This window comes from Rattus rattus, chromosome 5, assembly GCF_011064425.1.
Source record: "Rattus rattus isolate New Zealand chromosome 5, Rrattus_CSIRO_v1, whole genome shotgun sequence".
NCBI lineage: Eukaryota > Metazoa > Chordata > Mammalia > Rodentia > Muridae > Rattus > Rattus rattus.
The window spans coordinates 17,147,271-17,215,245 of NC_046158.1; the positions used below are offsets into that span (position 1 = coordinate 17,147,271).

The following is a 67,975-nucleotide window of genomic DNA, read 5'->3' on the forward strand; positions in this document are numbered from 1 at the left end:
TGGCTATTATAATTAAGTCTGGTATGAACATAGTAGAGTATGTGTCCTTGTTATATGTTGGAGCATCTTTTGGGTATATGTGCAGAGGGTATAGGTGGGTCCTCAGTACTATGTGCAATTTTCTGAGGAACCTCCAGACTGATTTCCAGAATGGTTGTACCAGTTTGTAATCCCACCAATAATAGAGAGTGAGTGTTCTCTTTCTCCACATCCTCTCAGCATCTGCTATCACATGAGTTTTTAATCTTAGCCATTCTCATTGGTGTGAGGTGAAATCTCAGGTTGTTTTGATTTGCATTTCCCTGATGAGTAAGGATGTTGAACATTTCTTTAGGTGTTTTTCGCCATTCAATATTCTTAGTTGTAAATTCTTTGTTTAGCTTTATACCCCATTTCTTTTTTTTTATTAACTTGAGTATTTCGTATATACATTTCGAGTGTTATTCCCTTTCCCGGTTTCCGGGCAAACATCCCCCTCCCCCCTAACCTTCTTTATGGGTGTTCCCTTCCCCATCCTCATTACCGCCCTCAACAATCATGTTTCACTGTTTACAGTCTTAGCAGGACCAGGGCTTCCCCTTCCACTGGTGCTCTTACTAGGCTATTCATTGCTACCTATGAGGTCGGAGCCCAGGGTCAATCCATGTATAGTCTTTGGGTAGTGGCTTAGTCCCTGGAAGCTCTGGGCTCTGGTTGCTTGGCATTGTTGTTCATATGGGGTCTCAAGCCCCTTCAAGCTCTTCCAGTCCTTTCTCTGATTCCTTCAACGGGGTCCCGGTCTCAGTTCAGTGGTTTGCTGCTGGCATTCGCCTCTGTGTTTGCTGTGCTCTGGCTGTGTCTCTCCAGGAGCGATCTACATCCGGCTCCTACCATTTGTCGAAAATGCTATTTTCCCCACTGGATGGCTTCAGCTCCCTTGTCAAAGATCAAGTGACCATAGGTGTGTGTGGGTTCATTTCTGGGTCTTCCATTCCACTGATCTACCTGCCTGTCGCTGTACCAATACCATAGTTTTTTTTTTTTTTTTTTTTTTTATCACTATTGCTTTGTAATACTGCTTGAGGTCAGGGATGGTGATTCCCCAAGAAGTTATTTTATGCTATTCTGGTGTTTTGTTATTCCAAATGAATTTAAAATCGTCGCTTTGCTTTCTTCTTTCTCTCTTCTTTCTTTCTTTCTTTCGTGGTTATTCACCTCTCTTTTTTGTCTCCATTTTTATTAAATTGGGTATTTCTTATTTACATTTCCAATATTATTCCTTTCAGGTTTTCAGGCCAACATCCCCCAACTCTTTCCCCTTCTCTTCTATGTGGGTGTTCCCCTCCCCATCTTCCCCACATTACCACCCTCCCCCCCAACAATCCCATTGACTGGGGATCCAACATTGGCAGGGCCAAGGGCTTCCCCTTCAACTGGTGCTCTCTTTGCTCTCTTCTATACCTATTATCCTTAGGTTTTATCTTCTTATTGTGTTTTGGATTTCGTGAATGTTTTAGGTTAGGAGCTTTTGTATTTTACATTATCTTTGAGGGTTGGGGTTGATGCTTTTCGCGGTATCTTCTGCGAGATTCTCTCTCTTCTATTCTGTTGGTAATGATTGGTGCCTGTGACTCCTCATCACTTCTCTCCCAGGTCTTTCACTTTCCAGGCTGTTCTTTTCTCTGTGATTTCTTTTATTGTTTCTACTCCCTTTAAGATTGTAGATGGTTGTGTTCAATTCCTTCACCCGTTTGGCTGATTTTGTGTTTCCTCTAAAGACCTGGTTTTACCTGTGAGCTCCTGTATTTCTTTTGAAGTAACGATTTATATCTTTCTTAAAGTCCTCAACCTCACTCATGAGTTATTGTAGTTTTAAATCAAAAATCTTGCTTTTCGGGTGTAAGTTGTATCCAGTGGCTTGCTGTGAGTTGGAAATCCGAGTTCTCCTGATGCGATGCCAAGTCGCCTTGGTTTCTGCTGCTTTAGTGGTTCTTGCCCCCTTGCCTCTGCCATCCTGCTGGTGCTTTGCTGTTCTTTCTGTCTTTAGCAGTGGTTTGACCCTCTTGTAAGTCTGTGTTTCTGCTTTGTTGGGAGACTAGCTCTCTCTCTCTCAGGGGGATCCTCGTACAGGTCAGCTCCTAGCAGGAAGAAACTGGAAGGATCCTGTCCCAGACTGTTCCTCGATTCTTGTGTCCTGAGAGGGCTCCAGTCGTTTCTCTTGCGGGAATGTGGTGGACCCACTGTGTTCTTCAGGTGTGCTCAGCACTCTGAGAAACCAGCTTTTCCTCAAGCGATCTGGGCACAGGAGAACCGTGGCACAGGGTGCTCCTGGGCAGGCAGAAACTGTATGGTGAGCAACTTGCTTTACTATTTCATCAACAAGCTTCGTCCAGTGTAAAATGGATGCAGCACTGGTAGTAACTAGCTGCAGGTAATCATAGATTAGCTGCATGGTTCTGACATTTTGTGTCTAGTCGTGTAGAGGATCCCAGGGTTTTCACATGGTCTAAGAAATTATTTTTGTAACTTGGCATGCTCTCTCTCTCTCCCTCTCCCTCTCCCTCTCCCTCTCCCTCTCTCCCTCTCTCCCTCTCTCCCTCTCTCCCTCCCTCTCCCTCCCCCTCTCCCCCTCCCCATGTCTCTGGTGCACCATGAGCTTGCCAGGTGTGAATAGAATCCAGATGTCATTTTTGCTTATTCTGGAACTGGAGTACAGGTAGCTGATAGCCTCTGTGTGGTTAAGGGGAACCAAACCCAGGATCCTCTGAAGAACATCAAGACATCAAGCGATTTTTAACTGCTGAGCCATCTTTCCAGCCTCCATAAAAACCCTGATCTCCCACACATGCCTCTTCTTCTATAGTTTGATCTTTCTCAGCCTCTTTTGACTCCACCTTCCATAACAAAATGACCTCAGTGCTACAACATCTAGCTTTACACAAAAACAACACTAACGAACCAAAACCAGAAAATAAACAAAACCAGAAAGTAGCCTCGGCTCCTCTCCAGAGGTAAACTGTCGTGCTGCTCATCTTTCACCCCTTTCTGGGATTTCTCAGTCACTCCAAATGGACAGGGTAAGTCAAGTGGAGCAGTGGTGTACGCAAGTCACTCGTTAGGCAGACACCCATGCCTCATGCTAAGCCTGCTCTTATAATCGACCACCAACGACTGACAGGACAGAGGGTAGATAGAGCATGCCCAGCCTCTCTGGAACCACCACGATTTTACTGCACTATGCACATGTACGATTTGTTGTCCAAAGTTTCTGCAACACCATTCATACAATTCTCTACTTGCTGATCGGACCTTTCTTGTTTGCTTTGTCGGTTGAGACACATGGTTTCTTTGTAGCTCTGGCTGCTCTGGAACAGGCACTGTAGATCAGGCTGGCCTCACAAACTCAAAGAGATCAGCCTGGCCTCTGTATCCAGAGTGCTGGGAGCAAAGGCATGTGCCACCAGTGATAGCCCCTGAATTCTGGGCCTCTTTACACACGGATCGTGCTATGGTCACCATCTTTTCTGCCTCTGTTCTGGCAAATCCTTTGTCGATCACCACTGTTTAATTAGGTGCGAGGAGTGCCTCAGTGAGCATGCGAAGATCAGGATCAAATGCACCATGTCATTTCTCCTCAGCCACAGTGAGGCCTTCCAGGGAACACAATAAATTGTTGAAAGGTGTGCCTGAGACACTTTTCTTTTAATCTCAAAGGAACTGTCTGGGGGTCACTGGCTCTGGGTGATTTATTAATACTATTTGCTGTGGTAAGATATGGTTTAGCTATGCATCACTGACTGGCCTAGAACCCAATGTGAGAACAGTCTGCTCTTGAATTCACATAGCCCTGCTGGTCTTCCTGGTGTTGGTATTAAAAACCTGTATTACTACGCCCAGCCCACGTACCTTTATATTTTTAATTTTCTTTTTGAAGCAGAGCCTTTTCTGTGTAGCCAAGACATTTCAGGAACTCAGTAAGTACAGCAGGCTGACTTTTAAATCAGATATCTCCACCTTCTAGCCTCCCTCAATGATTGGATTAAAGGCATGCACACTCCTCTCCAGCCCAGGAGACACATTTCCAAATCATTGACAGTAAACTCAGGAAAACCCTTCCTACCTCACTTGGGGCAGTGACCAGCAATCACAGTGAGATTTGTTTTGTCTTTCAGGTAAATGTTACCAACAAATTTTACACGAATATCACCAGTCAGTCACATTTGGAAGAGGTGATCAGCAGCATTTGGTCTCAGATCTAAACCTGCCATCTATCTATGGTCAACTGAAGGCTCATGGAAGAAGTAGACAGTGTTCTCTGGGAGCATATGGTGACCATGGAAATACTTTCTCCCCAGGACAATCTAGAAGACAGTATGCACATGGACTTTGCTGACCTGCTTGTTTGTCTGCAGGAACTCTGGAGAAATGCTTAGTGCATTGCTAGCTTAGATGATGTTATGACCACGCTACATGATGCTATCAGGTGGTAGAAAAGTTGTAGTTTTACGTTGTTGAAATTGTTGTTGCTATATTTGTTGGACAGATCTTGGTCTTCAAGGCTTATACTTTCTATTAGAGGGAATCTCTGCTCTTCCAGTCTTTCCTTTTGCAAACTAATCCTATGGGAGGATAAGTTACGAAGACCTGTGCTGACCAATCATTGTTTCTTTTGAGTATGAAGAACTCATATCCTCCTGCAACATTCTGCGTCATTCTGGCTTAGTGCTATGCATGTTTGCTCTCATCATCGAGACAAGCCAGAAGCCAAATGGTTGCTTTTGTCTCGTGAGGGCACCAGAGACGATAGCTGCCTTTCACATGGTGGCTTCTATCTGGTGTGAGTTCTACTCGAGACAGGTTGCCATCAACCATGCATGAGTCATTGGACCTTAGTTGAACAGGAATGTTTTGATTGAATGCACTCCCAAGACTGACCAACCAGGCAATGGACATCTCTCTTTAGGGCCAGCTGAGAGTTGCTAAAATCAAAAACCCACATGAGCTCAAATGCAGGTGTTGGAAGTGCTGCCTGTGGATTGTCCCTGACCTCAAGCCATATTTTAGATATAGTAGGTCATACTGACCTTTCACTCTTGACAGCTTTAATTTTACTTTCTATGAAGTCTATAGCCGTAGAATTTTATGCTATTACAAACTTTACAACATATAGAACATAACAGGGTATATGTGGTCAGCAGAACCCTGCTCTAAGTCAAGTTATTTTTGTCCAGTATCGGCGACTGGCAGGGCACATTACAGCAACAATGTGGAAAAGCCGGCTGCAGTAGCATGGAACAAAATGGCTCAGCAGCTAGCTAGCAGGCTCAACAACTCCCTCTTCGAGGTTGTACCAGCTCGTCAAACTCATTGACTCAGAAATACTCCTCTGAGGACAGCAGTGAACTTTTGTACCAGCCTTGTCGCTTTCCTCTAAGATGGCTTTCCCACTAAACCTGGGTTGTCCTGCATTTCTTTATGAGGGATGTCTGTGTCCTTCTTAAAGTCCGTTGGGCCATTGTCATGAAATGGTGATTTTAAATCGAACTCTCGGGCTGATCTGGTATGGTTTGGAGTATCTCGGTATTTTCTGTGGACAATTGGGATCTTAAGGATGCCAAGTAGTCCTAGCCTCATGCTGCTTGTGGTTCCTGCCTGCCTCAGCTCATTGGGTTGCCCTTCTGAGTTTGCTTGTCTCTGTTGTCTCTGAGAGTGGCAATGAATCTCCCCAGCTCCCTGTGTCAGCTCCCAGAACTGTTTCTCCTGTTTCTCTTTTCAGCCTTCTGAGAACAGGCAGCTCTGATCTCAGGGTCTGAAGTGCTGCCTCCTGTGACTGTCTTTTAGCGTAGGTATGGGCAGGTATCAGGAAAGTTCCTGACCCTGACTGGCTCCTAGGTCTTGCAACCAGCACAGGTACACTAGGCGCATTCTCTCTGGGTTGAGAATGTAGTCTCTCTTGATTTCTCTGGAGGTGGTGCTCTCTGCTCCCATGGGATTTTGGGGTGCAGGGAGCTGCTTGACTGTCTTGTGTCTAGTCCTCGTGCAGAGATGAACTGCACCGGTAACTGGTGGCTGACTTCCTTATATTTCGCATGTCCAGAGGCACTGCAGCAATTTCCTCTTGGACCAGTGGATGTGGGCAGAGGTAAGTGGCAGAAGTTGCAGTCTGTCCCATGCGCTCAGGATGTCTGGTTCTTCCGGGTGTTCATGCCTCTTCCCACAGCCAGTGATATCTTATTGTACGCAGTTAAACTAGAATCTAATTTGACCATGATTTTTACTTATTAAAGTTGTGTTTTTACTTATCTCTATTGACAGTTTGTAAAGGCAGCTTTAAAACAATTAGAAATTCACACTGTATAAGAATTATATAGGCAACAAAATTCTCACATAAAAATTACATATATCATAATGACATTAGTCTTAAACTATAGTACCAATATATACAACCTAGTACCTATACTACTTAGTATCATATTTCTGCATCAATATACAAAATTCTGTAGCAAATGTAACATCCTCCTCCGTTCATGACCTCATAGTTAGCCATCCTCTATTGTAAAAGGTGACAAACATTCAGCACCTTTTGAATGACCAAACATCAAACAACCCAGTAATTCTTAGGGAAATGGAAAGTGCACTTTCTTATAATTGCTTCCTGCTGATTTTAGACATAAATCACTTTTTGCTCAAGAAAAATTAGAAAAATGGTTAATCTTTAGAAAGCTAGCTGTGGGCTGGAGAGATGGCTTCAGTGGTATAAGAGCACTAACTGCTCTTTCCAGAGATTGTGAGTTCAATTCAGCAACCACCTGGTGGCCTCGCAACCATCTATAATGGTATCTAATGCCTGATTCTGGCTTTGCTCTGAAGATAGCAGTAGTGTGTGTGTGTGTGTGTGTGTGTGTGTGTGTGTGTGTGTGTGTGTGTGTTTGATTCTGTGATTGTTTATGATATTTTCTTTATAGGTTGTGTGCATGTCTTTAGGTAGCTGGCAATAGTTGTGCAGCTCTACGTGAGAAAGTTCATGGGCTTAAATGAAGTCCTGCCTGGAATAGTATTTAAGATACTGGCCCAAGTGAGTTATCTGGTTTTGAAGTTGTTCTGGGAGGTAGATATTTGAGAACATAGCTATAGAGGCAGTCTGTGATTGGATCAAGGATGCTAGAACAAATATGACAGTCTTGGCATCCTTTCAGGATGAGTCTGCCTGAAGGCTGCCCTATTCTGTATCTGAACCACTTTGCTCTATAAACACACTCCTGTCATGTACAGTTTTATAATGCCAGGAATGTTCAGTGTACAGATAAATGAAGGATATTTTGTTTTGTTTGAGTAGATGAAAGACATCATTATGGTGCTAGCTTGATTATACAACCAAATGGCAACATAAATCTTTCATGCCAGCGTGTTGGTATGATGAATCTTAGGGATTGCAGCCAATAGATCTATTGGCTATATATAGTTGAGTTCTGTCTGAGACACTTTTATGTCTCAGCTAGTGGGCTGTTACCATGTAGAGGCATCAGCAAGTCATATAATTTGTCCTGTTTGGTCTTGATTTCTTTCTTTCTATCTGTAGCCAAGATCTTAAGGTAGTCTTCCTCTATCAAATTGGATCCTTATTACTTTGGATAGAATACAAAGCCTTTTCTTCTTTCTGTTGACAGAAACACAAAGCCTCTCCACTAACATAATATACCTCCCCCGGTAGTTTAAAATCATTACAAGTACAGCAACACTGTTTTTATCCAGGTATCCTCTATTCTGACCTTTATGAAAGAGGATGTACAATATCACTATTATCACTGGACATATAACCATTTTTATGCTTATAAATCAAAACAAGACTATATGGAGTTCAAGTATCCTCCTCTACAGTGATATATATTTATTATTATTTAATGAAGATAGGGTTTCTCTGTGTAGCCTAGGCTAACTTGGATTTGCTTTGTAGATCAAGCTTTCCTTGAACTCACAAGGAACCTACCTGTCTTAGTCTTTGTCTCCCGAGTATTAGGATCAAAAATATGAGTTTTTTTTTACTTAGTATCTATGTAGTCTTGAAAACATTTATATCAATTTTTATCTCTTTCTCCCTTATTTGGATATTTATTTATTCTTCTGTTCTCCTTCTTAATTTAATATTTTCCCTGTATTCAACTTTATTAATTCCTTTCTATCTTATTCCCCAAGCATTCCCTAAAGTATGTTGCAGTTGTTTAGAAGTCTTGGCCTGGGTTCTATATTTCACACTCTGCTGAACTGACAATAGTTCTCCCATGGAAGCCTCACTTTCCAAGGAGACTGCTTAGATGCTCAGAGTAGTGTTGACATCCTATCTCACAGGTAACAAGTTCCCAATCCATGTCCTTTAAATTAGACTGTTGTCTCTCTTAGTGTATTCAGTTGGATATTATGATAGCACATCACAGTTAGATCTTAATTGGCATTAATCCCTTTGTCTTAAATTTAAAAAAACAAAAATCATATAGTCTTTATGACATGTGTGTTTATTTGATTTATTTATCTCCTAAAAAAGGCATTTGTAGTCTGTATTGCCGAGCTTGATAATTAACATGCAATAGTTAATTGTTTAACTATTATTTTTATTCTCTTGTCCAGTGATCTCTGAATTCCTTAGTTTTAAGCTTTATTTCTCCTGGAAAGATCCAAGCAAACAACCCTGCCCTAATCCTAACTCTGGGTCCTTATGATTAGCAGAATAAATCTTTTCTGGGAAAAAACCTCTTGGCAATCAAAAAGTACATTACCCTCAAGTTGAAATCATACATACCCTATGTGGATAAATATACCTATATTCCCTTTTTTCTTTTATATAAATTTAAATTAATTTTGTATTTATTTTATTTTTATTGTTGTTTTATTTATTTACATTTCAAAATGTTATTCCCCTTCCAGTTTCCCCTCCACAGAACCCCCTATCTCCTCCCCTGTCCTTGTTTCTATCAGGGTGCTCTTTCACCCACCCACCTACCCACCTACTCACCCACCCCCACCTCAGCATCCTAGCACTTATGCTGGGTTATTAAGCTTCCAATCGGATCAAGGGACTTCCTCCCATTGAAGCCAGATAAAGTTTCATCCTCTGCTACATGAGCAGCTGGAGCCATGGGTCCCTCCATGTACTCTTTTGGTTGGTGGTTTTGTCCCTGGAGCTTTGGGGGATCTGCTTGGTTGATATTGTGTTCTTCCTTCAGCTTTTTAATTAACAAGGATATTTCTATTAATTATTATGCAAAAACCCACATTGTACCTTTTAAGAAAAAAAATGTGTCATTTTGAATTTTAGACCATCATTTGTAAGTAGCTGTTTCTATTAGCAGGGTTCTGACCTGAGTTTATTGTTTTGTGGAAGCCCCTAGGCCTTTCTTTTCATCTTGACTTGAAGAAGTTTCAAACTGCCAAGTAGAGGCTCTTGTCAGCCAACAATCTCATGCGTTTTCCATGCTTGGCTCTGGCCTTGCCTATTCCTCAGAGATAGTTGGATCCACGGCAGGATGGGGCCAGTTTTATCTTCCTTACCTGGAGCTTGCTCCTTTTTTTCAGCAAGGGCACCAGTGCCTCTGTGATCTGTGGTTGCTGCTTGTGCTGCTTTTTAGGACTTTTAGTTACATTGATCTGAATATAGCTGTTGGGCCCTTTGTAGGTTGGAGTGGTTCCCATTTGTTACCTGTTGTTTTATAAGCTCCATTCTCCCTAGAGGTTTTCCTATATGCAGGGGCCTCTTTAAAAATGTTTTGAATCCTCCAACCTCACCCTTTTTTTTTAAAGAGACAGAGCTTTTAAAGCTGTTTTGTTTTCAGGGAGAATTGGTGCCTCTACCTGGAAAAAAAATTATCTCAGGTGAGTTTGATTCTGCCATATTTCAATGCTAAATGTAAAGTTAAATTGTTCTTATTCCCAGTCCATGCCCCAGAAAGGGGCTCATGCTAAATATGTATTTAGAAACAACTTGATCATATGGCTTTTTTAGTTATTTTCTGACTAGATCATAAAAATAATGCATTTATTCTATTCTACATCCTGCCACATGGTTAGTTACCTGTGCTCAGGTACTGCGCCTATCTCATTACATCTTCCCAGACAAATGTCTTAGCCTGTCAATATCCCAGAATCCTTTTTATTCTCCATTGTCTGACCTTGCTACAGGCAATCAGATTTTTTATTGACAGGTGCCACACACCTGTATTTTTCTACAGTATCCATCAAAAGTGTCCACCGACACTGTTCTACTACACAGTGATCATTGCACAATGGTCATGACACAATGGGAAAAAAAGATAATCACATAGTAGGCATCACAGAGTAACAATCACACAGTAGCTAATACTAGGTGTTCTTCACACTGTGGCAATCACAGTGACCATTATAATATGACTATCATACAGGTAGGCATCTCAAGTGGCTAACACATAATGGCTATCACTTAGTGGTTATCACAAGGTGTCTATTACATGTGGCCATCACAGTGGCCATTACAGAGTGGTTTTTCAAAGTTAACACTCTGGTAGCCAACACAGAGTGACCGTCTCATGATGTACCTCACAGAGTGGATATTATACAGTGACCATCAGTGTATTATACAGTACACGACTCAGTGGTCTTCACACAGTTGCCATCACAGTGGCCATCAAACTGTGACCATCACACACAGCAAATAGTGGCTATCACATAATGGTCATCACATTGTGTTCACCACAAGGTGTCCATCATACAGGGGTCATTACAGTGGCCATCAAACAGTGGGTTTCTCAGAGTTAACAATACAAAGTAGCCATCACGCGCTGTGTATCACACAGTAGATCACACAATGGATATCACAATGTTGCCATCACATAGTGACTATAACACAGTGGCCATCACTCAGTGACCATCATACAGTGAAGGTCACATGATGGGTCTCACTCACTCACTAGATATCAAACAGTTGCCACATAGTTATCATCATGGGGTAGGAGAATTACACAGTAAAATCACACAGTTTATCGTTACCCCAGAGAGTGGCCATTATTTAGTGAGGATCAGATGGTGACTATCACACAATGACCATCACAAGTGGCCATCATTATAGTGCCTATCAAAGAATGTCCATTACACAGTGTCCATCACATAGTGTTTAATACACAATGATCATTGCACAGTGGTTAGAACCAAGGGAATCAAATGATGGCCCTCACGCAGTGACCATAATAGAGTAACAATCAGACAGTGGCCTTCACACAGTGTTCGACACACAGCAAATATCACAAATAACTATCAAACTGTGACCAACACATAGGTAGGCATCACACAATGACCATCACACAGTGGCCATAGCAGGGTATCCATCACAGAGGGACTATCACAGTGGCCATCAAAGAGTAGCTATCTCAGAGTTAGCAATACAGGGTTGCTATTACATGATGGATATCACACAGTTGATTACATAGTAGACATCATCACAGTGTCCATCACACAGTGGCCATCAAAAACTGGCCATCTCTAAGTGGCCATCCCACAGTGATTATCGCACAGTGAACATCACTCAGATTCACTCATACTGATGCCATCACACAGTGCCATCACTCAGTCATCACATAGAAAACATCATACAATTGCCATCACCAGTGGACATTACATGATTTCCATAACATAGAGGCCATCACAATGACTAACATAAAATGGCCATAGCACAGTGACTGTCACACTGTGTCTAATATACAATGAATGATCATTGTCCAGTGGCCATAATACAATGGCTTTCAAATGATGGCCCTCACAGTGGCTATCTATCATAAGGTGGTCATCACTCAGCAATCTGCTGAGCCTGCCCAATCTGAATGGTTGGAATTAACCAACAAAGTGTTGGAATAGAGGTAGCTTTAAGGACTGATGTTTTCTGTGTGTAGTTTTAAAGACTGATGGTTTCTGGCCTCTATATCTCTAACTATACTGAATGTTGAAGCTGCTGACTTTTAAAAATATCTAAGAAATTTCTTGCTTATTCTGTGGCTAAAACCCACTGGGTTGGGCTATTCCCACCTGTTGCTTAAAAGAGAAGTATTAAGTAAAGGATTAATCGCTAGAGCTTTTTTCTCTCTTGCTCCAAACCTCACCTTTTGCTTGTCATGTGGGAGGGATGTTTGGAGCAATAATACATTTTTATTGAACCAGGAGAAGAGAGTCATGCTTGCAGGTTGAAAAACTTTTACACAAGCAAATATGCATAAACATACATAAATTCATACACACAGTCATTATCACATGCTTATTTGTTGAGTCCAACAGCCTGCCTAGTCAATTTATATACTTGCACAGACATACCCATGCTCACATACATTTGCATGTGGAGTAAAAGCCTAAGCACCAGTGTAGAAAAGAACTCACTCAATCTTGGATGAGAAATAAGCTTTTAACTTTATTGCATGGGGGAAAGAAATGCTTCTACCCTTTTATTGCTAAATGCATTAAACCCAAGTCTTTAAGAAAAAGGCTTTGTCCTCTTTAGTAAGACTAAGCCTGTCTTGCTGTTAAGAAAATTTGTACCATCCCTTGGTAAGAAGACTGTCCTTTCTGCTCTCTTTGCAGCTTCTTCTTGGTCTCTCTTTCTCTCTGCATTCTTTGTATTGCCTTCTCCTTCTTCCCATAGCTTAATGTCCTCTCTATTTCTATGGTAAAGTAAAAGGGGGAAAAACCTATAAGACTATATAATCTCTTAATTTCTAAATTTCTCTCTTAATTTCTAACTTACTTCACTCTGCTTTTCTTCTCCTTCCTCCTAATCTTGCTCTCTCCTTCTGACCTCACCTAATGTCATCATTCCTAGTTTTTGATATCTTTTTATAGGTGAAAAGATCACATGACTTCTCCAAGCAACTTTTTTTTAAAACAAAGGTTGACTTAATGTTCAACGATAAATTCCAATAATAAATCGAATAAGAAGATTACAGCAGAGATGTTTATATGTGTTCTCACTAAGAGTAGTTATCTCACTAGACATTTATTCTATGTCTACAACAGAAGGTGTGGCCCAGATTAAAGGTGTGTACTATCATGCCTGGATCTGGGACTTATTTTGTCCCAGGCTGAACTTGAACTCTGCTTGACATCTGCTTGTCTTCGCTTCCTGGGATTAAAGGTATGTACTACCCTAACTGGGCCTAAGCTTTTCATAGCCACTATGCATCAAGATCTTCATGCCAAGATCCAGGTCAGAAACTTGTGTCTTTCTGCCTCAAGGTCTGAATCATGGTCAGCCCTCCAATTTTGGATTGTAGTTCATTCCAGATATAATCAAGGTGACAGCCAGGAATAGCCATTACACCTGGTAAAGATTCCTTTGGAGAAAACTGAATTTTTATTTTGTGAGCAGTTGTCAATTAGGATAGATTCTGAGTTAGGGATGGGGACTTGCCTTGGGATGCTATATGGCTTGAACCTGTTCAGGAAATGTGCATGTTCCCAAAGTCCCTATAAAGTCATATGTGTGTCTTGTACAGGCCTGAAGTTATGGACTGATGTTAAAGTCCTGTCCCCCAACTGGTTCTTAATGTGTCAGTAAAGAAAACTGGGGCCAATTGCTACAGCAGAAGGTACAGGCGGGACTTCGGTCCTAGGAGAAAAAAAGGCAGATGGAAGGAAGAGAGTTTTTCAGATGCTTTGGAGGGCGAGGGCCAGCAACCGTGTGAGGTCTTGGAGGGCTGGGGCCTGTGACCACTCCTACAGGTGGGTGGCCAGCGATGTTTGGCAGGGGGCTAGGTGGGGCTAACCACTGAAGCATAGGGCAGGTGGGAGGAGCAGAGATAAAATATAATTAAGGGCACACTTTTTCCAGGCAGGAGATAGTAACACACCCAGCAATTAAGGCAAGTTGAAAAGAAATCTCAATCTCTCTCTCTCTCTCTCTCTCTCTCTCTCTCTCTCTCTCTCTCTCTCTCTCTTTATCCAAGGATTGAAGGCAAAGTGTGAGGGTGCTGGTAGCGCCATCGCTTCCTGGGGCTAAAGGAACGGTAGAGCAAAAGGGGAGCAGGGTGGGGGCTGGAAGACCGCTTTCCTGGAGTAAAGGTTACCATAAAACTGCATGCTACACAGGCACTGTGGAAATTGTTTTGGTGGTTCCTCAGAAAACTAGGAATCGATCTACCTTCCTGATATTTTTTAATGGCATTTTGCTAATTTTAAAGGGACTCATTGCATAGCTCTATTTAACCAATCAATCAGAATACAAAAGAGTGTAAATTGGGTAATCAAGATGGCCCCATCGGTAAGGTACCTATCACCAACCCTGAATGCTTGCAAGTCATCCTGTGGCATCCATACGCATAACATTATATGTATGCATGCACATGCACATGCATGTCGGACTTCGGGTCAGCCTTGCTGCTGGGGCGCCAGGCCAGAGCACTGTCAGCAAGCTGCTCAGTGGAGGCAGAACACAGGCTGTGATAGGAGTCACAGCCTGTGTTCTGCTCAGCAAGGAAGAATGGTGAGATCTAGAATGCATGCTGTGCTTTTCAATCTCCTGTGTACTTAGGTGCTGCTGGGGACCTTGAGGAGGTGAGACCGGGCCCCACTTCCTCTACTCACCAGGCAGAAAGGGGATGGCCAGGCAGAACTGGTTTGGTTCCAAGTGAGAGCGGAGAGTATGAAGAGGCTGAAAGAGAGAAGGCCTTGTCTGGGAGATTTAAGTGCAGCTTTTTGGGAATCCTTGGTGCTTGTCCAAACTTTTATTTCAGGGTAGATGTGAATGCATACTCAGGGTTAATCAGGAATTGAGTCTCTTTTGTGGGAAGGAATGCCCAGGAAGAGAAGCTCATTGACCTATCTAGATACCTTATTAGCATGGAGAACTCCAGGTTTTTATGCTACTTGACTGGTTGTCATGATACCTTGGGTATCATGGTTACTTGTTCCAGGACAGGTGAAGCTTGACAAGGAGCTGGTTCCACACCAACCATTCTCAATTCTGAGATTCCTGGGGTTTTGAACCTGCTTTAACTTTTACCACTTCTCTCTGGTAACATGGTTCACTTGCCCCACACATGGTGGGCACACACATGCACACACACACACACACACACACACACACACACACACACACACACACACTTTTAAAAAAATAGGTTAAAGAGACACTAAATTCTTTGCACACCAATTTTGTTGATTATTGTATGAGCTTCCTTTTAATGAATTTATTTCATCATGGATTTATTCAAAATACCAAACACTGTTATTGTAACTGATGGCCGTGGAAACATGGTCATGAATAAGATGAAATGGACTTTAATAGATAGATTTATATACTCTCACTTTTTTATGTGCAGGAACAGATCCTGTTCTTTGAATCTACATTCATGCAAACACTTGCTTTTTATAGGACTTAAAGTTGGTTTTGTAAAAGACAACTGCATACATGACTACTGTGTATCTCATAGTATTTCTCCCAGATAAATAAATAAAAGTTGTATTGGTATTCAAAAAGGAGAATTTTCTTTCTCTTTAAATCTTTTCATAGCTTGATAAGTTTTTATTGATAAAAACATGTGTGGTAACTTGGTTACTTCTTGAAGAATAATACACTTGTTTCTAGTTCTGACAGTTATGAATTAAAACATTATAAATAATCATGTACAAAATTGTTATTAATGTAAGTGGTTAAATTCTGGAGGTTAAATTCAGCATTGTAAAAAAATTTCAAACTGTCTTTCACAGTGGCTATATCATTTTGCATTCTTACCTGTCCCCCAAGAAAATATCCTGTAAAAATTTGGTATTAGCAACTTTCAAAAAGAATTTGGCATGTTTACAGGTTTAAATTGATATACTAATCTAACTTTAAGTTCATTTTTCTTAGAACAAAGTATAAAAAGCATTATTTTATAAACAAATATCTATCTGCTTAAATTTTTGTCCATTTTAAAATTATTTAATCATGGTAAAACGTGTGTAATGTAAAATTTACTATGTTAACTAGTTTTAAATTCATCACTCAGTGGGTATGGGACTGTACATTTTTTGTACAGTCTCTAGAACAATTTTATCTACATTAAAGGGGACTTTATACAAAATAAAATGTATCCTATTTTCTCACCTTCCTTTATTTTTTCAGATCTTATCAGAGATCAATTTTTAAAATCTATGTAATATATTCTCTTTATAAATATAATATATGTAATTATACATATTAGTTCAATTGTGTTCACTGAGAAGTAGATTGTTTTGTAAGAGAGTTGAGATTCTTTGGTACTTAAGACAGCTTGAGGAATATTTTCAAGTGTGGGAAGCTGAGGAATCTCCCGAATAAGAAGCAATATTTGAAAAAAAAAATGAAGAAAAGGACACATTCAGAAAATTATATGACAGATCATATTGCTTTGATTTTTGTGAGTACAAATTCTTTCTTTTTACTAAATTTTATTGTGCATTTTTAATAACAAAGTATTATAGAAAAGGTGGTTAAAATAAAAATTCGTTTCTGTTTTCACAGAGTGTAGGCAGTTCTAAGAGCAAGGTATTCTCAGGGCTCATTTCTTCCCAGGTACTTCTCATTGAGGCCTGAGACTTTTTCTCTCTATGCCTTCACATGGTTTTTCTATTGTGCGTGAACGTATATCGATTTCTTCTCTTTTTTTCTCTCAAAGACATGGTTAGACTTAAAAGTTTCATTTCAAAAGGCAGTTCACATTCTGGGGTTGTGATGTTGATTCCAACACATAGGTTGATGGAAGAAAATTATAGTCCATCTGTAACAATATATAAGGACTGTTGCAGAAGAAGGCAGGAATTTTTCAAACAGGATAAAGGTGACCCAAGCAACTAGAGAACAAATCAAGTTGTCACTGTTTTACATATCTGGGAGAGAGTGAAATTGAACAAAGGCATGGTACAGTGATTCGACAGATTCTATAATGTGTCTAAATGTGAAATGTGAGGGAGCTTTCAGAAGAAAATTCTTTTACTAACTTTTAAGCTACATGCTTAGACAGATACAATCATTGTTCATGACAGAGTGTGCCAAAAGACCAGTAATAGGGAGAATATCAAGGACTCCATTTCCATCATAGTAAAAAGTCTAAGATCAGAAACTTCTCAGGAAATTCAACATTTGTCAGAAGAGAATGATTATACAGTATTGGCTTGGAGGTCACCTGTGAATTGTGTATCTCAATGTAGTATATATAGACCAGATTTCTACTCAGAAGCCTGAAAAGAAGTTGTGCTTTTGAATTCTGTTCTCTCTTTTCCATTAGGGAAAGTTACAGTTTCATCGAAAGTTCCTCTATCTTACCTAATTAATATTAACAGTAAATCTGGCATTATTAGTAAATTATTATTTGAATCTGTTAGAGAAATACATTCTGCTCCATTTTAATCTAAAAATTTATACATTGGCCTTTGTTCATCCTTCAAATTTTAATACACTAATTATTTCACACAGCCCTAAATATGATCAACAAAAGTGGATTCGTTAAGATACATGAATGAAGCATTCTCTCACTATTTTCCCATGCTACATCCCATGTAGCTTTCCTTCTTTTATTTCTGAATGCAATTTGTTTAAAGTATCCAAAGATATTCTTCAACATTTGTTGATCATAACTAGTTTTTATCTTTCTTGTCCCTCTCCACAAATCCTGTGACAAACTTCCAATTTCAAACAGCAAATTTAATGTTATTATCTTAGGAAAGCTAAATAAATTATCTTATCCTAAGGAAGCAAGCAAAATTAATAGGTTTCTCTCACACACGTGCCTGTCTTTCACATTTCTCAATATTCGGTTGAACTGTCCTAGAACTAAATCTTACTTATGTCCTTTCACATTGTACCAGTAAACATTGTTATAATCCAAAGTTCTAGAATCAGTAACATTGAAAATTAGAATTGAAAATGTCTTCGCTGCTTTCTTTAATTTTGAGTGTTGAGTTACATGATGAAACAATTGAAGAACAGGACACAATCAGAGATTGAGAATTACACTATTCATATATAATTCATATAACAGGCCATATTGTTTTGATTTTTGCGAGTATGGTCAGGCAAATAAACCAAACAAGATAAAAAAGATCAATATTTCAGAGAGACAGGTTTTAAATTTATTTTTGAACAAAAATAAAAAATAATTGTGTTTATAATCTCTGGAAGCTGATTAACATTAAGAATTCATTCAATGCTTCACTCCTTCTTTAAAAGGGGAACAAGAATACCCTTGGCAGGGAAGAGAGAGGCAAAGATTAAAACAGAGACTGAAGGAACACCCATTCAGAGCCTGCCCCACATGTGGCCCATACATATACAGCCACCCAATTAGACAAGATGGATGAAGCAAAGAAGTGCAGGCAGACAGGAGCCGGATGTAGATCGATCCTGAGAGACACAGCCAGAATACAGCAAATACAGAGGCGAATGCCAGCAGCAAACCACTGAACTGAGAACAGGACCCCAGTTGAAGGAATCAGAGAAAGAACTGGAAGAGCTTGAAGGGGCTCGAGACCCGATATGTACAACAATGCCAAGCAACCAGAGCTTCCAGGGACTAAGCCACTACCTAAAGACTATACATGGACTGACCCTGGACTCTGACCTCATAGGTAGCAATGAATATCCTAGTAAGAGCACCAGTGGAAGGGAAAGCCCTGGGTCCTGCTAAGACTGAACCCCCAGTGAACTAGACTGTTGGGCGGAGGGCGGCAATGGGGGGAGGGTGGGAAGGGGAACACCCATAAGGAAGGGAGGGGAGGGGATGTTTGCCCGAAAGGGAAAGGGAATAGCACTTTTCAAAATGTATATAAGAAATACTCAAGTTAATAAAAAAAAAAAAAAGTAGAAATGGTCTAAATGGACCAATAGCAGGTAATAAAATCATTTCAGGAATAAAGCCTGGCAACAATGAAAAAAAAAAAAAAGAATTCATTCAAGTAGTTCTTTCAAGGCAATTTGTAAAAGTCAGCAAATATGAAGAAAGAGTCATAAAATGATTAATGTATTTAAGTTAACAGCATCCTTCACTTAAGAGAAATGAATTAACTTAAGTCAACACACAGCACTCCTCTTTGATGGAAAAATATTCTTAAGCATTTTATAACAGTAATAGTTCCCACCCTGAAGCACTGGAGGAACAGAGCAAGTTGAAATTCTATCTAAATAAACAGACCACAGGAAATAGAAAAACTGGTCAAGTGTAACACGGCAGCTTAACAAAGAACTTTCTTCCTGAGAAAACTTGGCAGAGTAGTGAATCGAAAGTAGCCTCTTATCTCCAGCATCAACGACTTTGGAAACTCTCCCTCTTTTATATTTACTTGACTGTAGCAAGTAATTTGTACTATTAGTCAACCATGGTAAATTACTTAGTTGAAAAGAAAGTAAATCTTACTAAGAAGAAAAGAAAACTTTGTGTATAGAAGAAAATAAAACCAACTTGCTATGGAATATGAACTTCTGAAGTGCTTTTTATTTGTCTTGGATGTTGATGTAGGAGGAAGTACAAGTAGATTTTGGGTACTTTGCAAGCAAGTTTGTAAAATGGAATGTCAAGATTACTTATTGGAGTGTGTCTTCAGGGAAGCCTGGGAATATAATGCTGGGTTGCAGATACAACAGTTTCACCTCCTACTGTCTGCACATTTTCACCACTCCCACGAATAACCTCAATTTACAACTTTTGGTCTTGTGTGAGTCAACCTCAGCAAACCTATTGGTATTGTAAACAACTGATGACCTAGGCACTACCCTGAGATATCCTAGTCACTCTGAAAATATAATGTAGTTCATTGATAACATACAAATAAACTGTGAGGCACTGATCCAAGAATTATAATTGAATTTTAGTGTGGTTTTCTGTCTTTTTTTGGGGGGGGGAATTCACAAATAACTGAAGTTTTACTCGTTTATATAGAAGATGAACTATAAACTTTTCTTCTCTATGTCTGAGGTAGCTTGTTAAGTTTAAATGAGATATATTTTAGAAGAACATAAAATTGGTTGTGTAGAAAGATAAGGAGGTTCTAGGAGGAATTGGGGAAAAAATCATCCTTGATATCAAAAAATGTCCTAAAGGTACTATCATCGTTTCAATTTGAAATGTCTCCCATAGGCTCACGTACTGAAGACAGTCTCAAATTGGGGGCTGGTAGCAACTTTAGGAGGTAAAGTCTAAATAGGCAATATGTCACTATGGGCATTCAAAGATTATACCTATGTATATTCCCCCCTTGTCTTGTTCTTCCAATGTACCCGGAAGTGAAGTGCATTGAGAGAGAGAGAGAGAGAGAGAGAGAGAGAGAGAGAGAGAGAGAGAGAGAGAGAGATTGTTTGAATTCCTAGCCAAGAAAGGATACAAATAGTATATGTGGAGAGAAGGCTAACATATACATAAAACAGACATTTTGTATAAATACCTGAATCTGGGAAATTCTCAAGGTAGCTCCTCTACTCTACCCATGTCTGACATTGTGTGGATGAGGTACAGAGGATTATAGGAAGTGTACACTTGAAGTTGCTGTAGCATCCTAAAAGGTAGACACAGATGAGGTGCAGCTTCAACACCCCATTAGCGTCCCATTCTATTTGTGAAGAGTCATTTACAGACAGGCTGATCTCTAAAACAACAGAAGGAAAGATTGAAGTTAGCAGGACAAATACTAGAACATTTTGGCAGAAGGTAAGGGGAACCTTACGCAAAGGTAACAGTGACTGAATATGTTACTAGTGATACCCCTGCCCCCACAACCTTTAGAGACTGTCATAAATGACTATCCAAAAAAAGAGAAACAACTATATCTTTATATCCAAGAAGAATACTGAGTGATGTCATAATATATTTTATTTCATTTTATGGCTTTCTAAATCTTTATTTTATTTTAATTTTTGAAGTATTTATGCCCTTTTATACTTTAATTACTTGGTAATTGTATTTTAACTCTTGCTAGAGAAAGGTTTGTGTGTTTGGGTGATTGGTTAAGTTTGTCCATATCTCCTTTTTATCTCAAATGTGATGTACAATATTTTCATAATTACTTTATGTACCTTTAATTTAAATAGTTCCTGTCTTAATTTTCTTGTTGCTTTGATAACATATCCTGGCAACAACAACTTAATGGAGAAAAGGTTTGAAGCACTTTGAAGATATAGTAAAACAACAAAAGGAAGTCCTAGTAGCAAGAACTTCAGGCACCTGCTCCGTTGCACCCTCAGTCTGGAAGTAGAGATTAATTGCTGGTACTCAACTAGCATTCTCCTTTTAATTCAACATGGTACCCAAATCCAGGGAACTGTGCCATTTAAAATTGGCAGTCAATTTCACTTCAGTCAATTTGATCAGAATAATCCTCTGGCCATGCAGGATGCTCTTCTCCCAGGTGAGTCTAGATTTCAAGTTTGCATTTAAGATTTAACACTATTTTTCTTTTCACTTCTAGTCTTTCTCCCATTTCTATTTTCTTCTAGTGTCAATATTCACTTATAAAGTCCTTCAAATTACAGAATCTCTGGAATTTTTTCAGGGACACAAATGAAATGTACAATTGTTGACAAGTAAAAGTTAGCACAAGGTCTGCCACCAAATCCTTATGTTTTGCTTCTTTGTTTTAATAGCAATCAGCTTCTCTCCTAAACAGCAGTTGGAAAAAAGTCCAAGTTAAAAAAACTCATACAAACCAACAAACTAAAAGCAGAAAAATATGACAGAAAATGGAAATTGGAGGATACCTCTACCCAAAGAAATGTGCAAAAAGCAGCAAATATAAAAATAAGAGGCAGTAATATCCTGCCATGTTCATGAACACACAATTTCCTAATGATAGAAATAACAGTAATGTGATTGGAGAAATGTAGAAAATTATTTTAGAGTAATACCATTAAAAAGAATGAATGAGCATAAAGAAGGCCTGAATAAGCAGATCAAAATGTATAACAATCAATCCAGGACCTGCACAAAAAATGAAACTGGACAAAACGAACAATGGGACTTGTAAGGAATTCAAGAATGTGGAATAAATATACAATAAAAACGTTGAGATTCTTAATTACAACCAAACAGAAATACTAGAAATGAAATAGTCAACCAGTTAGAGAAAAAGCAGAGTAGAAAACATCAGTATACAGCATCAAGCATAAGAACGAAGAATGTATTTCAGGGTTAAGTAAAAAGATTTTAAAATAAAGTTCAGATACATATGAAAACAATTAAAAAGCATGTTTCAAATGTGCAGGAACTTTCAGGTGCAATCAATAGAAAAAAATTTAAGAATTCATGAAGCAGTGGAAAAAACAGATAAAATTTAAAGGCATAGATAATGTTTTATAAAATTGTAACAAAACAAAAATCTGAAAATAAAGAAAGAAATGGACATCTCCACGAAAGGCATTTGGACCTCAGATAGACATAAGGAGGGTACCTCTACATTGATGATCACAGTTGAGATATCAAAAATATAAGGCAAAGAAACATTAAAAGTTGGGAGGAGGAAGCATCAATTCCAATTAATGGAAGAAACAAAACAATAGAGTAATATCAGTTCTTTCTTCGGCAGTCCTGGAAATCAGGAAAGCATAAAATGGTAACTAAGTGATCAAGGATTGCTATACCTGGCAAAATTGTCTCTTACCCTTGATGGAGAAATGATAACATTTCAAGATAAGCACAAAGTACATTGCTTTTATTAAAATTCATTACGCAACACAACCTCAGTAAAACAAAAAAAATATTCCTATGTAGAAATAACAGTGCTGAAGCTCTCACTTACCTATATTCAAATACAACATCGTAGTCATAAAAAAACCTTACATAATCCAATGGAAAGACAATTAGAGAATTCAGAAATGAACTCTGGTGACAAAGAATCAAGAATATACACTAGAAAGACAACAACCTCTTCCACAATGGTGCTCTTATATCTCCACTACAGAAAAATGACACCAGACTCATTTTCCCTAACTCTGAGCAAGAGTAAACTCAAAATGGATTAAAGACCACGTTAAAAATCCCAAAACATCATGATTTCCAGTAACTGTCCTAGGGAAAGACTCCCTGTGAAACAAGAAACAAGCACAGGCCAGAGTCCTGTGAAAACATTTTCTCCAGCAGCATAGGAAATAGTCTCAAGAGAACTATATAAGTCTATCTGTAGTTCTGATGTTTTTGTTTGTTAGTTTATTAGAATAATGTGACTTTATTTAAAATCAGTCAGTCAATAAGAAAACAAGGTAATGAGATTATGTATGTTAAATTTAAAAAATATCCAAAAAAAAAAAAAAACTCATATCAAAGGACGCCATCAGAAGAGTTGGCGGGTGAAAAATCTTTGCCAACTGCATCCTAGATTGGCGACTTGTAAATAAGATATATAAGAAAAAGAAAATCTAAACACCCAAACCAAATATCCCAACCAATATATTGCTAAAACACTGAGAGTTGTCAAAAGATGAAACACAAATGACCAATAAACATAAAAGAATTAACATTAGCAAACAGGTAAATGCAAATTAAAATCTCAGTGCAGTCAGTTTACATCAACAGGAACTGGGTACTATTCTTAGAAAATTACAGCTGAAATTATCTTTCTGGGTTTTTATAATAGTGACGGTGTTGGCAATAACTTCTCCATTCAAGTGGGCCTGTTCAGACTTCAATGCTCATCCAGACTGGAGGGAGATAATACTCAACACCGTGGAGACAGGAGACTACAGAAGATACCACGATGGTTACCACATTGTAACCTGTCACATTAGTAATAATCATAGAAGGACTGACACTCCAAAAGTTGAATATTTTACAATAAAGTTAAGCTTAACATTTATGTGTTTCCCTGAATGTCTGTGGACCAAACCTGGAAACTAGGGTATTAATGAAATCTTATATTTGTTTCTGTTCAGGTTCTGTTATATACTTTGAAATCTTCAAGTCTTCACTGATATTGAGTAGAATTTATAACTACATGAGTGTGGTATGGAGCAATAAATCTATGCAAACTTGCCAAGTACTGATTTGAACACAAGTGAAAAAATAGTGTCTTTCTAGAATTTATTTGACGTGCAACACATGTCTAAAATCAATTAATATTTTATCTAAGTCCATAAGTTCCTATTTACTAGATAATGTATCAGTTGAAAGCTGTTTAGATGCTACTCCCTGAATACATTCAAAGTGCGGGTCTAAAGTGTTTGAAATTAGAGTATGTGAACAATTTCCAGTGCCCTGACTAGTAACAAGGCGCAATCTGCTGTTTTATCTTTTTCTTGAATGTAATAATGTCATGCAAAGGCCCTCTGCCTGTGAGCATTTGCAAATGACTTGTAGAAGGAAAAAAAAGAAGTATTTGGCTTCCTAGGCTAAGAATTAACTAGATAGATTGTTGCTTTGTTCTATTAAATGACCCTTCAGCTGCCACAGCTGGAATTAAAATCTATTTCTTTGCTTCTCAGAATGGTTCTTCTTAGGCAATTTTGTCTCACATATGTGTTGATTGTAATGAAAAAACCTCAGTGTCAAATGATCCTGAGAATAAGAAATAATACTGGAAACACATCTCCATTTCGCCAGTACCTTCCGCTTATTCTTTAAAAGCCTTGTATTCAGCAGCTGAAGTGTATTCTGTCACTATTTTCTTTATTGTTGTTACTTGTTTCTACTTTGCCACAGATGTGGAGTTGCAATATTGATGGGAAGGCATCACATCTTTTCAGAATAGGGTTATGATGAGGAGAAAGCAAAATGAATTCTGTAGGCAAGAGAAAACCCTTTCTATATACGTTTTCATTTTCCTCTGCTGATTACTTTTAAAGTCTTTGAGCTTACAGTATAACCTTTGTTTAGGCGTGCTTGTGTGGTTTTTCTTTGATTGAGGCCCTGCTGTATTTGTTGTATTCTACATGAGAAGAAGGTAAAGTCTAACCACACAACAGATAGAATTAGAATAAGGTGGTGTGGAAATTTAGTGAGACATGTCCATTGGCAGACAATAGGCCTTCAGTCTGGCTGTAGTTGATAACATAGTAAAGAAAAGCTATTTCTAGATTCAATTAAACCTGTTATTGCACAAAAGACCAAAATTAAACAGCATTGTCTTTGAAATGAAAGTGGGTTTCTGAAAATAGCAGGGGGAGAAAGCATTTACCCAAAACCTTCTGTAAGTGTGAAGACGACTCTCAGAAGAGCTAACGTTTTAAGACAGTACTGTCTTTTGACGTTATGTTTGTTCAAGAACCAAACGTAAGCTAATGAGACAAATTATGGTTAAGCAATGTAACCAAACACAGTTTTTTATTGAGAGCAGTTCAATGTGGTTAATGCCCTGAAGAAGAATAGAAATACTATGGGAAGTGGCACAGAATAAACTTTTCCAAAGGAAATTTCCCTATTCCCATTTAGTTTGGCTTGACCAAAATTACAAATGCACAGAAGTAGATATAAAGACAGACAGACAGACAGACAAACAAATAAATAAAATGGCTTAAGCCTGTGGAAAAGGTATGGGTTTCCCAAAACGAGGGGAGCTGAGCAGTTCCTTAGTAGAATAGCCATTGGCCATTTAATCATTTCAAAAAATAGTTATATTGAGTTCTTACAATAAAACATTATGTAGCTATTATTGTCATTACTATAAAATGTTAGGAATCTGTTCAAGCCTTTCATAGAATTTGTTTAGTAATTTATGTTTTTATAGCTAGTTAATGGCAATGAGAAATTCTGAGCATAGCCTGTAGTCAAATCTCAGATAGCTGCCCACTGTACTGTTGTTTCCCAAAGTGAGGTCTTTAGAACTCAGTTTTTCAAAGCACCCTACAGAAAGACCAACACTAAGTACATTAGAAAATGACTGTAATTCCCCTCTGTTGCTAAGTCATATGACACAATTATGTTTTAAAGTGTCAGAAGCCATCAGATTACAATGTACTATAGCTATACAAATCTCATTTTCTCCAATATAGTTGATAATTGTGCCTTTGACTTCTAAGACAAAGTTGTAGTACATTCATTTTGCAAAGACAACATCAAACATGTATAAAGGCAAAGACACTATTCTGGGGTCTATTAAATATATAGTCATGTATAATACCTCCAGTTTTCCACCCAAATGACACTGACTAATAAGTGGGTTCATATTCTCTTTCGATTATATAGAGTCAAAAGATAGGAAAAGAACTCATGGCAGAATGAAAGTAACCTTTATCAGTAAGACATCCAGACTCAGATAACAAGAGCTCAGTGAGCTGACTTTTTATTGGATTTGAGTATCTCCCTCCTAGTGATTTTCTTCTTTTATCCATTGATCTTAAGATGTACATGTCCCTTCAGGCACATGTATTGGATTCCCAGCATCTGCCCACCAGCATGAAAATAACTGTCCTGTCTTGGTGCAAAAGTGCAGAAACAACTGCAGGCTTCTTGGAGGCGGGAACATTCCTCTTTGCTTTTGTGCTATCAACCCAGAAACAGAAACATATTTTTGGGAGAAATGGAAATATACTGGAAGGGACAAAGAAAAACAGAGAAAGAAACTAATTGTTTTAATCTTCCCCTTTGCCAGTGTAATCATGTCTTAATTGCCTCCTCTGAATGATCTCTCTAACTCCTGGAAAAGGGGGGACATCAATCTTTTGGTCTACATCCTAGTGACATAGGGATTAAAAAGAGGAATTCTTCACCTGAGGACATTGATCCACGGGTCTTAAGTAGCAGTAACATGGAATGTTCCTGGGGGATTCAGATGATTAAGGAAGCAAAGCAAAATATCATCAAAGCAAAACAGCCAGTGGAGGTCACAATAGGAAAAGAAACCAAGTGACAAAGGGTAGCACAAGTTAGGTTTAAGTAGATATGAGAGAAGCAGACAAATGCAATTTGCAGACACCCCTTTTTCGTTTATTTATTTATTCACTTTACATCCCAATATCTTCCTCCTTCTCTTCCTAATAACCTATCACACAGCTCCTCCTTGTATCCCTCCTCTACTTCTCCTCTAAGTAAGGGGAGAACACTCTGGATATGATCCTACCCTGGCACATTAAGTCACTGCAAGACTAAGCCCATCCTCTCCTACTGAGGCCAGACAAGGTGAACAGCATGCACAGGCAGGCAAAAGGTTCAGGGACAGCCCCCACTCCAGTTGCTAGGGGACCCACATGAAGACCAAGCTGCACATTTGCTAGATATGAATGAAGAACCTAGATCCAGCTCATGTCTGCTTTTTGGTGGTTCAGTCACTGACAGCCCTCATGGGTCCAGGTTAGTTTACTCTGTTGGTCTTCCTGTGAAGTTTCTATCCTCTTTGAGTCGCTCAATCCTTCCCCCATTCCTTTCCAAAGACTTCCTGAGCTCCATCTAATGCTTGACTGAGAGTCTCTGCATCTGTTTCCATTTACTGCTTGGTGAAGCCTTTCAGAGGACAGTTATGCTAGGCTTCTGTCTGCAAGCATAACAGTGTATCATTAGTAGTGTCTGGTATTGGTTCTTACCCATGGGATAGGTCTCAGTTTGAACCAGTTATGGGTTGGCCATTTCCCAGTTCTGCTCTGTCTCTGTCTATCTTATAGGTCAGACACACTTGGGTGGAAGGTTTTGTGATTGGTTTGCTGTCCTAATCCCTCCATTGGAAGTTCACCTAGCTACAGCAGGTGGTCATCTCAGGTACCATATCCCCCACAGCTAGGACTCTCAGTTAGAGTCAGCCCCAGAGAGTCCCTAGGGCCTCTTGATGACTCAGGTCTCTGGCATGTCCTAGAGATCCCCCTCCACTGATTTCTATCCTCTCTCCCCTCATCTCCTTACACACATGCCCTATTTTTCTTCCCATCCTTTCTCATCCAGTTCCCTCCCTATACCCACCTCTGATATTTATTTTACTTCACTTTCTAAGAAAGATTCAAGTACCCTTTCTTGGGGCCTCCTTGTTATTTGGTTTCTTTTGGGTCTGTAGCATGGTTGTCATGTACTTTATGGCTAATTTATAAGTGAGTATATACCATGCATGTTCTTGTGGGTCTTGGTTACCTCACTCAGGATATTTTCTATTTCCATCAATTTGCCTCAAAATTCATACTGTCCTTGTTTTTAGTAGTTGATAGTATTCCATTGTGTAAATAAACTACATTTTCTTTATACATTCTTCAGTTGAGGGGGCATCTGGGCTGTTTCCAGTTTTTATCTATTATAATTAAAGCTGCTATGAACACAATTGAGCATGTATCTTTGTGGGATGTTGGAGCATCTTTTGGGTATATGCCCAGGAGTGGTATAGCGAGGTCTTAAGGTACAAGTATTCCCAATTTTCTGAGAAACAACCAAGTTGACTTCTAGAGTGGTTATATAAATTTGTACTCCCACCAGCAAAGAAAGAGTGTTGCTTTTGGCCTCATAGAATGAGTTTGGCAATGTTCTTTATGTTTCTATTTTGTGGAATAATTTGATGAGTATTGGTATTAGCTATTCTTTGCAGGTCTGACAAAAATTCTGCTCTAAAATCATTTGGGCTTTTTATTTGGTTGGGAGACTGTTAAAGCTGCTTCTATTTCCTTAGGGGTTACAGGACTGTTTAAATAATATACCTGATCTTGATTTTTCTAAGTGTTATCTGTCTAGAAAAATCATGCATTTTCATTTAAATTTTCCATTTTTCTGGAGTACAGACCTAATAATTTTTTGAATTTCCTCATTCTCTGTTGTTATGTCTCCCTTTTCATTTCTGATTTTGTTAACTTGAGTACTGTCTCTCTGCCTTTTAATTACTATGGCTAAAAGTTTGTCTATCTTGTTGTTGTTGTTTTTTTTTTTTTTTTCAAAGAACCAGCTTTTGTTTCTGTTGATTCTCTGTATTGTTCTTTTCTTTCTAACTTTCTTTCTAATTCATTGATTTCGGCCTCAGATTTGTTATTTCCTGCCATCTACTCCTCTTGGATGTGTTTGCTTATTTTCTTCTAGAGTTTTCAGGTTTGCTGTTAAATTGCTAGTATGAGATATCTCTTGTTCATGAAGTCACTTAGTGCTATGAACTTTCTCTTAGTACTGCTTTCATTGTGTCCCCTGGACCAGTGATTACTGGGTAGAGAGTAGTCAGTTTTCATGAGTATGTAAGCTTTTTGTTGTTTCTTCTGTTGAAGTCCAGCTTTAATCCATAATGGTCTGATAGGAGTTATTTCAATTTTCTTGTATCTTTTGAGGCTTATTTTGTGACTCAGTATATGGCATTTTTAGAGAAGGTTCCATGAGGTGCTGAGAAGGTATATTTTCTATTTGGGTAAAATATTTTATAGATATGTGTTAGGTCCATTTGATTCAAAACCTATGCTAGTTTCATTATTTTTCTGTTTAGTTTCTGTCATGTTGACCTGTCAATTGGTGAGAATGGAGAGTTGATATTTCCCACTATTAATGTATGAGGTTTGTTATGTGATTTAAGCTTTAGTAATATTTTTCTTATGAATGTGGGTGCTCTTGCATTTCAGGTATAGGTGGCAACAGAAGTCAGTTTGGTGAATTTTTTCCTTTGATGAATATCAAGTGTCCTTCTGTATCTCTTTTGATTACTTTTGGTTGAAAGTCTATTTTATTAGATATTAAAATGGCTATCCCAGCTTTCTATTATCATAAAATAAGAATATTGTAGTGCACATGTCTCAAAGTAAAAGCAGAATGTACTTTGTCCTAGAAAGAATGAATACTTACAATCATAGCTGTTTTTCCTAGAATAAATCATTGTCAAAAACCATGTATGCTTCTATATTTTGTTCTATCATTAATGTTTTCAATATAAAATTCAAGGTTGTACAACTTTTAAAAACCAAAGTATCAAATTCTCAATCTGGTCGTATATGTACTTATCAATGTAAAGATAGCTGTTTGCTCACCCAAACCAGATACTCACCAAGTAATTGATCCTGGGAACCTTTGCACACTGAGTTTTAAGTGCTTTGTCCTTTGACATAGACAATTATCATGATAAGCTGTTGATTTTTTACTTCTTGATGATGCCTTTATTGTGACATGATATCCACTTTCAATTTTAAAGTTCCCAGGTTGAGAAGTACATCTTATATTTATTTTCTTACTATTAGTGTTTCATAGAATGTCAGCAGATACCACATAGCTTCTAACTCATTTGTTACTTGTATTTGAATACTGCATATACAGTGTGTTGTTAGTAATACTGAAATACCTTGTTTAGTTCATAAATCAAATGAACCAAAGCTTTCTGGACACCACCAAACTTGCTTGTAACTGAGCATTTGTCTGATTTTGGGATCAAGCTTTCCTCTCAAGTATCTTTACTTGCTAACCAGAACTTCAACGGTGTCTCTTTCTGTGATGTTGTATGCAAATGTTGCATCTCATACATCTGATGATGTCCTCTAGATATAGTTTAGTGTCAAATAAAGTAATGGGCATGTAAATATACACACAGTCAGGCAGAACAGACTGGGAAGCCCAGTAAATAAGTCTGTGATCAAATGCTTTTTAGTAATGTTTCCAAGAACACACGGTGAGAAAAATAATATTTTTTTAACAAACGATTTTGCAAAAACTAGACATTGATACACAGAAAAATGAATTAGGTCCCTTTCTCACACTATAGGCAAAATATATTAAGGTTGTGACTATATGTTTTGAAACTCAAATACCCAGAAACAGGTTTAACAATTTAAGATATAGGCCTTGGCAATCCTTTCTTTAATGAAGAAGCCATTTATGCTACTTTCACTAAGGTATAGGTAGCACTGAGGAAGAAAGCATGAGACATCAGTAATAGCTGGAAGTTAGAATGCAGTACCACATTGTACAGTGCTCTAGACCCAATACAATTATTGTAATCATTTCACAACAACTGTGGTTATCTTCTTTTGGGCCCACACAAGACTGATCAGTTCAGCAATCAGTCTTGGAAGGGCAATAGGCTCACATGTCCCCACACTTCACTAGTGAAATAGTGGCTATTGATAGTTCCTGGAGTTGAAGGAATCACAGTCTTCTACTCAGCTTATCATGGTCTAGCCTATGGGTCAAGACCTTAGGCACACAGATGGCTTTTCTTAATCCCAGAGAGTCACAAAATAAAATTAAAAGGCATGAGTATGAGAGAGATATTTGTGGGGATAAGGATAGGAAGACAAGTGGTAGAGAGCTAGAAGAGAATGAGGAATAAGAGTGTTCATGTGTGAAACTGTCAAAGAGCAGATTTAATTACTAATAAAAATTTTTAAAAAGATTGGTGAGCCAACCAGTCTTTCATGGAGAGAGTTTCAAGATGAAGGTAACACAGATGATCTGGTTATGGTTTCTTTACATTAGCTTGCTTTCTTGTTAATTTTGCTGATCGTGCTATACTCGTAAGAGTACCAAGAACCTTGCCATCTCATCTTCCCCAGCTCTTACCCTCTGATAACATTTACTTCTGGCTTTAAAAATTTCTAGTGAATAAATTTCTCTAATTTGAAGTATCAAGTGTTATTACTAATCTCCAATTACTGTTTGGCTATTTTGTGCACTTGTCTAAAAGAAGCATGAGTTTAATACATATAGACATAAATTATTAAAGAGAAATGCCCTTACTATGTTCTTTCCATAGTATACAAACTTATTACATGGATCTCCATACTACTATTGTAGTTTCTCTTTTGCATGCATCTTCCAGAGGGATGTGTATGATATCATACTACTTCCTAATTAAGCTTCAGACTCGCTATGATATTAGTATCGTAGATTCCAGCTATCAGCCAAGTTTTCAAACACCTCTCTCCAACTTTTCCTTAGTAGCCACACTCTCTTTCTTGAGTTATCTTAAAGATATTCATAAGCCCTTTTGGATTACCAAGGTTACTCTGTTTCTAGGGGTCACCATACCATTGTCCCTTTAACAAGTCCCCTTATTGTGTTTGACAGTGGTGGTTCATACCTTTAATCCTTACACTCAGGAGACAGATGCAGGCAGATCTCTGTGAGTTTGAAGCCAGCCTAGATTTATCATTCTTGCTTTATATATGACAACTCCTACCAGATAAGCTTATTATAAATTCATTTAGTTCTGTTTCTCACCACTTCTTTCCAAGAATCAGGATCAGGATTTGTGTGCTTTAGTGAACTAAACAAATAGCAGAACATAGACATTAAAATAAAATTGAAACGATACACACTTTTTCAATTAGTGAATTACTAAAAGTGCACTCAAACTTAGGAAATGTACAGTTATTGCATTTTCCAGAGTAGACTCATATGACATTTATAATTCTAAACTGCAACAGAGAGAGAGAAAATTAGATTTTTTTTTACGGTTTTCATAAATGTCTATTTCATCATTGGTGGGTAGCACATTTAACAGTTAAGTACATTAAATAATGTAGAGAAGGCCGCATGACGGCAGCACTTATAACGAGATAACCATCCAACTAGAAAGCAGCCAATGGGTCACTGTCTAAATATTTAAAACACAGCTCTTGCTTAATCATCCTTTGATGTGATCACCTTCTGGGAGGGGAGGAGGAGCCTGCTGGTAGCATGGAAATATATTAGGGCCAAATCTTCTGATATCTGTTCACAGAGGTTTCTTTTAACTGGACTAAGCCTCCAATTCCAAGGCAAGCCCAAGTTTGTGGCCTCCAGCATTAAAGCTCTTCCCAGACAGTGTCTACCAGAGCAGACAGTGTTAGCTTCACACCAGGCCTCAGAGTCTGAGCATAGCCCACTCCAATTAAACTAGAGTTGTTGACCTTTGCAGAAATAGAAGCAGTGGGGTCCAACTGGTATTTAGCTGCAATGCCAAAACGAGTGCAGTTGGTACCTGATGTCCAAGCAAGGTTTACTGAAGTGTCAAAATCTTCACATACTTTCTGATAAATTGATCCTCCAAATTCTGTCCCATTATTTACATTTGTGTGTAGCTGGAAGTCCCCAGTCCTGTAGCCGACTGCAAAGTTGCTCCTTGTCAGCTTTGACTTGGCACTGTCATTTGGTACCCAGCAAGCCAGCCCTCGTAACTAAAGATGGCTGACCCATGGATGGCAGGTCCAGCAAAATCAAAATCAACATCACAGCCAAGGTTTATACATTCCCTCTTGTAAGCAGACTTGACTTTACCACTTTTCTTTCCTGCGTTCGGTGAAAACGTGGTGTCAAAGGTCAGTTTCAAACCTTGACAAATCTGGTCTTCAATTGCAATCTCTGTCCCAGAGTGTTGTCGGTGTTCCATTTCTCTGTGAAAGTCAGACCATACTCACACCATTTGTACTTGGTCTCCAAGGTCCCACTGACTTTACCAGTGTCTGTATTAGATGAGCCAGATGTTGAAAATTCCACACCGCTGCATGACTTCGTTTTCACATCCAGTTTTACCAACCCCAAACCAAATCCTTTGTTGAAAATATCCCTGGCAGCTTTGCCAAGGTCAGCATAGGGTGGAGGGATACACATTGGCCATGGGCATAGCGGTATACAACACTCAGCCATGGCAAAGTCGCGGGGAAAAGGTGATCTGCCGGTGTCCTGAAGGGCGCTGCTGCCACCGCTTGGCTCGCAGCTGAGGCCACTCTGCTATCTGGAAGTTGTGCTGCTGCCACCGTGGCTGGAGGGCAAAGTGAAGGAGACAAGGTTGCGCCCAGCCGCAAGCCTGGCCTCCCCGGAAAATGAGATTCTTTAATGTTTGACCTGAAGGTATTTTTGTTAGAGTTTAGCATATCATGACTTCATATGGGTGGAAGCCTGAAGACAGAAGATGAATATGATTATTGTGGTTCTTCTCACAACTAGATATTTCTCACAGCTCTACTGAACCACTATATTCTTAGTCTTAGTAATTATTCTAGTAAATAATAAATCAGAAGAATTATTAAAAATGCACCCCCTCAGCGTTCAGTAGATGTTGACACTGTATTCAAACCAACACCCTATTATCTGGATCAGAAAATGATACACAACCACATAAGAACTATCACTTAGTATTGATATTTTTTCTACCTCCATTTTCATGTCCTTTTTTTTTTTCTCTAGAGCATGACCTGAGCATCAAATCATGTGTAGTAATTAGGGGTGAAGGATGGTCAAGAAATGTTCTAAACATTATTGTGTAAATAGTTCCTTTTACAACTTAAAACTTTTTAAATTTTTTTATTAGATATATTTCTTTACTTTCATTTCAAATGTTATTCCTCTTCCCGGTTTCCATAAGCCCCCATCTCCTCCCCTCCCCCTCCCCATATGGGTATTCCTCTCATACATCCCCCCCCATACTGCCCCCATATTCCCCTGCACTGGGTGTCCAACCTTGGCAGGACCAAGGGCTTTCCCTTCCACTGGTGCCCCAGCAAGGCTATTCTCTGCTACCTATGCAGTTGGAGCCCTGGGTCAGTCCATGCATAGTCTTTCGGTAGTAGTTTAGTCCCTGGAAGCTCTGGTTGGTTGGCACTGTTGTTTTTATGGGGTTCCAAGCTCCTTCACCTCTTTCAATACTTCCTCTAATTCCCACCCCCACCCCCAAAGGGGTCCTGTTCTCAGTTCAGTGGTTTGCTGCTAGCATTGACCTCTTCTATTGGACATGCTCTGGCTGTATCTCTCAGGAGAGATCCTGGTCCCTTTCAGCATGCATTTTTTAGCTTCATCAATCTTATCTAGTTTTGGTGGCTGTATATATATGGGCCACATGTGGGGGAGGCTCTGAATGGTCATTCCTTGAGTCGCTGCTCTAAACTTTGCTTCCATATCCCCTCCTATGGATATATTTTTCCCCCTTTTAAAAAGGAGTGGGAGTATCTGCATTTTGGTCATCCTTCTTCTTGAGATTCCTGTGGTCTGTGGATTGCATCTTGGGTAATTCAAGCTTTTTGGCTAATATCCACTTATCAGTGAGTGCATACCAAGTGTGTTTTTCTGTGATTGAGTAACCTCACTCAGGATGATATTTTCCAGTTCCATCCATTTGCCTGTGAATTTCATAAAGTCATTGTTTTTGATAGCTGAGTAGTACTCCATTGTGTAGATGTACCACATTTTCTGTATCCATTCCTCTGTTGAAAGGCATCTGGGTTCTTTCCAGCTTCTGGCTATTATAAATAAGGCTGCGATGAACATAGTGGAGCACGTGTCTTTGTTGTATGTTGGAGCATCTTTTGGGTAAATGCCCAGGAGAGGTATAGCTGGGTCCTCAGGTAATTGAATGTTCAATTTTCTGAGGAACCTCCAGACTGATTTCCAGAATGGTTGTACCAGTCTGTAATCCCACCAACAATGGAGGAGTGTTCCTCTTTTACCACATCCTCACCAGCATCTGCTGTCACCTGAGTTTTTTATCTTAGCCATTCTGACTGGTGTGAGGTGGAATCTCAGGGTTGTTTTGATTTGCATTTCCCTTATGACTAAGGATGTTGAGCATTTCTTTAGGTGCTTTTTGGCAATTTGATAATTCTGAGCTGAGAATGTTTTGTTTAGCTCTGTACCCCATTTTTTTAGAATATGATATAAATTTATTTGTGAATATCTCCTTTATTTACTATTTCAAAGTATACATCTTTGTAAAATATATGTTATAAAAGGAGGGTTGTGTTTGACATAATTTTTTTCTTTCTTTTTTTTTTTTTTTTTTATTAACTTGAGTATTTCTTATTTACATTTCAAGTGTTATTCCCTTTCCTGGTTTCCGGGCAAACATCCCCCTAATCCTTCCCCCTCCCCTTCTTTATAGGTGTTCCCCTCCCCACCCTCCCCCCATTGCCGCCCTCCCCCCAACAATCACGTTCACTGGGGGTTCAGTCTTAGCAGGGCCAAGGGCTTCCCCTTCCACTGGTGATCTTACTAGAATATTCATTGCTACCTATGAGGTCAGAGTCCAGGGTCAGTCCATGTATAGTCTTTAGGTAGTGGCTTAGTCCCTGGAAGCTCTGGTTGCTTGGCATTGTTGTTCATAAGGGGTCTTGAGCCCCTTCAAGCTCTTCCAGTTCTTTCTCTGATTCCTTCAATGGGGGTCCTGTTCTCAGCTCAGTGGTTTGCTGCTGGCATTCGCCTCTGTATTTGCTGTATTCTGGCTATGTCTCTCAGGAGAGATCTACATCCGGATCCTGTCGGCCTGCACTTCTTTGCTTCATCCATCTTGTCTAATTGGTGTACCCCATTTTTAAATAGGGTTATTTGGCTCTTTGGAGTCTAACTTCTTGAGTTCTTTGTATATTTTGGATATTAGCCCTCTATCAGATGTAGGATTGGTAAAGATCTTTTCCCAATCTGTTGGTTGCCATTTTGTCCAAATGACAGTGTCTTTTGCTTTACAAAAGCTTTGCAGTTTTACGAGGTCTTATTTGTTGATTCTTGATCTTAGAGCATGAGCCATTTTTTTTTTTTGGTTCAGGAAAATTTCCCCAGTGCCCATGTGTTTGAGACTCTTCCCCACCTTTTCTTCTATTAGTTTGAGTGTATCTGGTTTGATGTGGAGGTCCTTGATCCACTTAGGCATAAGCTTTGTACATGGTGATAAGAATGGATTGATTTGCATTCTTCTAAATGCTGATCTCCACTTGAACCAGCACCACTTGTTGAAAATGCTATGTTTCTTCCATTGGATGGTTTTAGCTCCTTTGTCAAAGATCAAATGGCTATAGGTGTGTGGGTTCATTTCTGGGTCTTCGATTCTGTTCCACTGCTCTACCTGCCAGTCTCTGTACCAATACCATACAGGTTTTATAACTATTGTTCTGTAATACTGCTTGAAGTAAGGGTTGGTGATTTCCCCAGGAGTTCTTTTATTGAGTATACTTTTTGCTATCCTGGGTTTTTTGTTATTCCCGATGAATTTACAGATTGCTCTTTTGATTTTTATAAAGAATTGAGTAGGAATTTTGATGAGGATTGCACTGAATTTGTACATTGCTTTTGGCAAAATGGCCGTCTTTACTATATTAATCCTGCCAATCCATGAGCATGGAAGATCTTTCCATCTTCTGAGATCTTCCTCAATTTCTTTCTTCAGAGACTTGAAGTTCTTGCATACAGATCTTTCACTTGCTTGGTTAAACTCACACCAAGATATTTTATGTTATTTGGGACTATTGTGAAGGGTGTCATTTCCTTAATTTCTTTCTCAGCCTGTTTATCCTATGAGTAGAAGGCTACTGATTTGTTTGAGTTAATTTTATACCCTGACATTTTGCTAAAGTTGTTTTTCAGGTTAAGTAGTTCTCTGGTGGAACTTTTGGGGTCACTTAAGTACACTATTATATCATCTGCAAATAGTGATATTTTGATTTCTTCCCTACCAATTTGTATCCGTTTGACATCTTTTCGCTGTCTGATTGCTCTGGCTAGGACTTCAAGTACTATATTGAATATGTAGGGAGAGAGTGGGCAGCCTTGCCTAGTCCCTGATTTTAGTGGGATTGTTTCAAGTTTCTCTCCATTTAGTTTGATGTTAGCTACTGGTTTGCTGTATATTGCTTTTACTATGTTTAGATATGGGCCTTGAATTCCTGATCTTTCCAGAACTTTTATCATGAAGGGGTGTTGAATTTTGTCAAATGCTTTCTCAGCATCTAATGAAATGATCATGTGGTTCTTATCTTTGAGTTTGTTTATATAGTGGATTACATTGATGGATTTTCGTATACTAAACCATCCCTGCATCCCTGGGATGAAACCTACTTGATCGTGATGGATGATTGTTTTGATGTATTCTTGGATTCGATTTGCAAGAACTTTAATGAGTATTTTTGCGTTGATATTCATAAGGGAAATTGGTCTGAAGTTCTCTTTCTTTGTTGGGTCTTTGTGTGGTTTCGGTATAAGAGTAATTTTGTCTTCAGAGAAGGAATTTGGTAGCATTCTATCTGTTTCAATTTTGTGGCATAGTTTGGATAGTATTGGTATGAGGTCTTCTATGAAGGTCTGATAGAATTCTACACTGAACCCATCTGGACCTGGGTTCTTTTTGGTTGGGAGACTTTTAATAACTGTTTCTATTTCTTTAGGAGTTATGGGGTTGTTTAGATGGTTTATTTGTTCCTGATTTAACTTTGGTACCTGGTATCTGTCGAGAAAATTGTCCATTTCTTCCAGGTTTTCCAGTTTTGTTGAATATAGGCTTTTGTAGCAGGATCTGATGATTTTTTAAAAATTTTTCAGATTCTGTTGTTATGTCTCCCTTTTCCTTTGTGATTCTGTTAATTTGGATACATTCTTTGTGACATCTGGTTAATCTGGCTAAGGGTTTAATCTATCTTGTTGATTTTCTCAAAGAACCAGCTCCTGGTTTTGTTGATTTTTGAATAGTCCTTTTCGTTTCTAGTAGGTTGATTTCAGACCTGAGTTTGACTACTTCCTGCCTTCTACTCCTCTTGGGTTTATTTATTTATTTATTTTGTTCTAGAGCTTTCAGGTGTGCTGTTCAGCTGATGACATATACTCTCTCCTGTTTCTTTCTGCAGGCACTGAGAGCTATGAGTTTTCCTCTTAGCACAGCTTTCATTGTGTCCCATAAATTTGGGAATGTTGTACCTTCATTTTCATTAAATTCTAAGAACTCTTTAATTTCTTTCTTTATTTCTTCCTTGACCAAGTTGTCATTGAATAGAGCATTGTTCAACTTTCATCTATACGTGGGCTTACTGTCCTTATTGTTGTTTTTGATGACCAGTCTTAATGCGTTATAATCTGATAGGATGCATGGGATTATTTCTATCTTCCTGTATCTGTTGAGGCCTGTTTTGTGACCAACTATATGGTCAATTTTGGAGAAGGTTCCATGAGTTTCTGAGAAGAAGGTATATCCTTTTGTTTTAGGATGGAATGTTCTCTAAATATCTGTTAAATCCATTTGGTTCATAACTTATGTTAGTTTCTCTATGTCTGTGTTTAATTTCTGTTTCCATGATCTGTCCGTTGATGAAAGTGGGGTGTTGAAATCTACTGTTGTTGTGTGAGGTGTAATGTGTGCTTTGAGCTTTAGTAAGGTTTCTTTTATGTATGTAGGTGCCGTTGCATTTGGAGCATAGATATTTAGGATTGAGATTTCATCTTGGTGCATTTTTTCTCTCATGAATATGAAGTGTCCTTCCTTATCTTTTTCGATAACTTTTGGTTGAAAGTCAATTTTATTTGATATTAGAATGGCAACTCCAGCTTGTTTCTTCAGGCCATTTGCTTGGAAAGTTGTTTTCCAGTCATTTACTCTGAGGTAGTGTCTGTCTTTGTCACTGAGGTGTGTTTCCTGCATGCAGCAAAATGCTGGGTCCTCTTTACATATCCAGTCTCTTAGTCTATGTCTTTTTATTGCAGAATTGAATCCATTGATGTTGAGAGATATTAAAGAATAGTGATTTTTGCCTCCTTTTATTTTTATTGTTAGAGGTGGAATTATGTTTGTTTGTCTCTCTTTTGCTTTCATTGCAAGGAAATTATATTCTTTTTGTATGGTGTAGTTTCTCTCCTTGTGTTGGAGTTTTCCATTTATTATTCTTTGTAGGGCTGGGTTTGTAGAAAGATATTGCATAAATTTGGTTTTGTCATCGAATATCTTGTTTTCTCCATCTATGTTAATTGCGAGTTTTGCTGGGTACAGTAACTTGGGCTGGCCTTTGTGTTCTCTTAGGGTCTGTTATCAGAATATCTGTCCATGATATTCTGGCTTACATAGTCTCTGGTGAGAAGTCTGATGTAATTTTTATAAGTCTGCCTTTATATGTCACTTGACATTTTTCCCTTACTGCTTTTAATATTTTTTCTTTGTTTTGTGCATTTGGTCTTTTCACTATTATGTGATGGGAGGAATTTCTCTTCTGGTCCAATCTATTTGGAGTTCTGTATGTTTCTTGTATGTTTATTGTCATCTCTTTCTTTAGGTTAGGGAAGTTTTCTTCTATGATTTTGTTGAACATATTTACTGGCCCTTTAAGTTGTGAGTCTTCACTTTCTTCTATACTTATTATCCTTACGTTTGATCTTCTCATTATGTCCTGGATTTCCTGTATGTTTTGGGCTAGGAGCTTTTTGCATTTTACATTATCTTTGACAGTTGTGTCATTGTTTTCTAAGGTATCTTCTGCCCCTGAGAGTCTCTCTTCTATCTCTTGTATTCTGTTGGTGATGTGTGTATCTATGACTTCTGATCTCTTCCCTAGGTTTTCTATATCCAGGTTTTTCTCCCTTTGTGCTTTCTTTATTGTTTCTATTTCCACTTTCAATTCATTCATCTGTTTGGTTGTGTTTTCCTGTAATTCTTTCAGAGATTTTTTTTGTGTTTTCTCTCTAAGGGCTTCTACTTGTTTACTTGTGTTTTCCTGCATTTCTCTAAGGGAGTTCTTTATGTTTTTCTTAAATTCCTCCATCATTATCAAAAAATGTGATTTTTAATCTAAATCTTGTTTTTCCAGTGTGTTTGGATATTCAGTATTTTCTTTCGGAGAACTGGGCTCTGATCATGTCAAGCAGTCTTGGTTTCTGTTGCTTATGTTCCTGTGCTTGCCTCTAGCCATTGGCTTGTCTCTGGAGTTTACTTGTCTTGCTGTTTCTGAGAGTGACTTGACCCTTCTGTGGGCCTCTGTGTCAGCACTCCTGTAAAACTGTTTTCTTTCAGCCTTTCCTGAGAACAGGTGCTCTGATTTCAGGTGTGTCTCATTCCTGGAGACTGTCTTCCAGCTCTGGGTGTGGGCAGGAATCAACGGGTCCTGCCCCTGATTGCTTGTAGGTCCTTACACCCAGTGGGCACAGTTGGCACTATGCGATTTTCTCTTGGGTCTGGACTGTGAGCAGAGGGTTTTCTCCTCTGCCTTCTCAGGAGTATCCACACTTCTGAGTGCCCAGCTCTCTTCCCCACAGGATTTGGGTGCAGGGAGCTGTTTGGCTGGTTCAGTTCGGTCCTGGGCGCAGACTAGAACCACAGGTACTGGTGGCTGTCTGTTCCTATATCCAAGAGGCACTGTCCAGTTTCCCCTTGGTGGGGATGTGGGCAGGAGTGAGCAGAGGTGGCAGTCTTTCCTGCAGTCTCTTCATGTCTGCACTTCTGAGTGGTCAGCTCTCTTCCCCATGGGATTTGGTTGCAGGGAACTGTCAAACGTTTTCTTAAATATCAGCCTTGTACTTAAATATCACCACTATCATCTTAGTCACAATCATTAAAGAGGTAATAGATTATAAGTTAGGTGTAAAGAAAAATTAGATAGCGATTCAGTGTCCAAGATTTATCTCTGACATAAAATATAAGTGGGATTGGGAGGGGAGGACAGAGAACAGATAAGAGGGGAAAAAAGCCAGAGGAACCAGCCATTATAGGACACAAGAATGCCAGAGGAAATGCTGAGCACCTGAGTGGAAGTGAAGAGCTAGTACTGAGCCTGAGGATCAGATTTTGCTATGTTCTTCCCTGTTACAAATTGATTTCATTGTCTGTCATTGATTCCAACTTATTCAGGATGCTAGGATGCTTGTAAGCATTACAAGGAACTGCCCCAGGCAGAGAAGTTACCTTCTCTGTCTCTTCTATTTTATTATTCTTCACCAAAAACAAGATTGAGGGGAAGAATTTGGGGAAATCTTTTGTCATTAGAGAGTCTCAGTATAAAAGTAACAACAGAATCAACTAATTAACATGTGCCAAATCTTTTTGAATACAGTACAGCATACAAATAGGGAGCATGCTTTTCCTGGAAGCATACCACACTGTCATAAAACATGCATAGAACTTAATAACCATGCTATGCTGAGCACTTTTCCAGCAACATTTCCAGGTTACTTCCAAACCTTCTTTGTTCTCATTTTTGTGTGTATGTGTTTCCATTTTAAAAAATACTTTATCTGGTTTACTTCTCATGTTTAGAATTCTCACAAGAAATATCTTACTAGTTTTCAATGTAGTATTTAGGTCAATTCAATGTTCTACAGGTACAAAAGAACCAAAGTCAAGAAAAGTAAACAGCAATAGCCATATTATTTAAATAAAATTTTTGTGCATGATTTATCAGTATTTATCTATGTGTACTGAAAAATACATTGGATATAAGTAATTCTTGGGAATTTACTTAAAATGTACCATTGGCCTACTGAGCTGGAAACCTCCTAGAAACAGCAAGTGAGCACCTAACACACGTTTTATTCCTCCCCTAAGGAAATTGTCTCAAAAATTTATCTGCCCTCTTTATGTCTAGTTCCTTTTCTATTTCTAAAGAAAAGTTCCATGTCTAATTTGAAATAGAAAAAAATACATCTGGAACTGAGGTGGTCATCTAGTTGATGTGAACAGTGTGTTTTAAGAGTCTCTGTAGAGATTTGGCACTTGGCAGGAGATTGCTAAATGACTCTTGGTGCTTTGTTAATTTGTGTCAAACTAAGCTTGTACATGCAGAGCATAGTGTACACATTACTCTCTTATCTCATGGTGCTTAGGACATATCATCATCAGGGATATATGAAAGGGAACTTCAGAATGTTTCCTATAAAGCATTAGCTATTCTTATTTAACATTATCTTTGAACTGATATATAGCCATAAATTCATCTGTGTTTTGAAAATTTCATAAGGTTTTATTTATGCTTTTAAGCCTAACAGGTAGGTTTTATATCTCAAATCATGTAAAATATTTGTATTAACTCATATTACACATGAATAGGTTATTTATAATTAAAATATAATGTTTTTATTAGTAGATGGATCATTATGCAAAATGTCACAATTCCTTCACTTATAACATGGGTTTGAAGATACTTGCGCATACATAGCAAACTTTTTTCATTTCTCAATTTTTTCACTTTCCCCCATTTTATTGAAAGTAGATTCTTTCCTCACACAGTATGTCTTTTGTAATTTTTTGAAAAGAGATTCTTCCCTTATCCATTCCCTTGCTTCTGGCCCTCTCATCCCTGCATCCACTCCTCCTCCATCTCCCTTAAGAAAAGAGCAGGCCTCTAAGAGAAAACAGCCAGACCTAACAAAACAAAATACAACGAGACAAGGCAAAGTTCTCACACTGAGGCTGAACAAGGCAACCTAACAGGAGGAAAGGAGTCCTAAGAGCAAGCAAACAAGTCAAAGGTGAACCTGCTTCCACACTGAGCAGTACCACAAAAACGGCAATCTAACAGCCACAACATAAATACAGAGAGCCTGGTGTAGATCCCTGCATGCCCTGTGCCCATTGCTTCAGTCTCAGTGAGCCTATGTGTGCCCTACTTAGTTGACTCAGTGGACTGTGCTTTCTCTATGTCCTTCATTGACTCGGACTCTACAACCTTTCTGTCCCCTCAACCCCGATCAGTGGGATTCCTGGGAGAGAAAGCCAATAGAGTCTTTCAATTTATACTGCTCCAGTACATTTTATAGCAAGACAGATAGTAGGCCACAAGTTTTGGGGCTGTGTTGGTGTCTATGTCTCTCTCTTTTGGTAGCCTCCAGAGCTCCAGAGTACCTCCCCGCATCAAGGAGAGTATAACTTAGAGGTGAAGACTCCATGTAGGCACCAGCTTTACCTCTTTCTATTCAATGAGCTGTGAGGATATTGTCCTTGACATTGGGGCCATACTGTCAGGTTTTGTAGAGAAACCATCTGCTCTTGAATCAGCCTGGGCTGCTTGGAGATCTGAGTGGGACTCTCTCTGCCAACAATTCAAATGAATGCAAGCCAGTCCTGCCACTGGGAGTCTTGCCAGGCTACAAGAGATGGATGTTTCAGATTCCATATCCCCAGTTACTAACATCAACCAGGAAGTTCCCACTGCACTAGGCTTCTACTCTGTCTTCCAAATGCCTACCAACTCTAACCACCTTTCTCCAAGCTCTCTCCCTCCACTCCATTTCCCTCCCACACCCAAACACTTCTACTCTCATCCCCATCTCCCTCCCCCAATCCACACACAAAATTTATTGCCTTACAAGGGGATCCATGTGTCCCCCATAGACATTCCTTCCTCACCTATCCTCTCTGAGTCTTTTGCCTATAACTTGGTTATCAACTACTTAACTGTTATTATGCACTTTTAGGTGAATGCATACCATATTTGTCTTTCTGAGTTTGGATTTCCTTACTAAGGATGATGTTTTTCTAGTTCTACCCATTTGTCTGCAAATTTCATGATTAAAAAAATTATTTTTTAAAACTTAAGAAGGATGACGAAAATGCGGATGCTTCATTCCTTCTTTAAAAGGGGAACAAGAATACCCTAGGGAGGGGAATAGGGAGGCAAAGTTTAGAACAGAGGTAGAAGGAACACCCATTCAGAGCCTGCCCCACATGTGGCCCATACATATACAGCCACGAAACTAGATAAGATGGGTGAAGCAAAGAGGTGCAGGCTGACAGGAACCGGATGTAGATCTCTCCCGAGAGACACAGTCGGAATATGGCAAATACATAGGTGAATGCCAGCAACAAACCACTGAACTGAGAATAGGACCCCTGTTGAAGGAATCAGAGAAAGGACTGAAAGAGCTGAAGGGTCTTGAGACCCCATATGAACAACAATGCCAACCAACCAGCCACTACCCAAAGACTATACATGGACGGACCCTGCGCTCCAAATTCATAGGTAGCAATGAATACCCTAGTAGGGGCATCAGTGGAAGGGGAAACCCTTGGCCCTGCCAAGGCTGGACCCCTAGTGAATGAGAATGTTGGGGGGAGGGTGGCAATGGGGGGAGGATTGGGAGGGGAACACCCATATAGAAAGGGAGGGGGAGAGGTTAGGGGGATGTTGGTCTGGAAACTGGGAAAGAGAATAACATTTGAAATGTAAATAAGAAATACCCAATTTAATAAAGATGAAAAAAATGGAAAAAATGAAATAAATAAATGAAGTATAAAATGGAAAAAAGAAATACACAATTTAATAAAGATGAAAAAAAAAGAAAAAGAAAAAGAAAAAGAAAAAGAAAAACAAAAAACCCCCTATTCTTTGGTTGAGGAATACCTAGATTGTTTTCTAGTTTCTGGTGATTATGAATAAAACTGTAGTGAGTATAGTTGAGGAAATGTCCTTGTGGTATGATAGGGTGATATATGAGTATATGCCCAGGAGAGGTTTTGAGGTGTATTTGCTTCTTTTTGTTCTAGAGCTTTTAGGTGTGCTGTCAAGCTGCTAATGTATGCTCTCTCCAGTTTCTTTTTGGAGGCACTCAGAGCTGTTAGTTTTCCTCTTAGCACTGCTTTTATTGTGTCCGATAAGTTTGGGTATGTTGTGCCTTCATTTTCATTAAATTCTAAAAAGTCTTTTATTTCTGTCTTTATTTCTTTCTTGACCATGTTACCATTGAGTAGAGCATTGCTCAACTTTCATGTATATGTGGGCTTTCATGTATATGTGGGCTTTTTTGTTGTTATTGAAAACAATCCTTAATCTGTGGTGATCTAATAGAATGCATGGGATTATTTCAATCATCTTTTATCTGTTGAGGCCTGTTTTGTGACCAGTTCTATGGTCAATTTTGGAAAAGGTACCTTGAGGTGCTGAGAACAAGGTATATTCTTTTGTTTTAGGATGAAATGTTCTATAGATATCTGTTAAATCCATTTGGTTCATTACTTGTGTTAGTTTCTTTATGTCTCTGTTTAGCTTCTGTTTCTATGATCTGCCCATTGATGTGAATAGAGTGTTGAAATTTCCTATTATTATTGTGTGAGGTGCAATGTATGCTTTGAGCTTTAGTAAGGTTTCTTTTACGAATACAGGTTCCCTTTTATTTGGAGCATATATATTCAGGATTGAGAGTTCATCTTGGTGGGTTTTTCCTTTGATGAAAGTGAAGTGACCTTCTTTTTCTTTTTTGATAACTTTTGGTTGAAAGTCAACTTCATTCGATATTAAAATGGCTACTCCAGCTTGTTTCTTGGGACTATTTGTTTGGATAATTGTCTTCCAGCCTTTTACTCTGAGGTAGTAGTGTCTGTCTTTGTCTCTGAGGTGTGTTTCCTGCATGCAGCAAAATGCTGAGTCCTCTTTACGTATCCAGTCTGTTAGTCTATGTCTTTTTATTGGGGAATTGAGTCCATTGTTGTTAAGAGAGATTAGGTAGCAATGATTGTTGTTTTCTGTTATTTTTGTTGTTAGAGGTAGAATTATGTTTGTGTGTCTCTCTTCTTTTGAGTTTGTTGCAAGAAGATTACTTTCTTGCTTTTTTCTAGGGTATAGTTTCTCTCCTTGTGTTGGAGTTTTCCATCTATTATCTTTTGTTGGTCTGGACTTGTAGAAAGTTATTGTGTAACTTTGGCTTTGTCATGGAATATGTTGATTTCTACATCTATCTTGATTGAGAGTTTTGCTGGATATAGTAGCCTGGGCAGTCATTTGTGTTCTCTTAGGGTCTGTATGACATCTGGCTTATAGTCTCTGGTGAGAAGTATAGTATAATCCTTTATATGCTACTTGACCCTTTTCCTTACTGCTTTTAATATTCTTTGTTTTGTGCATTTGTTGTTTTGACTAATATGTGGCAGGAGGAATTTCCTTTCTGATCTAATCTATTTGGAGTTCTGTAGGCTTCTTGTATGTTTATGGGCATTTCTTTTTTTAGGTTATGGAAGCTTTCTTCTATGATTTTGTTGAAAGTATTTACTGGCCCTTTACGTTGGGTGTCTTTGCTCTCTTCTATACCTTTTATCCTTAGGTTTGATTTTCTCATTGTGTCCTTGATTTCCTGGATGTTTGGGGTAGGATCTTTTGTGTTTTGCACTTTCTTTGACCATTTTGTCAACATTTTCTATGATATCTTCTGCCCTGAGATTCTCTCTTCTATCTCAGGTATTCTGTTGTTGATGCTTGCGCCTATGACTCCCTATCTCTTTCCTAGGTTTTCTATCTTCAGGGCTGTCTCCCTTTGTGATTTCTTTAATGTTTCTATTTCCATTTTTAGATCCTGGATGGTTTTGTTCAATTCCTTCTTCACCTGTTTGGTTGTGTTTTCTGGTAATTCTTTAAGGGATTTTTGTGTTTCCTCTTTAAGGGCTTCTACTTGTTTACCTGTGTTGTTCTGTATTTCTTTAAGGGAGTTATTTATACCCCTTTTAAAGTCCTCCACCACCACCACCACCACCATCATTATCATCATCATCATCATCATCATCATCATCATCATCATCATCATCATCATCATCATCATCATCATCATCAGATGTGGTTTTAAATCTAAATCCTGTTTTTCTAGTGTCTTTGGATATCTTTGGTTTGGTGGGAGAACTGGGCTCTGATGATGCTAGTAGTCTTGGTTTCTGTTGCTTGGTTTCCTGTGATTGCCTTTTGCTACTGTCTTTGCTGTTAGCTGGTCTTGCTGTCTGTGACAGTGGCTTGACCCTCTTACAAGCCTGTGTGTAAACAGTCCTGTAGACCTGTTTTCTCCCAGCAGGATCTGGGTACAGAGAACTGTGGGCCTGCATCAGCTCTGGGCACAGGCCGAAATTGTAAGTGTTCTGTCCCAGACAGCTCCTGGGTTTGTGTGTCCTGAGGCCTCCATGCTGGTTGCTTGGAGCAGAAAAGTTGATCTTACCTCTCCTCCCAGGTGTGTCAGTGCTCCTGGCAACTGACTTTCAGCTCTGGGTGCAGGCAGAGTCTGGAAGGATCCTCTCCCTGACTGCTCCTAGGTTCCTATGTCCAGGTGGGTTCCCCTTGGGCCAGGGATGTGAGCAGAAGTAGTGTTCTCCCCTGAGCTCTCAGGATTGTCAGCACTTCTGAGCGTCAGCTCTCCCTCACAGGATTTTGGTACAGAGGGCTGTGGGTCTGGGTCAGCTCTGGGTGCAGGTAGAAACTGGAAGCTCCCTTTCTACTTCTAATATTCTTTGTTTGTTCTGTACATTTAGTGTTTTGATTATTATGTAGAAAGGAAGATTTTCTTTTCTTGTCCATTCTATTTGTTGCTATCTATGTTTTTTATATCATGCTAGGCATCTTCTTTAGGTTGGGAAATTTTTCTTTCATGATTTTGTTGACAATATTTTCTGGGCCTTTGAGTTGGAACTCTAATCATTCCTCTATTCCTATTACTTTTAGGTTTGGCCTTTTCATTCAGCTTTGGTAAGTGTTTTGTGTAAGGAGTTTTTTTGATTTATTATTATTATTTTTGGATTTATGTATCCAGTTCTTCTATTGTATCTTCATTGCTTGAGGTTCTTTCTTTCTTCTCTTATAAACTGTGGAGGTAACACTTGCTTCTACAGTTCCTGTCTGAATTCCTTTCATTTTAGATTTTCCTCAGCTTGTGTTTTCTTTATTGACTGTCTTGAACAGTTTTATTTACTTCTTTCTACTTTTGCTTTGTTCTTTTTCCCTTGATTTCCTTAAGGAATTTCTTAATTTTCTCATACACCTTTGCTTCCTGCACTTCTTTAAGGAATATATTTAATTCCTCTTTGAGGAATAATCTTCTTTATATAAGCTGTTTAAAGGTATTTTTCTTGTGCTTTATTTTTGTTGGAATATTCAGGCATTGTTGTGGGTGGTAGAATAGCTGGGCTCTAGTGGAAACATTTTATTCTTACTGTTATTGATTGTCTTTTTCAGTAGGGCCTAGCCAACTGGGACTGAGATATTTTTATGCCTAGAGGCTGTTTTATGGCTTTGTCTTTGTTGAGTGGGTGGGTTTTCCCTCGTCCCTTTCCCTCTTGGTCTCTGTTACCACTCTGGATTTTCTTTCCTTTCCTTCCCTTTCCTTTTCTTTTTTCTTTTCTTCCTTTCCTCTTTTCTTTCTTCCTTCCTTTCTTTCTTTCTCTTTTTTTTTTTTTTTGGAGGCATGCTGGCAGTGCATTGCCTAATATAAATTTTTTTGAACCTTATGGTTGTCATCCATGGTTGTTTCAGGTCAAATGTATTTCTGGGTTTTGGGAACTGACACTTAGGAATGGGTATAGGCTAGGTGTCTGAAGGTGTTTACAGGAGGTATGATAGAAAAGTGATCAACCACAGTCTGCTTATTTTAGCTCCTTGGAGTAGGGGAGACAGTGACAAGAGGTCACTATAGAGGGTCTGTAATAGTGCTGGAGATGGTACTGAGGAACTAGATCTAGAGGAGCAAAAGGATCAGGAAGATCTAGTAACAGACTACCTACTTAGCTGGCATTCGTTGTCTGTTGTTTAGCAGAGAGTACCTACTGGAGCTGGGGGCTGAAATAAAGCAACAAGTGGGAAGATGGAGGTTAGGAGGGGTCTGTGGGATCCACAGGAGATATGTGGTAGAGGGAAGAAGAAGGCTGAAACAGTTGTTCTGTTGCTATGCTAGGGATAGGACTGTGGGGTTGGATTTAGAGGAAAGGAGAGAGTGGTAAATGTCCTCAATTAGCATAACTGTTTCCCTGGTATGCTGTTCAAATGGAGTGATTTCTGGTGTTGGAAACTGGGATACTGGAGTGAGTTGGTGAAAAGAGGTTAGAGGAGACTTTGTGTCTCATTGGGGATAGGAAAAGAAAGGAAAGGGTATCACAACTGTTTTTCTGCTATGGAGCTAGGAGTGAGGTTGTGGGGATTGGATCTGGAGAAGGAGATGTGCTGATCTGCTTTCAGCCTTCTTGCTACCATGGGAGGGGTTGTCAGTGGGTTCACAGTGGGCTTAGCCCAGGACTGTGGGCTAGAACAAATCAATGAGATTAGGAAAAGATAGTTTGTGAGATGTGGTTCTTGGGAAAGCAAGGCTGTAGCTTGTGTTTTGTTGCAGATCTGGGGAAGAGAATGGTTTATTGGGTCTAGCAAACAGAAGGAAAAGAGAAGATCTGCAGGCAGCCTACCTATTTTTCTGACAGGAGTAGACTGTGTGTTAGTTAGTAGGGGGTATTTGCTAAAGTTGGGGGCTGGGATAAAGCAACATGTACAGGGAGGGTAGTTAGAAGGAGATGGTCTGTGGGATCCACAGGAGATGTGGGTAGGAGCAAAGAAAGACTACAGCAGAGATATGGATGAGACTAGGGGATTGGATTTGGAGGGGCAGAGGGAGTGCTGAAGGTCTTTAGTTGTTTTACTTTTTCCCCCTGGTCTGCTCAGCTGCTGTGTTCCAGTGAATGCCTGTCTATGTTGGATGCTGGAATAATCAAATGAGTTGGGGGAAGGAAGTTGAGAAAGAAGACCTCTGTGATCCCTTGGGGATGGGGTGAGAGGGGAAAGGCAGACTACAGCAGGTAATTGCTATTGGGCATGGGATGAGACTGGGGGCTTTGAATCTGAAGTAGCAAAAGAAGGGGGGTAGGTCTGCTTTCAGCCTAGTTGTTGCCCAGAGAGGAACAGCCTTTGGGTTAGTGGGGAATGCCTGATGGTGTTGGGGGTTGGAACATAGCAACAAAGTTGTGGGAGGGAGGTTAGAAGGGAATTGTAGTTGTTGGCAGGGGGAAAGGAAGGCTGCATCTGGTGTTCTGTTGCAAAGGTGAGATGAGGCTCTAATAAGACTTCAAAAAATACATGTGAAAGTATGTGTTCCACCTGTAGAGGGAGAAATAGGGTTTACATAGATACAAATAGATCCATAAACTAGAGTTCAAAATTCAGTGTTTTTCTACTATGCACTTGTCTCTTCTTGAAGACAGAAACTATTCTGCATTGTGATACTTGGCAGAATTTTGCTAAGTTAGAGCAGGGTAGAATGCTACAGGAGTTGCCTGGCATCAGCTAATTTTGACCTAATCATGTGTAGAACAATTGATGCATAATGGATTGGTGCTGTCTGTTTGTTTATAATTTCTTTCACTTACAGAAAGTGTGCCAAAAGGAAAGTTTTTAGTACCTTCTATGAGTTGGGATCTATGATAGATGCTATGATCAATGGGGCAACATGCTATGGTACCTTGAATGCTTAGAGTAGATGACCACTGAAGTCTCATTTCAGTTTTTACTTCTAGAGTCTAACAGACTACAAAAGACCATAGTGTGGTCTAATCATCCCTGTTACCACAGACTGGCACTTAGGGAAGTTAGAAAAAGTTTGGAGACATCACAAGCCTCAGAAAACCTCATGCACAATTCAAATAATTTCTATTTGTTTTATATGCAAGTTCTACTTACTTTACCAAATCACTTGATAAAAGAAAGACTGATTTAAGGTATTGGAAGTATACTGCAAATTATACAGAAATAATAAGAAAATGGGGTCTACTTAATGAAGCAACAGGAATACTCAGACCAACATTTCTTTCATGGTCCTCATCACGATTTTGTCATTATATTTCCTTTTCTGTGTGCCATGGTCGAAGTTATGAATACCACTTTCCTATAATTCTCAAAACAGAGCACTAAGAAATTGTTTTATTTCCCTCCAGCCAATTTCAATCAGAAAGGTTTCATGGCTGTTTCATTGAGAATGTACAAAATATTATACTTCCACTATAGAGAAGAAAAGCAAGATTTAAAGTGTGAAGGGGCTGTCTTTTATACTTATAGGAAAAATACAACATCTATATATCCACATATATTACAAGTATACATGTATATTTACATGTACCTGCTGCTGGGCACTGTGATGCATACCTGTAATCACAGTATACTTGAAACTGAGGCAATAGGATTACCACAAATATTCAACCATCTGGAAATTCATAGTGAGGTCTGGGCCAGTCTGAGGTACAAGCTCTTTCATAACAACACGCCCTTTATAAACAATAACAACACCAAGAACAACATAAATCATCACTGAATGGAGTATTAATAAACATTTAAGAATTAGGAAAATTTAGAATTTGTAGCTGTTCCCTGTCAAACTATCTAATTTCCACCTTGACTTAAATGGACTTCAAAAAGAGCACAAATTCTCTTCCAGAAGGGAGATTTATACTTTAGCTTTGAGGATACAAGTTTACCAAATTTCCCAGTACATTTTAACATAAGAGCAGAAGAAAACTAAGAGAGTCACAGCAAGTTAAGCCTCTGCATAGCTTTGAAGAGAACTGTCTGCTGACTTAATGTGCTGAAATATTGTTGCCATATCAATTTAAATATTAGGATGTATGAGAATAATTAAAAATTGTTTCTCAACAACAGATACAGCTCTCACTCCCACTACCATTAAATATGTAGGTACATGTGAACTTTTGATTCTGAGGGAACTTACAGTCCTCTGACCTGTTGACAGAGTGTAGACACAGCTTCAGAATATGGCAGCTCTGACACCTATCCTTCGCTGTAATGTTACTGACCACAACATGAAACCACAACTTTAAGCCTAAATTAATCTATATGATATACTTAATATTCATTTGAAAGACATTGTGCTGATCATGTTTACAAACTTGACATAAAGTAGAGTCACCTAGTAAATGGAAACTCAATTGAGAAATTATCACCAAGCTGACCTGGGGCCATGTCTGCAGCCCATTTCCTTGACATAAGAGGACCCATCCCACTGTGGGAAGTGTCATCTCTGGAAAACTGGTTTTATGTGTGTAAGAAAGAATTCTGAACAAACCATAGAGAAAAATTCAGTAAGGAACATCCTTCCATGGTCTCTGATTCAGTTCCTGCCTTGACATCTATCAGTGATAGATTGTGACTCAGCAGTTATATGATGCTGAACAAGCCATACTTTTGTCATAGTTTCTTCCTCTCCTGATTGAGCTCTGCCTTGACTTCTCTCAGTCTTGGGCAGTAATTGGGATTTTCTAAGTTGCTTTGGGAAAGCATTTTTAATCCCAGTAACAGAATGCTAACTAATACAGAAATTGGCACCACAAAATGGGATATTTCTGTGATGGTCCTGATCATTTTATTTTGAAAGAATTGAAGAAAGGCTTTAGAATACCATGATAAAAAGTGACATTGAGAACTCAGAGCTAAATTAGGCTTTGGAAGCTTAGACTACTGATAAAGGTACAGATGATGGAGGTGTGGGTTGTGAAATTTTGGAGGGAAGCAAAGACTCTGTCAGTGCTGTGAATATAATCATTTGAATTAAAAATCTGATGTTTCTGGTTGTCTGGGCTTGAGGTTTCAGCTGTGATTAACAAGAGCCCAGCATCACTGAAGTGAAATGTGTGTTTTAGTGAAAGGATCAACACTGCCTAGCTTGGGTTGAAAATTAGCCACGATTAATTTGAGGCCCAGCATCATTGAGATGAAATCCTCATGGAAGTATTTCCACATGGTCAGTACACAAGACTGTGGTCCAGAGGAGGTCAAATCTCCATCTCCAGCTGGCAGCCAAGCATGGTAATATGTAGATATTTCCCCATTTGTAGTAACATTGGGTAGCCTTAAGGAATAATGGAGCAGCTAAATCTTGGGTGTATTAAAGAACAGAAAAGGTAATTGGTTTCTATTGCATTGGAGACCCACATAGAAGATGGCATATTTTTGTGTATTAGTTACTTTATTTACATTTCAAATGCTATCCTCCTTCTTGGTCCCACTGCCACAAGCTATTTTCCCTCTCCCCCTCTCCCTTGCCTGTAAGAGGGTACTCCCACATCCACCCACCCACTCCCACCTCATCCCTCTAGCATCTCCCTTCTCTGGGGCATCAAACCTCTGTAGGACCAAGCATATCCCCTCCCACTGGGGCCAGACAAGGCAGATCCCTGCTACATATGTAGCAGGGGCCATGAACCAGCCCATGTATGCTTTTTGTTTGGTGGCTTAGTCTCTGGGAGTTAGGAGGGGTCTGGTTAGTTGATACTGTTGTTATTCCTGTGGCATTGTAAACCCCTTCAGCACTGTCAGTTTCTCCCCTAATTCTTCCATAGGAGTCCCTGAGCTCAGTCCAATGGTTGGTTGTAAGTATCTGCATCTGTCTCAGTCAGCTATTGGTAGAGCTTCTCAGAAGACAGTCATACTAGACTCTTGTCTGCAAGCACAACATAGCATCATTAATAGTGTCAGGGTTTGGTTGGGGATTTAGCTCAGTGGTAGAGCACTTGCCTAGCAAGCGCAAGGCCCTGGGTTCGGTCCCCAGCTCTGAAAAAAAGAATAAAAAGAAAAAAGAAAAAAATAGTGTCAGGGTTTGGTGCCTGTCCATGAGATTCACCTGAAGACCAAGCTATACCACTCCTGGCCATATACCCAATAGATGCTATACCATATTACAAGGATGCACATGCTCCACTATGTTCATAGCAGCCTTATTAGTGATAGCCAGAAGCTGGAAACAACCCAGATGTTCCTCAACTGAAGACTGGATACAGAAAGTGTGGTTTGTTTACACGGTGGAATACTACTCATCTATTAAAAAGGAGGACATCATATATTTTGCAGGCAAATGGATGGAGCTAAAAACTATCATCCTGAGTGAGGTAACCCAGCCACAAGGGTGCATGATATGTACTCACTGATAAGTGTATGTTAACCAAAAAGTTCAGAATACCCATGAAACAACTCACAAACCCTATGAAGCTTAACAAGAAGGAAGGCCCAAGTGTGGATGCTTCAATCCCACTTAGAAGGGGGAACAAAATAATCACAGGAGGCAGAGAGAGGGAGGGACAATGGGTTGGAGAGGAGATGGAAAAAAAGAGGGCCAGGGTCAGGTATGGGGGAGATAGGAGAGAAGCCCAGAGGGCAAGGAAAATGAACAGAAATATGCAGCAGTGTGGGGATGGGGGATGTGGTGAACCTCTAAAAAGTCCCAGACACCAGGGATGTGAAAGGCTCCCAGGACCCCATGAGGATGACCTTAGCAGAAAGAGACAGCATACTAGAAATGCTAGGACTGTGAGGCAACAAATAACTAGAGCTACAAGTGTGAAACAAAGCCGGCCACAACCTATGAAATAAGCTTTCAGGTGGAAAAGCCAGAGAGGAAAGGCTGCTCAACCCCTTTGCAACACGGAACATCCTAAGTGAGTCCTAGTTATCAGATACTGAGCCCCATTTGTGGATATTGATTTTACTTTGATTTGATTATAATAACTTTGTCCTGATATTTTCCTGTTGTATTATTTGGTAACAACTAAGAATGCTAATTTATTTTTAGATTTACAGGGGCCCACAGTTATACTATTGTGGATATTTCAAAGAAATATTGAACTTTTAAAATGATGAAAGGTTGAAAGACCATGGGACTTTTAAAATTGGATTGTGCTATAATACGATATTGATAGTAACATGAGATCTTGGATAAAATGGGAATGGTTATCATTTAATATACATATATATTTCAATATATATGAAAGGATCAAATGTAGAGAGAATACATTGTGTATTGCATGGATGTATCATCTGCCAATTAAAAAGCCTATGGCTTATGGCTTAGCATAAAATAGAAGGTTGGACATCTGGGAGGCATAAAGAACTCTGGGATAGAGCCAGGCATGGAAAAATCTGCCCGGGGAAGATGTGAGATGTACACATGGTATGTGAGCACAGGTAGCCAGCCATGAGGCAGAGTGTAGATTAAATTAATGTGCTATTTTAAGTTATATCTAGTCAGAGAAGAGTGTAGCTATATGGCCAAGGTAAAAATATTTTGAGTCTTATTTCTGGGAGCATGGAGCTGGGAGGAAGAACAATCAAAGGATCAAAGGAGAGATAGAGAGATAGTCAGGGAGATAGAGAGAGTGATAGAAAGACACAGAGAGAAAACTGAGAGAGGACCCGATGAAGGAAGGTATACAGAAGTTTGTTGTGCTAGTTTTGCAGGTTTTTTAATGTTTAAGATTAATGAAAAGACTTTAAAGCCTTTCCAAAACGTGATAAGATGGGCTATTCTTATGTGACTATTCATCAAGACACATTGATTGAGAAAACTAGCGTATCTAAAGCTGAAACCATGCCAACCATGGACACTTTCCTTTTTTGTGTTATCTATGGTCAATGTTACTTCTTAAGAGCATCTCCTTACAGTCCACAAGAAGAAAAGTTACACTTTCACTGGCTGTTTTCACATTTTTCATACTTTCATGACAGACCGAAAATCTGCTCTCTCTTCTCCCTCCTATAGTTTGCACATAGCTTGTGAAACTCATACAAAAGACATATTAGTTTCTTGTCTCATTACTATGATGAAGGCACTGACCAAAGCATGTGAGGAGGGAATTATTTTAGATCAAAGTTTGAGGGTAGAGTTCATTATGATCAAGGAGTTGTGATGGCAGTAACCCTAACAGGCAGGAGGTGCTCACGTTGCACCTGAGTTAAGAAGCAAAGAGTGATAAATACTGGTGTCCAGTTTACTTTCTCCTTTTAATTTAGTCTGGAACTCCAGCCCATGATATTTATGGTAGATCTTCCTACTCCTCATTAAACTAATATTGGTAAATCTACATAGATATTCCAAGAGAGAAACATGATCTAGACACCATTTAAGGGTATATCCAGAGACTATTTTTTTTCTAGATGATTCTAAAATCTATCAATCATGTGGGTAATATTAACTCTGACAACCATGATAAATTCAGTAAAGGAGAAATTGCTGGTTTGGTTTTTGCTTTTAGGGGGAAGAGGAGTTGTGTTCATGCACTGTATGTATGTCATGTATGGTTGAAAGAGAAAAGTCTGTGTTTGAGGGTGTTTTGGATTAGTATGACCTCCAAACACTTTTTTCTAAGACTTTAGAATATTGTGTGCTTTGTTTTCTCTCAGTCTAGCTGATCATTAGGTTAATAATATATTCTTTCCTTTACTTTGTTCAATTGGCCCTCAAATGATTTGGCTTCTCTAAATTGATAATGAACAAGAGAACTTCTTATAATGAGGCAAATGACCTAGAAACTGCTATGCTCATACTAACAACAATGAGGTTGGTGGCTTATGAATATTTCAAATGTACTTAATATATATAAAGCTATTAGTAGTAGCTAGATACAATGATGAGGGGAAAAAGAAGGTTTAGAGGATATTTATATTTAGGAATATGTGTATACTTTGTGTGTGTGTGTGTGTGTGTGTGTGTGTGTGTGTGTGTGTGTGTGTGTGTGATGGACTTTTGCCAAACTTTTTTCCTCCATCTTTATTAAATTGGGTATTTCTTATTTACATTTCAATTGTTATTCCCTTTCCTGGTTTCCAGGCCAACATCCCCCTAACCCCTTCCCCTCCCCTTCTATATGGGTGTTCTTCTCCCAATCCTCCCCCATTACCGCCCTCCCCCCAAGAATCCCTATCACTGAGGGTCCAGCTTTGGGACCAAGGGCTTCCCCTTCCACCGGTGCCCTACTAGGCTACTTATTGCTACCTATGCAATTGGAGCCCAGGGTCAGTCCATGTATAGTCCTTGGGTAGTGGCTTAGTCCCTGGAAGCTCTGGTTGGTTGGCATTGTTGTTCACATGGGGTCTCAAGCCCCTTCAGCTCTTTCAGTTCTTTCTCCAATTCCTTTAACGGGGGTCCTGTTCTCAGTTCAGTGGTTTGCTGCTGGCATTCGCCTATGTATTTGCCATATTCTGACTGTGTCTCTCAGGAGAGATATACATCCAGTTCCTGGCAGCCTGCACTTCTTTGCTTCATCCATCTTATCTAGTTTGGTGGCTGTATATGTATGGGCTACATGTGTGGCAGGCTCTGAATGGGCGTTCCTTCAGCCTCTGTTCTAAACTTTGCCTCCCTATCCCCTCCCAAGGATATTCTTGTTCCCCTTTTAAAGAAGGAGTGAAGCATCCGCATTTTGGTTATCCTTCTTGAGTTTCATGTGTTCTGTGCATTCAGGGTAATTCGAGAATTTGGGCTAATATCCACTTATCAATGAGTGCAATGTGTATACATTTTTGTGTATAAAATATATCATATATTTTAAAAATATATGAATGTGTGAATGTGTATATATGTATGCAAAACAACAATTAATTGAGGAAAAAGAGACCATAAATGGAAAAGAGCAAGTAGGAGTATATGGAAGTGTTTGGAAGAAGGAAAGTGTATTCATCAGGATTCTCTAGAGTAACAGAACTTACAGAATGATTATATAAAAGAATGCATATATTATATTTACAATGACATATTTGCAAAAAGCACTGTACTTCCACGGCAGTGAAAACTAAGTCCCATTTATAATGAACTGGATGGTTTCTTCCCAACAACTCTGAAGCAACTAGAAAAGCAGTGCATCCACCTTTGGGTAAACCCAGAATACAAGTGGTGATTGACTTACTAAAAATAGAGCATTTGAGAATGGTGCATCACTAAATTAGGACACCAAAGCAATACACAGTGTTAACTTTTAGTAGTACATACAAATATAATTAAAACACTGTACAAAGTATATTTGCAAATAGCAATGTACTTCTGGTATAGTGAAATCCAAATCCCATTTACAACAGTTTGGACAGTTTTATTAGTATAACTCTGACTTTGCTTCCATCAGAAGAACAGCATGTACATTTTTAAGTAGAGCAGGCTTATTAAGACCACAGTGAAAATGGCACTACTTGTACTGTGGCAAAATATGCAAATGTACCTCACTGCGGTTTACTGAAATTGATAAGGTGGTTCATTTTTTAAGACCACCCAGTTTGTTGTAAATAGGATTTAGTTTTTCACCGATATAGAACTACATTGTTTTCTTCAAATACACTGTGTATTGTTTTGTTTACTTGTGTGTGAATCTTCGAGTGATGGCACTGTGTGTTGTTAATATTACAGATCCTTAAACTTGGCTCTTCCATTCATTATATATTTTAACCCTAAGCCTATTCCTAACTTCTCTTGTATTTTTTTCAGTGAAGTATATTTATATAACAACATTGACATGCAGAGCACATGAGATCACTTAATCACTGCACTAGGACAGTTACTTACCAAACAGTGTCACCTTAAACACACATTAACACACACACTTACACACACACACACAACTGAATAAACACCATACACTGGCACATTGAAAAAAGAAAATGTACTCCAGTAAATCTGAATGGCAATTACAGTAAAACAGATGTGTTTACTATCACAGCTCTGATGTTGCCTATATCAGAAAAGCAGCACATGCAATCCCATGTAAAACAGGTTTGTTAGAAAGAGAGCAAAAGTGGTAGTTCTTTTACAACAGCAAGAACTTTGTTATCCAAATGAACCTTTCAGAAAAGGGACTGTACTGTACTGAAAGAGAATTGATGATTGATTAAAACAAAGCAGAGCACATCGGTTTATTATTGATATACTGCACAAGGACTTTAGGATTATACTTAGGATTAGAATGAGAAAGGAATCAGAGATCAGAGTGTAAGTATATGACTTTAGCAACACAATGCCATCTTTAGAAAACAAATTCACAGTGACTAAGACACCTGAAAGTGGCATATTTGCAAAAAGTAATGTAATTCTAATGCAGTTAAATTTAAACGTTGTTAACAACAATGCGGACTGTTTTGTTCCAAATTTGCTTGCATAAGAAAGAGAACTTTAGACCAACTTCCCTTATGAATATCGATGCAAAAATAATAAAATTCTCGAAAACTGAATCCAAGAACACATCAAAACAATCATTCACCATGATCAAGTAGCTTGATTCCAAGGATGCAGGGTTGGTTCAATATAAGGGAATCCATCAACATAATCCACAATATAAACACACTCAAAGAAAAAAAAATCACATGATCATCTCACTAGATGCTGAGAAAGCATCTAATTTGACAAAATTCAACACTCCTTCATGATAAAAGTCTTGGAAAGATAAGGAATTCAAGGTCTATACATAAAAATAGTAAAAGCAATACACAGCAAACCAATAGCCAACATTAAACTAAATGGAGAGAAATTTGAAGCAATCCCACTGAAATCAGGGACTAGACAAGGCTGCCCACTCTCTCCCTACCTATTCAATATAGTACTAGAAGTCCTAGCTTGAGCAATCAGACAACAAAATGAAGTCAAAGGGATATAAATTGTCAAGGAAGTAAGTCAAAAGACTGACAGGAGCCTGATATAGCTGTCTCCTAAGAGGCTCTGCCAGAGCCTGACAAATATAGAGGAGGATGATCACAGTCATCCATTGAACTAAGCATGAGATCCTCAATGGAGGAGTTAGAGAAAGGATAGAAGGAGCTGAAGGGGTTTGAAACCCATAGGAAGAACAATATCAACCAAACAGTACATCTAGAGCTCCCGAGGACTAAACCACCAACCAAAGAGAGTGACCCAATGGCTCCAGCCACATATGTAGCAGAGAATGGCCTTGTAGGATATCAGTGGGAGAGGCCCTTGGTCCTGAGAAAGGTAGGGGAATGCTTGGGTGGGGATATGGGAGTGGATTTGTATTTACAACCAGGCCACAAATGCATGGAGCAAACCCACCAAGCATACTCTGGGGGTGCCATTTATCCTGCAACAGTAAAGGTTATGGTGTGGTTGCAGACATGGGAATGGTCTGAGGGTACCTTATTTTCAATGCAGAGCCCCTGTCCAGTAACCAACAGTTTCGTGTTAAGTCTGGGGAGAGAGAACTTAAGAACCGGCAGTTCAATTAACTGGATGACAAGGTTGTTGCATTGCCCCCTGGGGGTACCCAGATAGTAAGGGGGCTAGTGGCTGGTGCCGCAAAGCATAAGCAGCGAGAAAACAGGATCAGAAGCACTGGAGTCACTGTTTCAGAGAATCAGCACGGTGTGGGATGACTTTCCATTGTCCTTGTGGCAGTTCCCTTCTGCAAGTTATTATTGTTCAGGTCTCCAGCAAGGTTCCAGAGAATTTTGGTTATGTCTCTTAACACCTGGTTCAAAGCAGGGGTTTGGAGGTTATGGGGAGGAGCAGAATCATAAACCTAGGGAATGGCATGCCAGAGTTGCTTCTGGACCCTATGGAGGGCTTACAAGGATTTTAAAAACTTGTGTCAGACTAGAGGTTAGGCAGCATGGGAAGGAGCCTCCCATACAGGATCTCAAAAGGAGGGGGACTGTAGTGGCTACTCCAGGTTGTCAACTTGACTATACCTGAAATGAATTATAGTCCAGAATTGGAAGGCTCACCTTTCATCCTGATCTTGAGGCTGGGAGATACAAGTTTCTGACTTGGACCTTGGCATGGAGATCTTGAGGCATAGTGGCTATGAATCATATTCCTAAATATAAATATCCTCTAAACCTTCTTTTCCCCTCATCATTGCATCTAGCTACTACTAATAGCTTTATATATATTAAGTACATTTGAAATATTCATAAGCCACCAACCTCATAGAAGCAAGGGGAGGGAAGATGGGATAGGTGGTTTCCAGAGGGGAAACCAGGAAAGGGGATAACATTTGAAATGTAAATAAATAAAATATCCAAAAATCTAATAAAAAAGAAAAGAAATATTCAACATCCTTAGTCATCAGGGAAATGCAAATCAAATCGACCTCATACCAGTCAGGATGGCTAAAATCAAAAAATCAGGAGACAGCAGATGCTGGTGGGATTGCAATCTGGTGCTACCACTCTGGAAATCAGTCTGGCAGTTCCTTAGAAAATTGGACATAGTACTACCTGAGGACCCAGCTAAACCACTCCCAGGCATATACCCAAAAGATGTTCTTATATAACAAAGACACATGCTCCACTATGTTCACAGCAGCCTCATTTATAATAGCCAGGAGATGGAAAGATCCCAGATGTCCTTCAACAGAGGAATGCATATAGAAAATGAGTACATCTACACAATGGAGTACTACTCAGCTATTAAAACCAATGACTTCATGAAATTCACAGGCAAATGGATGAAACTAGAAAATATCACCCCGAGTGATGTAACCTAGTCTCGAAAGAACACAGATGGTCTATACTCACTGATAAGTGGATATTAGGCAAAAGCTCGGACTACCCACTATATAGCTCACAGACCACATGAAGCTCAAGAAGAAGAAGACTAATGTGTAGATGCTTTAGTCCTTCTTAGAAGGGGGAATATAATACTCATGGAGGTAGAGTGTGGGAGGGACTCGGGAAGAAGAGAAGAGGGAAGGTGGAAAAGGGAGGGCAGGACCAGGTATGGGACTATACAGGGATATATAGAGGGTCAGGAAATTAAGCAGAGGTGTATAGCAATGGGGGATGGGGAACTTGGGGTAGCAACCAGCAAGTCCCAGATACCAGGAAATTGAGAGACTCACAGGACCCAACAGGGATGGGATTAACTGAAATGCCCAACAAAGGGGAGGGAGAGTCAGTAGAGACCATATCCAGAGGTTAGGCAAATCCCCTTGATTGGAGGACAGGGCCATCCACTCATCTGCAAATTTTTAACCCAGAATGCCTCCTGTCTAAAGAAATATGGGGACAAAGTGTGATGCAGAGACTGAAGGAAAGGTCATCCAGAGACTGCCCTACGTGGGGATCCATCCCATATACAGACACTAAACCCAGAAAATATTGTGGATGCCCAGAAGTGCTTGCTGATAGGATCCTATTATAACTGTCTCCTGAGAGGCTCTGCCAGATGTTGACAAACACAGAGGTGAATGATCATTGGACTGAGCATGGGGACCCCAATGGAGGAGTCAGAGAAAGGACTGAAGGAGCTGAAGGGGTTTGCAACCCCATAGGAAAAACAACAATATCAACCAACCAGACCCTCCAGAGCTCCCAGGACTAAACCACCAACCAATGAGTACACATGGAGGGACCCATGGCTCCAGCTGCATATCTAGCAGAGGATGGCATTTTCTGACTTCAATAGGAAGAAAGGCCCTTGGTTCTGTGAAGGCTCAATTCCCCATTGTAGGGGAATGCCAGGGCTGGGAGGTGGGGGTAGGTGGGTCGGAGGGGGAGCAACCTCATAAAAGTTGCAGGAGGAGCTATGGAATGGGGGGGGGTTACAGATGGGAAACCAGGAAAGGAGATAACAGTTGAAATGTAAATATATAAAAAAACAAAACAAAACAAAACAAAAACAAACCCAAAAACCTCAATAAACAATAACAAAAAGATCAGACAAAGTAAAACAACAACAACAACAAAAGCCTGGATACACTGGAAAATAGCCTTGAACACATTGGTACAAGAGACAATTTCCTGAACAGAACACCAATGGCTCATGCTCTAAGATCAACAATTGATAAATGGGGCTTCTTGAAACTGAAAGTTTCTGTAAGACAAAGGACACTGTCAAAAGGACAAAGTGACATCCAAAAGATTTGTAAAATGTCTTCACCTATCCTACATCTGACAGAGGGTTAATACCTAAAATGTGTAAAGAACTCAAGCAGTTAGACAACAAGGAAATAAAATCAATTTAAAAGTAGACACAGAAAATGTGGTTCATTTGTACAATGGAATACCATTTAGCTTTATTGTAGGCATCTTGGCATCCTCTCAAAGTGGCCATAATTCATTGCCCCAGGCATCAGTAAAGGACATCAGAACAGCCTGATGGAACAGGCTAGCTGATAAAGCTAAAAGGGAGGACACTCAAGCTTCCACTGCCAACAACCTGGTAGCTTTGCTGCCTCTTGCTCTCCCAGACATCCATGAATATACTGAAGACAAACAACATCAAGTGAAATGGAATGAGTTTACAGAAGAGACGGATGGTTGCCGATGGCTATGCCATCCTACCAAAGGAGTTTGCTAAGCAAGTCATCCATCAGATTCATCACATTTCACACCTGGTCACAGCAAACCGAAGGCATTGCTGTGAGGGGCAAGGTACAAAATCTTTGACTTCGGACACCTCACTTAGTTGACCAGATAATCTCAGACTGTGCCACCTGCCATGCTGTGAACTCCTCAGGCCCCAGTCAAGGAGCCACCTGAAGAACCAAAATCAGTGTTTAATAGACAGGGGCTAATTGGAAAATAGATTATACAGAAATAAGACCAGGAAGACATGGATATGGGTATTTTCTAGTTTTTATAGATACCTTTTCATGATGGGTAAAAGCCTACCCTACAAAAAAGGAGACATCCAACATAGGGGCAAAGAAGCTTCTGGAAGACATCATACCTAGGTATGATTTCCCTACCTTGCTTGCGTCTGACAATGGACCAACATTCATCTCTCAATCTCTAACACAGGTTCTGGGGAACAATTGGAAATTACATTGGACATACAGACCCCAGAATTTGGGGCAAGTAGATAGAATGAACTGGACCCTGAAGGAGGCCTTGACCAAATTAACCTTTGACACTGGTGGTATCTGGGTGTCCCTCCTACCTTGTGCCTTATACAGGGCTAGGAACACTCCCTACTTTAGGTCCCTGTATTAGTCAGGGTTCTCTAGAGTCATAGAACTTATGGGTAGTCTCTATATAATAAGGGAATTTGTTGATGTCTTACAGTCTGTAGTCCAACTCCCCAACAATGGTCAGCAGCAGCTGCAAATGCAAGTCCAAGGATCTAGCTGTGGCTCAGTCCCACAGTCCCACAAGTAAGGAGAGAGAGAGAGAGAGAGAGAGAGAGAGAGAGAGAGAGAGAGAGAGAGAGAGAGAGAGAGAGAGAAATCTTCCTTCTTCCATGCCTGGATCTGGGACTTGCTTTGTCCAAGATGACCTTGAATTTAGAGATATCCTTACCTTAGTCTCCTGGGATTCATAGCCACTATGCCTCAAGATCTCCATGCCAAGGTCCAGGTCAGAAACTTGTATCTCCCAGCCTCAAGATCAGGATGAAAGGCGAGCCTTCCAATTCTGGACTATAATTCATTTCAGGTATAGTCAAGTTGACAACCTGGAGTAGCCACTACAGTTCCCCTCCTTTTGAGATCCTGTATGGGAGGCTCCTTCCCATGCTGCCTAACCTCTAGTCTGACACAAGTTTTTAAAATCCTTGTAAGCCCTCCATAGGGTCCAGAAGCAACTCTGGCATGCCATTCCCTAGGTTTATGATTCTGCTCCCTCCCATAACCTCAAACCCCTGCTTTGAACCAGGTGTTAAGAGACATAACCAAAATTCTCTGGAACCTTGCTGGAGACCTGAACAATAATAACTTGCAGAAGGGAACTGCCACAAGACAATGGAAAGTCATCCACACCGTGCTGATTCTCTGAAACAGTGACTGAAGTGCTTCTGATCCTGTTTTCTCGCTGCTTATGCTTTATGGCACCAGCCACTAGCCCCCCCTTACTATCTGGGTACCCCCAGGGGCAATGCAACAACCTTGTCATCCAGTTAATTGAACTGCCGGTTCTTAAGTTCTCTCTCCCAGACTACTTCAAACTGCTGGTTCTGGACAGGGCTCTGCATTGAAAATAAGGTACCCTCAGACCATTCCCATGTCTGCAACCACACCATAACCTTTACTGTTGCAGGATAAATGGCACCCCCAGAGTATGCTTGGTGGGTTTGCTCCATGCATTTGTGGCCTGGTTGTAAATACAACTGAAGATTTTTATGTTCTAGTACAGCTTGTACCCAGAGTGACTTATTACTCTGGGGAGGATGTCTTCAACCAGCTAACACATCCACACAATCAGGTTAATGGGGTGACCATTTCCCTGTGTTACTAGATTTTCTCCTCAGGATAGGGTGATCACGGTAGAGGCCTTGGCTCTAATACTCCAAGATAAAAATTACAAGGCCCTACTGATGGCAATAGACAAAGATACACAGGAGATGGAAAAGGCCATTCAGAGCCCTGCAGGATTCCCTGTCTTCCCTGGCATAAGCATTCTAACAGAACAGAAGAGGCCCAGACTTGCTGTTCCTCCAGCAGGGAGTATGCTGTGCAACTTTAGGTGAGAAATGTTGTTTCTGTGTTGACCACTCAGGGGTGGTCAAAGAATCAATGGCCTTAGAAAGAGACTATAAAACTGATCCTCCTACTGATGTTAGCTTTGATTTGTGGTCCCTGCATAATCAATACTTTAGTTAGGTTTGTTAAGGAACAGATTTATTCTCAAACAACAATATCAGCCCAAAGAAACATCTCATAGATTCGAAATGGCCCAAAACTGAAAGGGGAAATAGGGCCAGGCTGACTCCAGGACAGGTTTCAAATTGGCATTCAGGAGATGAGGCCTAAATCTCTGTTTCCAAGAACTGGGTAAGTCCAGGCAAGTCAAGGTGTCAGAAGCTGCCCTGCCACCTGGCCTGAGACAAAAACAATGGGTCAGCAGCATTTTCCAGACTTCTCAGCAACAATTTCTAGACCTCCCCAGCAACAGTTTCCAGCCCTATGCCCTGGTAATGGTTCAGGATTGTCCCTAGAATGAAGCAAGATAAAGGTCACCTATCCTTGGTATCCTTCCCCTAATGTGCTTTAAATCTGGCCTGGGACCTCACTGGTTGTCTCTCTTGGAATGGGAGACCTCAGCATTCTGGACTCTCTTTGTGTTAAATACTATTTAAGTCTGGGATATCTTTCTTTGGTGAATCATGGGGGTAGATGGGAAGGGGAACACCCTTATAGAAGGGGAGGTGGAGGGGTTAGGGGGCTTATGGACAGGAAACTGGGAAATGGAATAACATTTGAAATGTAAATAAATACCCAATTAGAAAAGAGAGAAAAATTTTTCAAACATCCCTTAGTCATCAAAATATGCAAATCAAAACAACTCTGAGATTCCACTTACACCAGTCAAGAATGGCTAAGATCAAAAACCTCAGGTGACAGCAGATACTGGCAAGGGAATGGAGAAAGAGGAACACTCCTCTGTTGTTGGTAGGATTGCAAACTGGTACAACCACTCTGGAAATCAGTCTGGGGATTCCTCAGAAAATTGGACACAGTAGTAGTACCTGAGGACCCAGCTATACCCAAAAAATGGGTAAAATTGGGCATATACCCCATATACCCAAAAGATGCTCCAACATATAACAGCCTTATTTATAATAGTCAGAAGCTAGAAAGAACCCAGATGTCTTTCAACAGTGGAATGGATACAGTTACACAATGCAATACTACTCAGCTATTAAAAACAATGACTTCATGAAATTCTTAGGCAAATGGATAGAACTAAAAATATCATTCTTAGTGAGGTAACCCAATCACAGAAAAATACTTATTGTGTGCACTCACTGATAAGCTGATATTAGCCCAAAAGTTCAAAATACCTAAGTTACAATTTACAGACCACATGAAGCTCAAGAAGAAGGAAAGCCAAAATGTCTATGCTTCAGAACTTCTTAGAAGGGCTGGCAAAAATACTCACAGGAGGAAATATGGAGACTACATGTGGAGCAGAGACTGAAGGAAAGGCCATCAGAGACTGCCCCACTTGGGGGTTCCATCTCATATACAGCCACTAAGCCCAGACAATGTGCTGATGTCATAGGTGCATGCTGACAGGGGAGCCTGATATGGTTGTTCCTGAGAGAAGCTCTGCATGAGCCTGACAATAAAAAGGTGGATGCTTTCATGACCAACCATTGAACTGGAGAACTAGGTCCCCCAATGGAGGAGTTAGAGAAAGGATTGAAGGAGCTGAAGGAGTTTGCAAACCCACAAGAACAACCAGACTAACCAAGCAGACTCCCCAGAGCTCCCAGAGACTAAACCACCATCCCAAGAGAACACAGGGATGGACCCATTGCTCCATCTGAATATGTAGCAGAATGTGGCCTGGTCAGGAATCAATGGGAGGAGAGGTCCTTGGTCCTGTCAAGGCTTGATGCCTCAGTCTAGGAGAATGTCAGGGCAGGGAAGTGGGAGGGAGAGAGTGGGTGGGTGAGGGATCACCCTCATAGGAGCAGGGGTGGATAGGAAACTGGGAAAGGGAATAACATTTAACATGTAAATTAAAAATATCCAATAAAAGAAAAAAAATAACAATGTGTACATTCCTATGTAAAGCAGGTTGGTTAAGAACAGAGTGAAGATGGTGGTACTTTTATTTATTTTTTTGTTTTTTTTTTTTGTTTTTTTTATATATTTTTTATTATTATTAACTTGAGTATTTTTATATACATTTTAGTGTTATTCCTTTCCCGGTTTCGGGCAACATCCCCTCCCCTCCCCCTTCCTTTATGGGTGTTCCCCTCCCAACCCTCCCCTTGCCCTCTCCCCCAACAGTCTAGTTCACTGGGGTTCAGTTTTGCAGGACCCAGGGGCTTCCCAACCACTGCGTTTTAATAGGATATTCATTGCTACCCTCTGAGGTCAGAGTCCAGGGTCAGTCCATGTATAGTCTTTGGGTAGTGGCTTAATCCCTGGAAGCTCTGTTTGGTTGGCATTGCTGTACATATGGGGTCTCGAGCTCCTTCAAGCTCTTCCAGTTCTTTCTCTGATTCCTTCAACGGGGGTCCTGTTCTCAGTTCAGTGGTTTCCTGCTGGCATACGCCTCTGTATTTGCTGTATTCTGGCTGTGTCTCTCAGGAGCGAT

General features: G+C 39.6%; 1 pseudogene; it reads right to left on the bottom strand.

Moving 5' to 3' along the window:
• Window positions 1-32,235: 32,235 nt before the first annotated feature.
• Window positions 32,236-33,410, bottom strand: LOC116900150 (annotated as a pseudogene).
• Between the last annotated feature and the right edge of the window lie 34,565 nt (window positions 33,411-67,975).